Genomic DNA, 60,948 nt, shown 5'->3' with positions numbered 1-60,948 from the left:
GGGAAGTGAGTTAATGGATATGCTCGTGTGACCTCAGCAGTTTAGGGTTACTCTGTTTGTTGAGCTCTTCTATTTCTGTCTCTGGTCTTCAAACCTGGTCGACATCTTATAAACAGACTGTTTGCGGTTTTGATCCAGTGACGGGCTCAGCACTTCTTCTGTTTGTTTGAGAGCTCTGGACTGACTGACCTTTCAGACTGAAAAATACGAATTATCCTCCATAAAACGGCAGGTTTTACGAGGTCAGCAGAGGATTTGTTTTAGTTGGTCTTTGGACCAGACAGTTCTTGCAAAAATTGCATGAAGATGCTGAGAATATTCAACACTATCAATCTCACGCCAATTCCAAACTTTTTGATCCCATTCAAACAATTTGTTTTGCGTGCATTTGTAAATTGCGATTACAGGAAAAATATAAAAACAACTAAATGGAAAAGGGTGGCTCAGTGGTAAGCACTTCGGCCTCACAGCAAGAAGGTTGCTGGCTCGAGTCTAGGCTGGGCCAATTGGCATTTCTGTGTGGAGTTTGCATGTTTTCCCCTTCTTCGTACAGGTTTCTCCAGGTGCTCCGGTTTCCAAAGCCATGCCGTATCATCTGCATGTACCCATAACTGTTTTCAAGGTATACCAAGGTTTGGAAAAGTCAAGGTTTTAACATTTTATGTAATACCATTCCTAAGGTTTGTGTATGATTTTTTTATTTACATTTTTTTGTTTTGTTTTTAGGACAACAGTCTTTTCAACAGCAAAAAAATATCCAAAGATATCATTTTTAATTGTAAAGAAATCTGTTTTCGAAACTAATAAAGACAAAAAGTTTCAGTTTCAAAGGGAAAAATGGTTTTTGTTTTTTACCCAGACATTTAAAAAGAGTATACTTTAGAGCAGTGAGCACAATACCATGAGACTGTGATATTTTTATCCGAGGTTATAATACCATCAGAACCGGCACATGACCAGTATCATCAGTATAAGTTAATTAGATTAGAACTAAACTGACCATAATGTACACTGTAAAAACCCAATAAGGTAACTCAAACCATTTAAGGGAAATCGATTGCAACAAAACATTTAAGTTCAAAAACGAATCCTAATGAGTTCTGTGAATGGGAACTTAATCCATTTGAATAAATGAAGCAATGTTAACAGCTTGTTTGGCATGCTATCCCTGGAGAGAGCCCTGAGCTCATAAGATCCTCGAGCCCAGGGCTCCCTCCCATTTGAAGGGGAGTTTGAGCTCTGGTAGATGAACTTCACCCAAAAAGGCGGATTTAAGGATTGTCATGAGGATGTGCTGCTGATTAAAGCTTGTCTATGGTGGCGATTTGGTTTAGTCAATTTTAATCCACACCAGCATGGAGAGAGCATGGACTTCAAAACCAGAGACATACTTGCTTTGAGTCAACAGTGCTAACCACTGGGTCACCGTGCTGCCCTACAGAGGAAAAAAGGGGGTGAACAAAGATGACTAAGTTAAGACACTTTGGTTATTTATAATAAGAATCGTCTGATTGGTGAATCATAGGTTAGCTAATGTGGGACCAGCCGCAATCATATATATATATATATATATATATATATATATATATATATATATATATATATATATATATATATATATATATATATATATATATATATATATATATATTGTATTGTATATTAGCATATTGAATTATTATACACATAATACATATTGAATTATTAGCCGCCCTAAATTATTAGCTCCCCTCCCTCCCCTTAACGGAGATAAATTTTTAAAACATTTCTTAACATGATATTTTTAATAACTCATCTCTAATAACTGATTTATTTTATCTTTATCATGATGACAGTAAATAATATTTGACTAGATATTCTTCAAGACACTTCTGTACAGCTTAAAGTGACATTTAAAGGCTTAACTGGGTTAATTAGGTTAACTAGGCAGGTTAGGGTAATTAGGCAAGTTATTGTATAACGGTGCTTTGTTCTATAGACTCTTGAAAAAAATAAAGCTTAAAAGGGCTAATAATTTAAACAATACCTGCTTTTATTCTAGTCAAAATAAAACAAAAAGACTTTCCCCAAAGAGTATTAAATAAACATTTTATTGTTTACAGTGCATGCATTATAGCTTACAAACAATAGCCTATTTGACATTATTAACCTCACTTTAATCTTCAAATGATTACTATTTTCAATAGTACTTAAACACTTTTACTGATTTTTTGTTTCCCTATTTTTACAGGAATAATCTGTAAATAATAATGTAAAATTGCATGTTACTCTATGAAAATACAGAAAATTCCTTTAAAAAAACAGAAAAATAATGTAATAACTGTAAATTTAATGTTAATTGCAGAAAATATCTGTATAATGAAAAAAACTGGAAAATTCTTTTAAAAATACACACAATTATCTGCAAAATATAGCTTTTAATTTTTACAGTGAACAAAAACTGTCTTTCATTTATTTTGGGATTGTAATTATGTTAAAACTTATTGTATTATTTAATTATGATTCAATGCATAAACATGTATCTGTTCCTTTTAAAGATATTGATTTTGTTTAGGAATCTGCCTCTTCTAAAATAAATGCTTGTTTTGTTATAAATTTAATTTATTTTCTTTGTAAATTCCATGCAAATTTATTAATACCAAACCATATTTTTTTCTTTTTTTTTTTGCAAGGATTTAGTCATTATTTTAAAACAATTTCATTATCTGAAAATAAGAAAGCAAACAGAAGTATTTGATTTTGTCATTACTTTTACTTTTTTATTTACATTCATTTATATACTGTAGGCTAAATGATTCTTAAATGTCTTGTCCTCATGTTTATATCATGTTCTTTATTTTTTCCTTTTTTTTTCAGTATTTTTTCCTTTCTCTCTCTTGTATCTTTTTTCATTGACAATGTAATTCACATTCTGCATGCAAATATTGTAACAAATATGTCAAGTGTTTTTCAGCAAATTTAAAATAAACAAACAAAAACATTGCGATTACACTTTGATGGTAAAATATAATCGTTTAAATAATGGCTGTAATTTGTTTTCAGTATTTATTCAAACATTAAATAACAAATACAACGCTGTGAGGTTGAATAAAACTATAACAAAAGCATGCACAGAATCAAAGGCTTTAAATTAAAAGGACTTTAGTTAAATATTTAGATAAATGCTGCTATTTTTATCTTTGCATTTTTATTTTACATTTTGGTTGTTGTAATATATGCTATGAGGAAATTTCCTCGTTTTTGACCCTCAGAAAGTGAGTGGCACCAGCGTAATGGTTCGGAAAATGTTTTTTATGGTTTTTATTCTGTTTAATTATCTTGCAAAAGCCAAACGGGCTGTACATTTTGTGCTCCCAGTTGACTGAAGAACAGGAATCCTCTGCTTTCAATGGCAGACCACCCTATATGACCTCTTTGTATCCCATGATGCAATGCTTCAAATGTTAACAGTTTCCTCACTCTGCTGCGGGCAATGCAAAAAACAGATGCGGAACAGTTTCTCTCCACAATGAGCCGCTGTAATATGCACTGCAGAATCCTGAAAAATGCAAAAATATAAATCCTGTTAAATGCATTGTGCATGTGCACTCCAATGGTAATACTTATTATGCAAATTTATAGTGAGTTTTTACATGCTTTCTTGGACACGGTTCTGGAAAATTAAATAAATATGTGTCTTTACTCAAAATTTAACGTTATTTTTCATTTTTTGAAGATACATCCTGAATGTGTAGAGCCTAAAAATACTTATAATATATGTAATGTTGTAAAATTAGTAATTTTTTATTTTTTTTAAATATGTTTTAATTTTATTTAAATCTGTCCATGTTGTAAAGGCTTTTATGTAATTTGGAAAATATTCAACTCATTCCAACATAGAAATTTGACTCATTTCATCAATAGTGATAATGAAAAAATAAAACAAAGCCAAACTAACAATCATTCATTTATTCATTTTCTTTTCGGTTTAGCCTCTTTATTAACCAGGGGTCACCACAGAGGAATGAACCGCCAACTTATCCAGCATATGTTTTACGCAGCGGATGCCCTTCCAGCTGCAACCCATCCCTGGGAAACACCCATACACACTCATCCACACACATACACTGCGGTCAATTTTAGCAGACCCAATTCACCTGTCTTTGGACTTGTGGAGGAACCCGGAGCACCCAGAGGAAACCCATGCAACACAGAGAGAACATGCAAACTCCACACAGACATGCCAACTGACCCAGCTGGGGCTCGAACCATTGACCTTCTTGCTGTGAGGCGATCATGCTACTCACTGCACCACTGCCAAACAAACAATGAAATAAAAATAATTTATAATAAGAAATAGTTCAAAAAGTTAGCAAAATATTAAAATAAAATAAAACATAGGGACATCTGGATAGGGATAGCCAGAATAGGCTATTACTGTGAAGGTGAAAAATAATACATATACAAATAATACATACAGTATCATACACATTTCTTATTTATCTTCTAGGTTCTAGGCTATTTTAATACTAATTTACTAATAACAATATATAGCCTATGTGTGTGTGTTTGTACACAAACTATATATACACTCACCGGCCACTTTATTAAGTACACCTTACTAGTACTGGGTTGGTCCTATTTTTGCCTTCAGAACTGCCTTAATCCTTCATGACCTAGATTCAACAGGATACTGGAAATATTCCTTGGAGGAATTTAGAGATCTTGCTCCATATTGACGTAATAGCATCACACAGTTGATACAGATTTGCCGCTCTTCCATGATGTGAATCCCCTGTTCCACCACATACCAAAGGTGCTCTATTGGATTGAGTTCTGGTGACTGTGGAGGCCATTTGAGTACAGTGAACTCATTGTCATGTTCAAGAAACCAGTCTGAGATGATTCACTCTTTATGACATGGTGTGTTATCTTGCTGGAAGTAGTCATGAGAAGATGGGTACACTGTGGTCATAAAGGGATGGACATGGTCAGCAGCAATACTCAGGTAGGCTGTGGCGTTGACACAATGCTCAGTTGGTACTAATGGGCCCAAAGTGTGCCAAGAAAATATCCCCCACACCCTTACACCACCACCAGCAGCCTGAACCATTGATACAAGGCAGTATGGATCCATGCTTTCATGTTGTTGATGCCAAATTCTGACCCGACCATCCAAATGTCGCAGCAGAAATCGAGGCTTATCAGACCAGGCAACTTTTGTCAAATTTCTTCTGTCTAATTTTGGTGAGCCTGTGTGAACTGTAGCCTCAGTTTCCTGTTCTTAGCTGACAGGTCTTCTGCTGCTGTAGCCCATCCGCCTCAACATTGGACGTGTTGTGTGTTCAGAAATGCTCCTCTGCAGATCTTGGTTGTAACGAGTGCTTATTTGAGTTACTGTTGCCTTTCTATCAGCTGGAACCAGTCTGGCCATTCTCCTCTGACCTCTGGCATCAACAAGGCATTTGCTCCCACAGAACTGCCGCTCCCTGGATATTTTCTCTAGTTCAGACCATTCTCTATAAACCCTAGAGAAGGTTGTGCAGGAAAATCCCAGTAGATCAGCAGTTTCTGAAATACTTAGACCAGCCCATCTGGCACCAACAACCTTGCAACGTTTAAAGTCTCTTAAACCACCTTTCTTCCCATTCTGATGCTCGGTTTGAACTGCAGATGATCGTCTTGGCCATGTCTACATGCCTAAATGCATTTGGTTGCTGCCATGATGTGACTGGCTGATTAGAAATGTGCGTTAAAAAGCAGTTGGACCGGCGTACCTAATAAAGTGGCCAGTGGGTGTGGGTTTACTTTGGGTTTTCACAAAAAAAAAAAAAACAAAAAAAACTTTTCCTGAGAAACTGAACCCCTACAGACAGATAGAGTGTCTATAGACTACTGTTCTTTTTACCATAACAAATTAGCGTTTGTATTTCCAGTGATGCAACTGACTGTCTAGCGACTTTGGATTACATTTTCCTGAACAAAGAGAAACAAACATTCTAATCACGCCTTTGCTTGTTAGAGTGCATTAAGAGCCGCTCTGTGCTGTCAACAGTGTTTAAAGGCGCGTCTGTTTCAGAATCATCGACCATGATTGAAAGAGCAGGACGAGTGTTTTTAGCGGTCACGTGACGCCGCGCGGTGTTTCTCATCTTCCGCCCTGACTCTCGTCTGACCCCGCAAGAGTGTTTCATTTGTAACGGTGGTTGAAAACCGTCAAACTCGTTCTTCCACTGCAGTGACACGACAGTCTCTAATCTGAGGCCCTCTACACTCCGTCTGCACATCGGACAAAGGAAAGAAAAGAGCGAAAAAGAAAAGCGAGGTATTGAGATGCTTCTCATTGATGTCATTGTGTTGATTGCGGCGTGAATGCGAGTCTGCGAGTCAAAGGCATGTTTAATGAAAAGCTGCACGCACACATCAACGCGAGCGATCTTTATCTGATCCTGAGGAGAGAAAATATTCAAGTCTTAACTGTAATCCAGAAATTCCATCTAAAACTCACTGGCTGAAGGCCATATAGACCATCTCAGGCCACCAGTGTGGAAAAGTCCAATTTACTGCACCTCCCATCCTTAAAGGGCCATGAAACCCCCTCGTTTCAGCAGGGTGTTTTCACACCTCTACTTTGGAAAAAGTCAGAAAAGTGGGCGTGTCCAGCTCTGTTTAGGGGGGAGTGTCGGAGGAACTAAAGTGGGATGGTGTGGGAGTGTCTATTTGGGCACGCGCGAGTTTCAGTCAAAATACACACACGAGAGAGTGATGGTGTTTAACCTACATGGACATCTGTAGTCGAATTATTTGCCAAATTATTAAATGTTGGACTTTAACTGCAGTTTGGCTCTTTCATTCATGCCCCTCGCGACAAACGCGATATTTGATTCGAGGATCTGCTCTAAGCGTGTATTTTTCATGCAATGTTTGATACCGCACAGCGAATGAGAGAAAAAAAAACTCAGCATTTCCCGGAAACTTAGATGCACAGGGCAGGTAGCGTCAGAAAGCCGCGTGTGTTATTCCGGTCACAAAATGCGGTGCTAACATTTCTGCACTCAGTGCAATAGTTAACTTAATTCGATACGAACAAACTGAATAAACAAAGAGCACTGGTCGCTCACTTACCAAATCTGTAGAGACAGAACAATCACCAGCAACTAGAGCCGCGTCTTTATGAAGAGGAGACTAACGTTACAAGCGAATCCGGGTTTCAGCGTTTGCAGATGAGAACAGCTCTCAGGTAAACAATGTTCCTCCTTAGACACGTAAGTTATTGTTGTCGAGCGTCGCGTACACCGTTAATCCACACGTGAGTCTGAGCTCTCACAGAGAGAAAATGAAAACGAAACTTAACGGCAGCAAACTATAAAACAACACTTCACGCTTGTTTTGCCAACACAACGTGGCGTCTCTGTGGCGTTAACACGGTGACGCTAATGAATATTAATGAAGTTGCACAATAGAGCGCGCTGATTGGTTTGAACCAAGCCTTACTCATGCATTAATGCATCACACTGTAAGACGTAATAAGACTCACTCTGGCACAGACGTCCAGTCTGCACGCTGGAATACACGCTATTATGTCATGACCGTGACGCAGCTTCAAAAATTCGTTTCAAACAGGAAGTACGAATTTGCTTGAAATAACGCAAAAACAACCAATTTACACTTTTTAGTGAAATATATGTGTCCTAATAGTGTTTTTAGCAGTGTGGGACACATATACGACTGTCAACAGCTCAAAAAATGTGTTTTGGTGTTTCGTGACCCTTTAAAAAAAAAAAAAAAAAACGCGTGCATAGTCTATGTGTGTGTGCCGACACTGGCTCTAGTGCTTTATGAGAACACACATTTATTCATTCATTTTTTTTTTCGGCTTAGTTCCTTTATTAATACGGGGTCGCCACTGCGGAATGAACCACTAAATTATCCAGCACGTTTTTACGCAGCGGATGCACTTCCCCCCGCAACCTTTTTCTGGGAAATATCCACACACTCTCATTCACACACACTCATACCCTATGGACAATTTAGCCCACCAAGTTCACCTGTACCGCATGTCTTTGGACTGTGGGGGAAACCGGAGCACCCGGAGGAAACCCATGCGAACGCAAGGAGAACATGCAAACTCCACACAGAAATGCCAACTGACCCAGCCAAGGCTCGAACCAGCGACCTAGCAACCTTCTTGATGTGAGGCGACAGCACTGTGCCACTGCATCACCATGAACAGTGGTGTAGCGGACGGGCCTGCAGGGCACGCACCGCGTGATTAGGGGGCCCCACGTCGTCGCGAAAATCCGGCAACCGCAATAATTAAACTGTGGTCGGAACCAAAGTTCACAGGTCTGTGTTCTCTGATCTCCTCTCAAGCGGTGGACTACTTCATTTTGATTGCTTGCCGCCGAACCGCGACAAGCCCGGTCATAGCTCATACCATAAGTTGACTTGATTTCAAATCTCCTCGACGCCCACACAGGAAAAGTCGTGCTGCGCTGTTCCCCGCCGCCGGTTCTCTTTAAAAATGAATGACTTCTGGCTACTTTGACGCTCTCGCCGCTTTTGGTTTGTGATCGCTCCTCAGTTTGTGAAGGCTTCCCTGCGTTGTCGATCCACCCCGCCTTCCTTCCTCGCTCCTCAATTTGTGATCACTTCCCCGCGAAAAGCTTTTTTTGTGATTGTGACTAATGTGACAAATGTCAATATTTTCTTTTAGAAAGAAAAATTTGTAACAATAATAATGTAAAATAGCTATAAGCTAAAACATTATATGAAAATGCTAACAATTCTAGCAGAATACAACTATTTATATGAATATTTTTAGATATTTTCTTGTCTGAAGCAAAGGATTTTAGGATTTACAAGGACACAATGGATGTCCTCATAAACCATAAACACTTAAAATCCGTTAAATCAGCTTAAATGTATAAATGAGCTCTGTCAAATTAAGCACACTTATGCAAATCCTTTGCATTATATTTTATTTAGTATTTTACCTTTTTATTATTATTAATTAAAAATGTTTCTCATTTTTTATAACATTATAAAGTTTTTTTGTTCTTGTGGTTGTGTTATGGTTGTGACTGATAAGTCAAACATCAATATTTTCTTCATTAATTTATTCATTTTCTTTTCGGCTTAGTCCCTTTATTACTCTGGAGTTGCCACAGGGGAATGAACCATCAACTTATCCAGCATATTTTACACAGCAGATGCCCTTCCAGCTGCAACCCATCTTTGGGAAACATCCATACACACTCATTTACACTTATACACTACTGACAATTTAGCCTACCCAATTCACCTGTGCCGCATGTCTTTGGACTTGTGGGGAAACCGGAGCATCCACACAGAGGAAACCCACATGAACGCAGGGCGAACATGCATACTCCATACAGAAATGCCAACTGACCCAGCCGAGGCTTGAACCAGCAGCTTTCTTGCTGTGAGGCGACAGCACTACCTACTGCGCCACTGCGTCGCCGTCAATATTTTCTTTTAGAAAGAAAATTTAGTAATAATAATAATAATGTAGAATACAAATGTAATTATATATATATATATATATATGAAAATAATAACAATTCTAGCAGAATACAAATATCCATATGAATATTCTGATAGATAAATGTCTGTTGATTGAGCAGTATCAATAGTTATTAAGCAGACAGTGCCTACTAATACTCAAATGGACCATCAAAATGAAGTGTTACAGTATCATTTTACATTATTATTATTATTAATATTATTAATTAATATTATTAGAAAAGTTCCAAACCCACTCGCAAAAAATACATACTCAGACCCCGTTTACACTAATACGTCTTAATGTTAAAATGGCATTTTAGAACGAAAATGATCCACATCGTGTTTTACTTAGCATTTCTGAACAGCCCTCCAGACACAGCCACACACTGTCATGCGCTCCTCTGAGCTCCAGAGAGCAGTGTAGGTCGGACAGATTATCAAGGGTGTACTGCTGGATCGCGTCTCAATATAGTTGTTAAACATGATATTTAGACATCCCAAGTCTCCTGGAAGTTCTTGAGTCTCTGTGCATTTGCGGGACTCATAATGCCCGCATACGAGTGATAATCAACCAGAAATCGCGCGTCTCCCTCCCGGTCCTCAAATAAGTCATGCACCCTTCTCACCCCCGGATCCCTCCTCGCTTTTCAGACACGTCGCGTGCACTCTGTTAATCACATGATGACGATGCCATCGTCCATCACAATGTTTCACATTAGACATTGTACGATGCCAATTTGGTCGACATCGCCCAACCCTATGACTGATGTGGCAAAACTTCAATATTTTCTTTTAGAAGTAAAATGAGTACATGTGTATAGTGTAGACATGTAGCCTATATCTACAGATACAGCTATAGCATGACCTATAGACCTCGGTATTACGATGTTGGAGTGGCTTATGAGGACATGCATTGTGTTCTTGTAATTCAAACACTTAAATCATACTTAACAGGGGTCTAAAATGTAAATATGCCAAGGTTTCCTGTGAGGGTTGGGTTTATGGGTGAGGGTAGCATGTTTTACAGTATACATTAGGCTTATGGACAGTGGGTCCTCATAAACCAACAAAACAAACATGCGTGTGCTGTGTCAAAAGTTTTGTGGAATTTAATGCAGATAACAAAATCAAAACAACATAAAACATGACTATATATATATATATATATATATATATATATATATATATATATATATATATATATATATATATATATATATACAACACACACATACAGTTGAAGTCAGAGTTATTAGGCCCCTTGAATTATTAGTTCGCTTGTTTATTTTTTCTCAATTTGTGTTTAACGGAGAGAATATTTTTTCAGCACATTTCTAGACATAATAGTTTTAATAACTCATTTCTAATAACTGATTTATTTTATCTTTGTCATGATGACAGTAAATAACATTTAACTAGATATTTTTCAAGACACTTCTCTACAGCTTAAAGTGACATTTAAAGGCTTAATTAGGTTAATTAGGTTAACTAGGCAGGTTAGGGCAATTAGGCAAGTTATTGTATAACGATGGTTTGTTCTGTAAACTATAGAGAAAAAAATTAGCTTAAAGGGGCTAATAATTTTGTCCCAAAAATGGTGTTTAAAAAATTAAAAACTGCTTTTATTCTAGCTGAAATAAAACAAATCAGACTTTATCCAGAAGAAAAAAATATTATCAGACATACTGTGAAAATTTCCTTGCTCTGTTAAACATCATTTGGGAAATATTTTAAAAAAAGAAGAAAAAAATTCAAAGGGGGCTAATAATTCTAAATAAATAATAATATATATGAGCAATATCACACAAGTAGCAGTGCGATATGGCTGTATATCGGCACTGGTGGGAGGCTTGCATTAGTGCCCCAACCAGTGCCGATATACAGCCATATCGCACTGCTACAAGTGTGACATTGCGTTTATACAACAGTTTGATGGCATAATTGTGTATATAAAAAAAAAATCAAACATGGAGAGTCTCAGGCTGTACTCACACTAGGTACAGTTGCCTCGAACCGGACCAAAGCACGCTTGTCCCCCCTCCCGTCTACCCCGACGGCCCGCACTCACACCACAATCGGGCCTCTGCACACTTACGTCATCGATGCTGTGCTGTTCAGTGAGAAGCGCTGTCCCTCAGCAGTACAGTGGAGATTTCTCTAGTTATATCGTTTCAGTCGGTTTGATATGCAGTGACACGCAGTCAGATATTTCGCCAAACAGTCCTTAAGGATGCGATGACATGCAGTCAGATATTTCGCCGAACAGATCCGCCACTTTTGGCGCTCATAATCACAAAGCTCTCAGGCTGCAGGAATGAGGAGGTTTGCTGAAGGTGTGCAGCTGTCGTGCAGTGAGAGGTGTGCGTCTTCAATAAACTATACGACAGTTTGCGTTCACTGAACAGTAAGAATGATTAATAAATCCATATGAAACAGTCCCTTAAAAGTCACGTCTCGCTTTTAGTTTCGAGCAAGTTTTGCACTCACGCTACAAACGTAGTGCGCCGAAGCCCAAGTGAACCGCGCTCAGGCACACCTGTTCCAACCGGGCCAGGTCCGGCCAAGTGAACCGTACTTGAGCCTGATTCAGCACACTCACACTTCTCAAATGATCTGGGAAACGGGCCTGGGCACGGTACGGATGGCATAGTGTGAGTAGGCCCTCAAAAACCCTTTTGTATGAGGAACTACTTTCTTCCGTGTTGGATTCAAATCATAAGCCGACAGTTAAACAGTTGAGCGTGCATCTTTTAAACTTTAGGTCTGTAGTGTCTTCTTTTTGCTGGCTGTATGTAAATATATCACGGCTATCAGCTAATTAGATTTGAGAACCAGACAGAACTGTTGTATAAAATATATATATATATATATTATATATATTTATTTATTTATTTATTTATTTATTTATACAACAGTTCTGTCTGGTTCTCAAATCTGATTGGCTGATAGCCGTGCAATATTCTGCAATATCAGAACTCCTACAGCCTCTTTACCCTTTGTGTATTACTCCGCCCACATACAGCCAGCAAAAAGCAGACACTACAGACCTAAAGTTTAAAAGATGCACGCTCAACTGTTTACCTGTCGGCTTATGATTTGAATCCAACATGGAAGAAAGCAGTTCCTCATACAAAAGGGTTTTTGATTTTGTTTTTATATACACAATATGCCGTCAAACTGTTGTATAAACGCAATATCACACTTGTAGCAGTGCGATATGGCTGTATATCGGCACTGCCGCCTCGTGCCAACGCTCGCCTCCCACCAGTGCCGATATACAGCCATATCGCACTTCTACTAATGTGATATTGCTCATATATATATGTTCATTTATTATTAATCTTTTTGGCTTAGTCCCCTCATTAATCAGGGGTCGACTCAGCGGAATGAACCACTAACTTATCCAGCATATGTTTTACGCAGCAGATGCCCTTCCAGCTGCAACCTATCACTGGGAAACACTCTCACTCACACACATACACTACAGACTATTCAGCTTATCCTATTCACCTTGACAGCATGTATTTGGACTTGTGGGGGAAACCGGAGCACCCGGAGGAAACCCACACGAATACGGGGAGAACATGCAAACTCCACACAGAAATGAAAACTGACCCAGCTAAGGCTGGAACCAGCGACCTTCTTGCTGTGAGGTGACAGTTCTACCCACTGCGCCGCCAAGTTAAGCCATTTAGAAATTGCAATAAAAAAACAAGTCTAAATAGCCTTTTAAGTCTAAATACACTCAGTCCAATCGACTCACACTTCCGCAGATCATTTACTTCAGACTGAAGCATCTGTCATCATCCGCCCACTCGCATGTCACTTGAAACTCCAATGACTTTTTCCCCATTAGACACAAAAGAGCTATTAAAATGTCATGTTTTCCATGCAGCGAAAAACGCAAGATGATCACTGACTCTGTATCAGAGGCAGTTTCGATTTTATGAGAAGAAATAAGCTCATAGGTTTAAATCGTGACCTATACTAAGTTAATTTTCTCCATTAGACACAAATGAGCTATTCTCAAAATGTCAAACTTTCCATGCCTCAAAAAATGCAAGATGATCGCTGACTCTGGATCAGTCGCAGTTTCTATTATAGGCTCATAGGTTTAATTGTGATACTAAATGAATTTTCCCCATTAGACACAAATGATTTATTATTAAAATGTCATGTTTTCATGAAAACTGCCGAATGATCACTGACTCTGGATCAGTCGCAGTTTAAATTGCATGAAAAAAATAGGCTCATAGGTTTACATCGTGACCTATACCAAATTAGTTTTCCCCATTAGACACAAAAGAGTTTTTATTAAAATGTCATGTTTTCCATCCAACGAAAAATGCAAGATGATCACTGACTCTGGATCAGTCGCAATTTTAATTATAGGCTCATGGGTTTAAACTGTGACCTATACTACATGAATCGTCCCTATTAGACACAAAGGTTATTATTAAAATGTAATGTTTTCCTTGCAACAACAATTACAATATGATCACTGACTCTGGATCAGCTGCAGTTTAGATTATATAAAATATAAAATACAGTAGTAGATGTATTGTTCATTGTTTGTTCATGTTAGTAAATGCATTAATTAACATTAATTAACATTAACTAATGAACCTTATTGTAAAGTGTGAACACTAAATTAGTTTTCCCCATTAGACACAATGGAGTTATGATCAAAATGTCATGTTTTCCACACCCAAAAAATACTGGGTGCCGAATCAAATTAACCTTATGAGTCATTTGAACTTATATTATATTAAACTGACTTCATAAAATTAAGTTGAAACATGATTAACACAGTTTAATAAGTTATAATTAGCTAAAAACATATGCTGTCATGACATATTGATCATATACGTTTTTACAGAGCATGTAACAAAAAATGCAAGATGATCACTGACTCTGAATCAGTCGCAGTTTAGATTATATGAAAAGAAATAGGCTCATAGGTTTAATTTGTGATACTAAATGAATTGTCCTCAACAGACACAAATGAGCTATTATCAAAATGTCATGTTTTCCATGCAGCGAAAAATGCGAGATTATCACTGACTCTGGATCAGTTGCAGTTTTGATGGTTTAAATTATGACATTTATTAAATGAATTGTCTCTTTAGACACAAACGAGTTATTATCAAAATGTCACGTTTTCCATGCAACAAAAAATGCAGGATGATCACTGACTCTGGATCAGTGACAGTTTCGATTTTGTGAAAAGAAATAGGCTTATATAGGTTTAAATCGTGACCTACACTAAATTGCTTAAGAGTTTATTTTGTCGTCTTCAGTCATGTCCTATCTTGCAGAAAAAGTGAGCCTTTACAAAAAAATAAAATAAAAGGTGCATGACGCCCTTGTGTGTGTGTGTGTGTTTGTGTGCGTGTGTCCTGCTTTACCTTATCAGCTTCTGCACTGATGGCAGTAACTGATAAACCCAGTGTTGTAAGTAACCAACCCGCCCCCAACCGCATGGAAATCAACCAGAAAGACCACAGCCGAACCCCACTGAAAAAAAGCTGATTTTACCCTGCCGTGCCACACAACACGGCACCATTCCTCCATCTCCCACTTTATTACCATCTTTGGCAAACGACCGTGAGCAATTACCGAGGGCTCCTAATAGCTCAATTTCTGATGTTTAATCCCAAAGCATCAGTGCTGAGATGGCACATTTCTGGAGCGCTGGTTTAGATTTCCTCACATAGATTTAGTAGAATGCAAACGTCTGTGTTTTATGCACAATTATGATTGTATCTGTGTCTTTAACTCTCTGACTTGAGTTCAAATATGTGCTGATTAATGCTATGCTTTCGGAAAAAAAGTGGCAAAACTTGTTTGACACAATTTATACCTTGTGTGAACACTTGGTTTCGGTGTGTGAGGCTAAATTAAACTGTACGTTATTTAGCTAAATTATTTATCTTTAAATCTACACTACCTGACAAAAGTGTTGTCATCTATCCAAGTTTTAGAAACAACAAATAATAACTTGACTTATAGTTGATCATTTGGTGTCAGAAGTGGCTTATATGAAAGGCAAAGGCCTCTAGATTACACTTACTTTACCAAAATAAAATCTGATCATGCCTAGATTTTTAATGATTTCAGTAAGGTCTGACTTTGCTTAGACAAAAGTCTTGTCACTGAACAGAAATAATGTCCAGTATAGAATATAAAGTCATGCTGCAGTGGAAACAGAATGAATATTGTGTCTGACTCCATCATGAGTTTGGAGGACTGCATCCATACATCTTTACAATCACTCAAATCACTGATTAATAAAGTCATCTGGAATGACAAAGAAAGTCTTCCTGCAGGACTCCCAGATTCTTTGGAATCATTTTCAATGCCTCCTTCTTCATCTTACCCCAGACATGCTTAATAATGTTCATGTCTGGTGACTGGGCTGGCCAATCCTGGAGTATCTTGACCTTCTTTGCTTTCAGGAACTTTGATGTGGAGGCTGAAGAATGAGAAGGAGAGCTATCCTGCTAAAGAATTTGCCCTCTCCTGTGGTTTGTAGCCACAATATGCAGGAGATCGTGTGGAACTCTGGGATAAAAACAACACAAGCAAAAAGTACACAATGCTCAGCGAGTGACTCATGTTGTTGTGCACAGATAACCTGTAAACCTGTTCAAAAACTGATATTTTCCTGTTCCCAGTGTGGTAAGAAAGTTTAATGTTTGTTTTGGTATCACTTTTGTGAAGTTTGAATAGTCTGTTTGAGATCGCTAAGTAAAGTTGGCGCCTAAGCGCCTAATGTGATTATCTGCTGATTAATGCTAAACTACACTCCCTTTTGCTTTATATGTTTAGTGATGATTGTCTGTGGATATTTTCTGTCGTATTAGGGAGTGTTTTGTGTTTAGGTAACTATTCTAGAAGCTCATATGCTCTGAATATGGTTATGTTTAGTTATTGCATTGAAATGTTGATTACACTGGGATGTGTTAGCTTTTAAGTGAAATAGCTTTGATTAATTAGTAATACTTTATTTGTTTCTTTTCTATGTTGCAGTTTGACCACACACACAAATGCACAAAATCAAAAATAACTACGACAACTACAAATGCTTTATTACAACAACCAAATGTTGTGAGTTCTACATCTGGGAATAAAGAAAATAACAAACTCCATGTTAATGTTATCTTTATTGGTAACAAGTATGTATGACCTTTTCTCTTCTTCATACTATGATAATAAACAGGATGTATTGAATACCACAACTGCATGATCCTACACTCAGTCACAGTCATCAAACTACACTTTTGTTTGTAGTGAATACACGCCCTCTAGTGGTAAAAATGCCATGTTGTGTATTTTACGGTTGACAATTCAAAGCAAACCAGGACTAAATGTTTGGTTTATTCTGATCGGGATCAAACCATCTACAATTGTGAGCACACCTGCACATTTGCCGGACTCTCCACAATACATTGAAGACTTCCAGAAATGTGTGGATTATGGGTAAAAGCTGCTATCTTTATCTTTACATTTCCCACATGTTCATTCGATAGTATCTGTGTGAAATCTGGTTTTAGAAGATTACCTGAGGAAAGTCTGATGACCCCAATGACCTGCTGGGTTACAAACCCAAACAATAACTTTAAACGAGAAGAAAAAAGGAACGTTAAAAACCACACAAAACCATAGATACAACTAAAAACACATCCTTTACTGGTGTCCATGCATGTCACTTTAATATACATTATGATATGGATAAGATAGATTGTCTTACAAGTCAAATTGGCAAGGTTTTCTTATGTTAGCATGTAGCGTTACAAAATTACAGAGCAATAATGATTGAAAATAGTTAAATGAGTGTAGTGGCAATTGTCTTTAAGGAGGCTCTCTCAGTGGTCAAGAAGACAAATTCTTACACAAAGTGTCTTTTAAAGTTTTATTCTTAGCAAAGATGGTCACACAGTAATGGGCGAGGCAGTGGCGCAGTAGGTAGTGCTGTCGCCTCACAGCAAGAAGGTCGCTGGGTCGCTGGTTCGAACCTCGGCTCAGTTGGCGTTTCTGTGTGCATGTTCTGCATGTTCTTTGCATGTTCTCCCTGCCTCCGCATGGGTTTCCTCCGGGTGCTCTGGTTTCCCCCACAGTCCAAAGACATGTGGTACAGGTGAATTGGGTAGGCTAAATTGTCTGTAGTGTATGAGTATGTGTGTGGATGTTTCCCAGAGATGGGTTGCAGCTGGAAGGGCATCCGCTGTGTAAAAACTTGCTGGATAAGTTGGTGGTTCATTCCGCTGCGGCGACCCCAGATTAATAAAGGGACTAAGCCGAAAAGAATATTAATAAATGAATGTCACACATAATACATTAACAACAGTTTCTGTGTGCTCTCTTTTTATCTAGTTTGTAATACCCACAAGGTCATCAGTGACATACAGGGTGAATCACAGTTACATCAGCGCTCAAACTTCATTTTTGACAATCTACATTTCAGTCTTACCTCCCAATCAAACATGTAGCTTGTTAATTTACCATGCACTTATCCAGATCTTGTCTGGTGATTAACAGAAGTTAAAGTGGTCACACTTGGTCTAACTTAAACAGTACATTCATGGAAGAATAACAGAACAGACCTTTATAACCAGAACACATGAGTATATAAAATTATTATAAGATGAATAAAATGAATTTCCACCACAATGAGTTCGTTCAATAAATGTTTAAGTGGATTCGGGTAGCGGGTAGGTGACAAGTAGGCATTAAATATGCAATTTTTTTGCAAAACACAATTTTTGAAGAAAAAAATATTTAAGTTGTTTGAAGTTTGATGTGAGTTGACAATTCTGTGTGGAGTTTGAATGTTCTCCATGCGTTCGCGTGGGTTTCCTCCGGGTGCTCCGGTTTCCCCCACACTAAAATGTCCATAGTGTGTGTGTGTGTGTGTGTGTATGTGTGTGTGTGGATGTTTCTCAGAGATGGCTTGCAGCTGGAAGGGCATCCGCTGCGTAAAAATTTGCTGGATAAGTTGGCGGTTCATTCCGCTGTGGTGACCCCAGATTAATAAAGGGACTAAGCCGACAAGAAAATGAATGAATGAATGTAGTTTGATGTGGTGGCACGGTGGTTAGCACTGTGTCCTCACAACTGGTTCAAGTCCCGACTGGGCCAATTACTATTTCTGTGTGAGGTTTGCATGTTCCCCCCGTGTTGGCGTGGGTTTCCTCTCGGTGCTCCGGTTTCCCCCCACAGCACAAAGACATGCGCAGTAGGTGAATTGGATGAGCAAAATTGTCCATTGTGTATGAGTGTATAAGTGTTTTCCAGTACTGAGTTGTGGCTGGAAGGGTATCTGCTGTGTAAAACATATGCCAGAATAGTTGGTGGTTCATTCCACCATGGCGACCCCTGATGAATAAGGGACTATAAGCAGAAGGAAAATGCATAAATGAATGACTTCAATTTAAAAGACTTGTAGTTTATTGAACTATGCTTGAGACATGTTTCGAGGTTTGACTCAAAATAGAAGTTTTTATAATAAGAAGTCCATGCAAGACGAAGAAATGTTTAACCATTTACTGCATTTTAAATGATGATATTACTAATTATATTCATTTTTGTCATGTGAGACGGTGAAAATGCAAGATCGCATCAACAACCCATGTGAAGAACCGGTTTAGACATGCAAAAGAGCTTCAGTTATCATTGGTGGACAGTAATAAGTTTAACATTTAATCTAAGGTCATTGTTAACAGCGTGTACATCAAAATCAAGGGGCTCCCAGAGGAAAATGGCCCTTAAGTCTCATTGTGTTTCCTCTTTGGTGAAACCTGAAGCTTGAGCACTGACAGACGGGTGAGTGACCCAACCACACCTCATTCCCAGAGGAGCCTTAAAAGCTTCACTCCTAATCCCTTAACCAAATATTTTCAGATTATTCTGTCTGTTGATGCAGTGAAGGGTTTGCTTCTCCAGAAAAACAACCTGGAGATTAAGAGATCAGAAACACTCAGGTGGGAAAGTGAAGGTGAAAATCATGATCGAGGTATCAAAGACACCAAAAGAATGATGTTATTGCTGTTTTCATGCTAGTCACTTTTAATCTTTTCAAAAAAATATCAATTTTAGTGAAGGAGGAACTACTGAGATATTAAACAAATCTTATGCTATTTGAGTTGCCGGTACACAATTTTGGCAAAAAATGCTGCATTATTTTCTGAAGCCTGTTTTCACCATGCTGTTTTTAATGCGAAAACAGCATACTTTTCTACATTGGAGAGCATTTTTAAAAACATTGTAAACTACAAAAGCAACTTCAGTGGGGACAGAAGGACAAAACCAGAAGGAAAATAAGTGAATAACCTTTTAAATGGGTAATTTTTGATGAATTTCATATGATATGGGAAGTTGCTCAAAGAATTCTTGTGGACATACTTATCATTATCACTTCATTGGTCTCCAATAGCCCGTTTCCACTGAGTAGTACAGTTCGGTTCGGTATGCTTTTATCACCATTTCCACTGTCAAAGTGTACCTAAAAGCAAACAGTACCATATCACTTCTTGGCCACCCTTTGCAAAGGGTACCAATAGACCCTAAGGGTACTACAAGGCAGAGCTAGACGTGCAGCTGAACGCTATTGGTTTACAGAGATGCATCACTTGCAGATGCAGGAGAATGTAAACAAAGGAAGCACCATTTTTAAAAACACACATTACACAGTAGTAATATATACATATAATAACAAGCCGTGGTCGACCAGAGCTCAAACAAACCTTGTTGTTGTCTTGATGTTCAGCTATGAGTGGATGGCTTTAAGACGTTGGAGGATTTAAGGCGCAGAGCAAAGTTGACCATGATGACCTGGTTCAAGTTTGACGAAGAACAATTCTAGAAAGCAGGTAAGACAAAACCCAAACAGGGTGAGAATGAGGTAAAATCTAAAAAAAAAAAAAAAAGTGATCAAAAATCAGACTGCCGCAAGGGATTTTTTTTCTTGATTGCTTTTGAAAACACTGTTGATTGGGTTTGCTTCGCCTCGGGTGGATTTACTCGAGAAGAGCAGGCGCAAATGGCACTCGCTAGAGAAATTTGAGATCTGAAAAGCATTCACAGCGGCCTCTGGTGGATTTGTGAGAACAAAAACTGCAAAAAACGTAGCTCCTGGAACATATTTGGCACTGTCCAGAAATGTATATAGGGGTATGTAATCAGTCAGTCGATTAAAATATTTAATTGTGATTAATGGAATGATTGCCATGAGTTAACATGATTAATTGCAACTTAGTTGCACATTTTATCTGTTCTAAATGTGCCTTGAATTAATACAATGTTGCATTTTGTAACACCTGTACTCAAGTGTGCACAGTTAAAAACTGAAACAGCATTGTGTTATTGACCTTATTCTTCAACGCAGAAGTGCGCTCGTCTTTGCGATTGTTTTAGAACTTCTGAGTCGCCTATGGGAGAAATTACTATGAATAATTAACGTCAGAAAACGGTCAAACAGCTTGCATCACAAACCAGTGTTTGCATGACCAAGTAGAATAATATAACAAGAAAATAGAAGTTTACAACATCAAGTAACAAGCTGATTTTAACTTCTAAAAATGATTGGAAGTGAATGAGACCAAAAAGATTCAAATGGCTGTGCCCGCTCATGCGTGAAGAATAAGGTGAATAGGGATGCATCGAAATGAAACTTCTTAGCCGAAACATAATGAAGCTCTTGCCTGAAGACCAAATACATTTCTTTTATTATAAAGATTTTTTATTGTAAAAACGCACATGAAATTTAACATGACATTTTTTTACATTTTAACCCTCCTCCACCTCCTTCCCTAAAGTATCCAAATTTTGTTAGACAGGTAAATATATTGTTATACATGGTCTAAGACAAATAAAACCATATACTGTATTCCACATACAGAAATACACATGTACACATTAATCAAGCCTTTATTTGTCACATACACTTTCGTATAGTGAAATTGGACCCCCCCGACCATACACAAAACATCACAATTTTCAGGGGAGACAGATCATAGTAGGTAGCATTTAGAAACGAAGAAGGATACACATGGACAGTTAGGCAAAAAAAAAAAAACACCCCCTCAGCTTGCCCTTGATTAGGACAAAGGGAGAAAAGGGAGAAAAACAGCCATATTTTAGCATAAGCACACCGGCAAGACACAACATTGACAGGGGATGGGAACAGGGGAAATGGAAAACAATTCGATGAGTGCTGGCAGCCAACTGGTCCAGCAGCCATGCAAGGCGCAAGTCACAGTCCTGCCCAAGCCCCTCGTGGGTAAAAGCACACGAAGGCGTTACATATCAGTCAGAGTGTGTTTAATCAGTAGAGTGAGAGGTATTTGCTTGTGCCATTGTATGGTTTTGTTACAATGTATTTAACTGTATTTAACAGATCCCAAATGGTATGGTACTATTTTAATTTCCCCCTTACAGTGTAGGTGATTCTTTCTAGTGCAAGATATTGTCAAATCTTTTAGCCAAGTGGTCAGTCAATGGATGGACTGTCTAAATTCTTCAACCCGGGCTCATTGTGGAAACGTTGCCCCGCGGACGTTTCTGCGGACAGCGAGATACGTCCCGGGAGGTACGTATTCGAGCGGTTTTTGTTTTCGCGGATCCGCAAGAGGCCGCTGTGCGCGCTTTTCTGCGTCTCCTTCCCTAAACCCAAGCGACGATTCGCAAAAGCGTCCAGAAAAAATAAAAAAAAAAGCAAAAGCCCTCGTCTTTGATCACGTTTTCGGATCCCGCTGCATTCTCGTACTTATTTTTCGGATTCTGTTTTTCATCTTACCTGATATCTGGAACCGCTGTTCCCCGGACTCGATCCCGGTCGTTGTCCCCGCAGCCGGCTCCTCCTCCGGGGCCTCTACTCCGCCGACGTAACGCTGTGAGCTAAGCGGACAAACTGATTGCATCGGGAAAGCCCTCCACTCGGAGGCGAGCCGTCGGCCGGTGAGCGCGAAGAGGAGGAGCGGAGTGGCGCCACACCGCCCCGCAGCGTTCGCTCGAAAAAAACTAGACGCGGTCGTACGTACCTCCGGCCACGTAAATCGCGGTCTCCAGAAACGTCCGTGGAGCTACGTTTCCGGAATGAGCTTGGGTTGAAATTCTTCCAATCGAGTGCTATCAAACGTTTGGCAATAGCAATACACACGTCAATCATTTTAGTTTGATAACCTGGTAATGACAAACTTACAGGAAAGTAACCCAAAGCACATATTTCAACTGGAGTTGGTTTTGAAATAACTGAAGAGATTAATGTTATAAGAAAATCTTAACCACCTCACATTCCCAGATACAATGATTGTATCTTTGTTTTTGGCATTTGAAACGTATATCTGAGACATTTAGGCTAAATGTATGCATTGCCCAGTTGTATCGGATCACGCAGAAATGTTACACACATACTCATCCTTTTCCCTTCATTATTTTCCAATAGACTGCATTAAATGTTATTGTGTCTCGTGCTCAGCCACTGGTCTTCATCTCATCCGTCACTGGTGTGTGTGTGTGTGTGCGCAGACTGAGTGTGGATGTGTTGTTTCCTCTCAGCCCATCAGCTCTGAATGGCCTCTGTGTACACACTGGTGTGAGAGAGATGCATCAAATGGGGGCTCATTCAGGACCTGCCGCGGAGGAGGATGTTTTCGCCCCTTCTGGGTGGTACTGTGGCCGGCCCTGATGCAGATAGCTTTGTCAGACTGAAAAGGCGATGTGTTACAAAAGAAAAGAAGGACGGGCGAGTGAGAGATGCATGCTGGGATACAAGTGCAGGTAGACTGTCTGTTTGACTCGAGAGAGATTTATCTGTGCATACACCAACTATAGTAACCAGCAGGTGAACTCAGTTCTGTTATGCTTTATTGGATTCACAATTAAATCAGATATGCATATTGGAAAGTATCTAATGTTAAATGCCATTTAAGTGGAGACATGGTATGTGGGAACTATTATTTTAAGATGAGTTTTTTGTAATGCATATATGTCATTGTCTTATTAGTGTTTTTGTTGCAGTTCCTATTATTATTATTATTATTATTCTGCTTCTGCTGCTTCCGACACAATTTGAATGGAGTCCTTTATAAACATTTGCAGGAAAGATGAAATTTGGCACACATATAGGGGCAGTCTGTTCTTCAAATGGACCAGATTTGGACCCTCTAAATGAAACTCTCTAGCGCCACCACTCAAAATTTGCAAATTTAAATCTTAAAATTGAATAGATTCAAGTTCATTGTGTTGACATTAGAAATAAAATAAGAGAATTAATATTTTTATTAAAAATACTTTGTATATTAAAATGGGAATGGCAAGAGTTGTTAAAGGGCACCTATGGTGAAAAATCTACTTTTCAAGCTGTTTGGACAGACATATGTAGATATAGTGTATAGACCGTCATATTGGGGTAAAATAAACACACCACAGAAACGCCAACCGGCCCGATAGGAGGTTGGACCAGCAGTGTTCTTGCTGTGAGGCAACAGTGCTAGCCACTGGGCCACCGTGTCGCCCTATCGGAAAAAAGGGGAGGAAGTAGGGGTGGAAGCTTTAAGACGAAGATAACTGGAGTGAAAAACTCTGGTTATTTATAATGCTTCCGTAATCATCTATAAGGGCAGACTACGGAGCTAATGAGGTGCCAGCCGTGTTGATCATAAGCGCCATACAAAATTTAGGTCTGTCATTGTCGCCTCACACTGACCACACCATAATTTTTTTATAAGTTATAAGACATTCATTAGCCATTATTAATGAAACTTACAAATTTGGTAATAATTTCTGACTGTATATGCTCGTTTTGATGAAATTGGTCTCAAATTATTATTTTTAATAGTATGTAAAACCTACATTTGCAAACTCATTCTAGTTAAATATTTACATTTACATTTTACATTTAGTCATTTAGCAGACGCTTTTATCCAAAGCGACTTACAAATGAGGACAAGGAAGCAATTTACATAACTAAGAGCAACAATGAATATTATTCATTATTATAAATGTTTTAAAATATGTAGTCATTTTAAAACATTTGCAGAACAGAAATCTGAAAATTTGATAAATTCAGGTTCAATGTGTTGACATATTTGAGATAAAATAAGAGATTATTTTTTTTAAATGAAAAACTACTCTGTACATCAGAATATAGATAAAGTGCATTAAAATGGTAATGGCATGATGATTATTAAATCATACTGAAGTCACACATGCAATGCTCGGACAGTCATTACTGTCTCACTTGGATTCACGAGTAAATCATAAATGCATGTTAAAAAGTATCTAATGTTAAATGTCATTTAAGCCAAGACATGGTATGTGTAAACTACTATTTTGAAGTACTTTATTGCATATTAGCTATTGTCTAATTAAATGTGTACACATTTGCATACATTTACTGAACAGGAATCTGAAAATTGGATAAATTCAAGTTCAAAATTGTTGTTTCAATGTGTTGACAATATTAGAGATTAAATAAGAGGAATACAATTTTGTACAGAAAAACGCCTCTTTAAATCCTTCAGAATATCCTTATTCGGATAAAATACAATTAAATCTTAAAGATTGGACTCAGGGCGAGGCAGTAGGTAGTGCTGTCGCCTCACAGCAAGAAGGTCGCTGGGTCGCTGGTTCGAACCTTGGCTCAGTTGGCGTTTCTGTGTGGAGTTTGCATGTTCTCCCTGCCTCTGCGTGGGTTTCCTCCGGGTGCTCCGGTTTCCCCAACAGTCCAAAGACATGCGGTACAGGTGAATTGGGTAAGCTAAATTGTCCGTAGTGTGTGTGTGAATGTGTGTGGATGTTTCCCAGAGATGGGTTGCAGCTGGAAGGGCATCCGCTGCGTAAAAACTTGCTGGATAAGTTGGTGGTTCATTCCGCTGTGGCGACCCCAGATTAATAAAGGGACTAAGCCGACAAGAAAATTAATGAATGAGTTTGGACTCAGTAAATCGTACAAAAGTGAATATTTAAGAAAAAACTAATTAGAACACTTAAAAACTTAGTATTGTACCACATATCTAACTTAAATCTATAGACATCCATGTATAGAGTGCAATAAAATAAACACTTGAATGTGTTTTCTTGTCTGAATCATGTTATTTTTTAACTTTTTATCTGTAACATGTTTATTTAAGGTTTTCAAAAAATTGTACAATGTGCTTTTACAGACATAGTCAAAGGCAAGTTTTACAAAAATGTGCAAGGAATTGTAGGAATTGTAGTAGTCCTTAAAAACAAGCCAGCAGATAGATGGAGGTAAGGGAAAGAAAAAAAAGGGAAACGTCATACTATCTATAAGTATCAATATTGGCAACCAATTAGTCATATAGTCTCTGGAAAGGCACACAAAACTAAATATATACTTTCCTCATCACAGCACATTCCTATAATATGGACATGTCATTTGAAAAAAAAAAGAATCATTAAACAGAACAAAAGAAAATGAAAAACAACAACAAAAGTAACAAACAAAAAACAAAAGACCATTCTCTGAGCCTCCGACAACCCTCCACTACAAAACAAAAACCTAATTAACACACAAAACTATTTCCCTCACATGTGAGGGCAAGTGATCTATAAAAGGAAACCATATATTTTAAAAACGTTATATGTTGTCATTAAGCACAGCTTAAAGCCTCTTATGGGGCAAAACTGCAAAAATCTCTCTGTACCATTGTGTCACAGTGGGGGGAGTGTTTTTTATCCATTTAATAAGGATGCATTTTCTTGCCACAAGTAGCAGTTTATCTAACAATTTATAACCTTTAGTGTCAAGGGTCAATGACATTGCTTGTGTTTTAGAAGGGTGTCTCAAAAGAAAAAAAACGGGATCTTTTTTTCATTTGATCTTAATGAATCATGTTATTAACAGCCTAAAATCTCTGAGCAGTGCATGCATATTTCTCACCTTAACTCATTTTTAAGTAGACTAACAATTAGACACTTGCGTGCACTGTTAATATCACTGACACAAAACTGTTTTCGACTGATCAAAAGGTCTCAAAGGGAATAAAAAGTCCATAACCCTGATAAAAACAGTACAGTTACTCTCATTAGTTTACAATAAACAGATTAAGAAGCGTGCAGTTAAATGTGATCTGAGGAGTTATACGTTTCACCTCTCAAATCACCACCTCGTTTGTTCCATGTCGGTGATAAGAGGCTTTAATCATTGGCTCGGTCTCGGGAGAAACACTCAGATGTTCATGGTCTACTGCAATGTCTTTGCTAATTGGTTAAGGCAGCAGTCTTAGCAGATATTACAAGGATATCAGTGACCAGACGCTGTTGACTGTCAGTTAGTAGTGTTAAAAGTAAGCATTAAAGGTGCAGTAGGTGATTGTCTTCAGAAGCAGTTTTTGTTGTGCTGGTTGAAAGTCTCTTCACAGTCTAATAGTAATGATTACAGTAAATGATCTAAATGTATTTATGTATTTTGATATTTTGGGTAAGGCATAAAACAAAAAAATGTTTATCCAATTAAATAGAGCCGGACCGACATCTCTCTTAATTCCGATAAGTAGCCCAATCTGTCTTTCAGCAAATGCAGATTTGAACTGTGCAGCAGTTTGTAGGCAGCTCCGCCGACCGCCGCGCGTTCACGAGAGAGAGCATGCGCGCAATCTGTAAAAACCTACTGAATCAAAACTTATTAAAAACCTGAATCAATATTGGAGTTACCTTTGCACGCTGGAGAAAGGATGACACCATGGCTGAAGGATTTCACCAACACAATCTCACGGCAATTCGTAACTTTTTCATTTAGTGGCTAATTCGTACAAATTTGTACGATCTAATTCGTATATTTTAGTACGATTTGCGTATCCCCCAATGACAGTTGGGTTTAGGGGTGGGGTTAGGTGCCACGCCTTCTTTTTAAAATCGTACATTTTCTTACGACTGAACTCGAACGAATTTGTACGAATTAGCCACTAAACTGCCAAAACGTAAAATACTTACGTTTTCTTGTGAGATCAGGCTGGATTTCTCTTAGACAGGTAATGTTCTGTTTTAAAACTGTTTTAGCTTCACGCAAAGCTGATGTAACGTTAGATGTTGTTGTTACAAATGGGTTATCTCTTGACAGAAGTGTTGTTCAGCCACTAAAATCTTCTTGTGAAAGATTGATAAGACTATTTTCAGTTTCATAGGGGACCTGTTACAGCATCGATAATGTAGATTTTAATTAGTTTAACAACAAAACACAAGTGAATAGCGCTATTCTGCCTAGTCTCTCCCTATATTGTTTACCATGCAACTCTAATATTCACTCTGAAATCGCATGTCAGTTTGGCTTGCAGACCGGCAGACAAGCACTAGTCGCTTTTAACACATGAGAGAGGGTTCTTTTGCTGTGCTCGTGTTTCAGGAGGCGTGGCTCTAGACGGCAGGGGAGGGACTGTGATTCAGAGATTTATGCTAAGCTGTTAGCATTGTGGAAGATCACCTACTGCACCTTTAAGTTGACTTGGCTGTTGCAGACATGAAATGTACAACTTTGAGATCACTTCTAAATCGCCTTCTACGTCTATGTGGATTAAATAAGTGTAATTACATGCCTTGAGGAAAAAAAAAACTATATTTAATTTGATAAAGCTTCAAGATTTGTTTGACAAATACTGGGCTTTATTTATTACTTGAGTAACAGGTGGACTGAATAGTGTAAGACTGTGATCTCTAAAATGCCATTTTAAAACTAAACTGTATTAGTGTAAAAGGGGCCGTGTGTATTTTTCACGAGCAGGTTGTTGCTGCGATGGGGCCAGGGCGGAGGATCGCGATGCCAGCTCAGCATTGTGATATCTATTGGCCATCAGCGATTGACCCATCTCTACTGCTTACCTTGCTTATTGTCCACCCCTGCAAACACCCCAAACATCATAGGCATCAACAAAAATGCATTCTGTGATGATGTAACTTAAATAATTCTAAAAAGAACAAATAGAACATTAAAATTCTAGAGAGAGCAAGCTTCTAAAACAGAACGTTGAACTATGACGTGTGATGCTATCGTGTTTAATCTTGATCTTTGAAGGCTGGACAATTGGAAGTGTATTCGTGGAGTGAAATATGTTGGTGTTATTGTGCGGGATGTTTAAATACTTGTGGTCACTGATGAGTTTGAGCACAGGAAAATATAAACGCTTGAAAACGCCATGAGATCACAGAAAGTCAGTGTTTGACCTTGCTGTTTCATTGTTAGTCTAACCAATAAACGAGCCCATAAGAGCGAATGTTTTAGTCATTCCAAGTGTTCTCAATGAGGCATTTTGTTATTCTTTCCCTTTAAATGGACGCACAGCACACATTTGAGTGTTATGCAGGGAGGAAACTGCAGCAGACCACCCACTCCTGTGTGTCTGAAACGGGGTCCAGAGAGGGTAATTAAGCTGTTTTCTTGGGTCATACAAGTCCCGCTTGTTAAAACTCAGAGGAGTGGTGGATGGTTGTAATGGTTATATGCTGGAATATGCCATTATGCAATTTGTGGGCCAAATATATTTTTCTGTTAGTGAAAGACATGACTTAAATAATGTCCTTCACTGTGTGAGGGAGCATCTGAATCTGTGAATCTCATAACAACTGAAAGGACGCCATATTTTAACCAAAAATAAAAAAAACAAAGACATTAATTTGGCATATACTACTTAAATCTGCTGTATATGAAACACTTTGTAAAGTTTGTAAGTAAATTAGTTTTTTCAGCAAAGGCAACATAAGGCAAACTTTACTTGTGGCGCACAATTTACACAACTTAGTTGATAAAAGTGCTTTACAATTTAATGCTTATTCTGAAAATGTACCGCTATATACATTTCTGGAGAGCGCCAAATATGTCCCAGGAGCTACTTATTTGCTGTTTTTGTGAATCCAACAGATGACGCTGTCTACGCTTTTTCAGATATCAGATTTCTCTCATGAGTGTCATTCGCGCATGCTGTTCTCACGTAAATCTACCAGAGGCTGCTGTCGACTTACTGACTGACTGTTTGATCGATTGACTGACCCACCCTCCTCCTTCCCTAAACCCAACCAGTAGTGTTTTCAAAAGCACTGATTGACCCGCCCACCCTCTTCTCTAAACCTAACCGACAGTTTTAAAAAGCAATCCAGAAAAAGAAAAGCCCTCGCCTGATTTTTTTTTTACCATGGACCAACTGGCAAAAGCGGGAAAGCTGTCCATATGGAGGTAAGCGGTCAGCTGGTAAGCGCAAAAAGGAACAGCGTCATACCGCCCCGTAGCGTTCGTTATAAAGATCATATGCAGTCATACATACTTCTGATTACATATTTCATGATCTCCAGAAATGTATACAGGGCTACGTTTTCAGAATGAGCTTATGTTGGAATTTAAAAAGTTAAGTAGAGTATAAATAAAGGCTGGTTTATACTTATCGAGTGATCGGCGTGACCCATGGCGCATGCCTTGCACGTAGTCGTGCATATACAGTATGCTTCTGTGTGCTGTTTGTGTTGCTCTGCAATAACACTTCCGAAACACTAGCTGGCAGTAGGTTTTAATGTTCCTCGGTGTTGAGTTACTTCATGGGTGTTTTTCTTTTTTTCTGAACACTGCCTGAGGGTGCTTTCATACTTGGTTCAATTGCCTGGACCATGCCCAAGTTTAATTGTCCCCCCTTGCCGTGGTGATGACCATGAAAGAAAATCACTAAAATGGATGGACGTCCGCACATTGCGGTCTTTGACGGAGACAAGCAGACATTATAACTGTGTTTGCCCTGGGTCAGTCCCGCTTGTCATGAAGGTACAATATGTGACACACACACACATAAATGAACATTATGAAAATGATAGTATGTTATACAGTCTACGGTTCACTACTGTTATTTGGTACGATTGCATTCATATTAGAAGTGAACCAGACTGTTCGCATGAACCATACCCCAGACCACCTCTTTCAGGCGGACTCGGGTACAGTTCCTGGATATACACCCGAGTTCAGAAGACACGTTTACAGTAGCTAAAGGTACCATACTCTGACGTCAAACGAACCTGGGTGTGAACCAAAAGAGCTGGTGTGAAAACACCCTTAATGTGCAAGTAGGTAAAACTCGCACATTCAGAGACTGGAATCAGTGGAAATGCAACACCTGATCATAATTTATTCATAAGGTAAACTCAAAACATCTAGAGCTACTTTTACAGGACTCAACACTTGTAAACACTCATTCCGTCAAGCTCAGCACCGCTCCCACACACAGCACAGCTGCCAAGCTGGCCGATCACAGAGTTACTGCTACACGTCATAGTGACATGAAATTACATTTTTTAAGAGCAACGTGTCAGCGTCTGCCACGGCGAGGGGTATAAGACCGCGCAAAAGCTGAACTATGATATAGTTACCTGATGGTTTTATTCCACTTTCTCGAAGCAAAGAGTCTCTGAGTCGCCTGTCCCAAAGTTCTTGCTAACGAATGCATGAAGCTGTCCAAACTAATAAGATGACGATCCTCAATACCGCAAGGAGTACCTAATACAAATGGCCTGATGTTTGCGTTTATATTTTACAGTAGGCTATTTTTTTGTGTTTAAACGTTTCTAGATATAGTAATAAACATACCATTTGTTTGAACACTATCTTTTTTGTCATGCCTACTGCAAACTTATATGAACGATAATATTAAATGTGGAGGAGGGCCTTATGCTGTGTTCACAACAGACGCGGAACGCGCGGATAAATCGGGCTATTCGCGTGTAAATAGCCGCATGAACATTTGAGTTTACTCGCTTCATTCGCGCGTCAAACCCTGCTTCATTCGGGCGTGAAATCCGCTTCATTCGCGTGTCAAATTCACTTCAGAACAGACGGAGATTCGCGTGATGGGCAGGGCTTCTGTCTGCCCGGTTACTCTAGCTTCATAGCTAAATGGCTAACATGGATTTTATGAAAAAAATAACAGTGTTTATGTACTTTATGAAGGCTGAAAAACAGCATCGATACGTTTGGGACCGTGTCTGAGTACACTACATGCTTTCAGAGGTGCATCCAGCTCTGTGAGCTCATAAACTCCTCCAGAAACTGAACCTGGATCACGGAGGCTTTCAGCGGGGCTTCTGACTGAGCCAAGCCCAGTTTGAGGACTTGTTGTCAGTGTCGCCTGGAGGATTTCCCCTGGGACACCATCAACAGGTTCTACATCACAATCACACCCCTACAAGAGCAAGCTTCTGTCCGCTGAAGTTCAGATTTTCGATAGGTTCGTGCTAAACGTTCGTTAAGCGCGACAAACGCGCAAAACGGCCAATTTGCCCCGCACCATTCGCGTCATTCGCACCGCGCCATTCACGCGTATCGCGCCGCAGGATGTCTATTCGCGCGTTTACATTGACTTAACATGTAAATCACTCGCGCTTGACGCGCGTTCAGCGTCTGGTGTGAACGCAGCATTACAATATTTTCCAGGGGAGAAGGGGGTCACAGACAAAAAAAATTGTTGGGAACCACTGCTCTATATGGTTAGTTTCTACAGCAATATCCTCAAAGCTTTTCACGTGTGTTTTGTGATTTTATTTGATTTTTGTTTTTTAATAGAGGAAAAAAGTGATTTTTGTGGATATAGGGTTACGTGAAAAAATACTTAATCAAAAGGAGCCATGGACATTAAATGACCCAACAAGAAGTTAACTATCAATCGCATATGAAAATGGTTTCGTAATTTTAGCAGAACAAAAATGCATCATTAAGTAAAACAGTTCATCAGTGAGCCTCTTTCCAAACACAACATACTTACTGAAACTGAAAGAGATTCATGTCGAAGCATGTACAATAATGAACCCAGTGGAAAGGAGGCAAGGTCTCACTGTCATAACACAATATGTGCCAAACATCACAGTCTTTGTCTAGAAGCTGACCATGTGTGATTGTTGCATGAAGTCAAAGTCTGCCTCACACATGGGCAGACCTGGAGAAATGGACTGGTCACTTGTTTTGGCTTTAGTTTTAATGTCATTGACTTCAAATGTCTTTCAACAGTAGTTAATATAGGCTGAGCTCTTGGCCAACCCTTGTGTAAATGTGATCAATGATCAATTCAAGCGATGGTCATGGTCAATAGCCAGGTTTCCATCTTAATGTGAAGTGAATCTCTTTTCAGAGTTCAACTATTCCAGCATATGTTTTATGCAGCGGATGCCCTTCAAGCTACAACCCAGTATTGGGAAACACCCATACACTCTCACATGCACACTCATACACTACGGCCAATTTTGTTTATTCAATTCACCTATAGCGCATGTGTTTGGAATGTGGGGGGAACCGGAGCACCCGGAGGAAACCCACGCCAACACGGGGAGAACATGCAAACTCCATATTGCTACTTGCTAGAAAGTGCTGGTCTGACCGTGCAGTTGGGTCTCTGTTCCTGCCGCTTCACCCAAACCAACAGCAGGTGGGACCGTCTGAGAAAATGATTAGTCTGGAAGTGCAGTTCTGAGCGTCTTCGGGCTTGCAGCTTCACCTTACTCTTCAGCCCTGCTTCGCTTCGGTGAGTAACCAAAGGGCTGCAGGGTGATAGTACAAACTAATTACAAAACTAATTACAAACATGGATAAATACAGGAAAGCAAACATACAAGTGAAGGAGTCTAACAGTATTCAGGTACATAAATAAAATAATCAAACATACACTAAAACTGTATTGACCTTATTCAACAATGCACTTGTTTTTACGATTGTTTGGGAACTTCCGATTCAGTTTCTTAAGGGAGAAATGACTAGGATTAATAAACAGCAAATGTATTCATCAATGTAAAATGAATGGAAGTGAATGTGACCGTAAGTCTCAAACCAAAAAGGTTCAAATGGTTGTGCGGCTCATACAAAAAGAATAAGCTCAATAGCCTTTATTGTATAGATAATTAAAACCAATTAACCTTTTGTAAAACTAAAAATGTAATAATTCCATGTGCCCACACGCTTTAAACTGTGCCTCGAAGTGTACTTTTAAAATGCTTACGTACTTACTTGCCTAATGTTGGACCACATCTGATCATTTCTGGAAGCTGATTCCTGCAGTGGGGGGTACAGTAGCTGATTCACCCTGCTTTAACTGAAGCCTTTGGAATTTCTAATTTATTTGATCCTAATGATCTGAGTGATCTGTTAGGTTGGTATTTAGTGAGCAAATCTGTAATCTATTGAGGTCATAGGCCATTTACTGATTTATAGACAAGTAATAATACTTGAAAATCTGTTCTAAATGCAAATGTAAAGACCTGGGAACAGGTGGGATGTGCTCGGATTTTCTGGTTCAGGTCAGAATCTTGGCCGCTAAAAATGTAACAATTCCATGTGCCTAAATGCTTTAAAGTTTACCTCAAAGTTTACTTTAAAAATGCTTACAGTCGCAGACATTAAAAACACACAATATTAATGAACTTTTACTTTTTTATGGTTAAAACGACCCCACAATTGTACCTGGTCAACTATAATCCTGACTCCATCTTGCTGATCCTGTGATGTGACTAATGCAGACTCACACATTGGCATATCGATGCTAAAATGATATATTGGGCAGGCCTAACTTGCAGTATAATGTGTTAGTTGACCAAACGTGATGGCATAGTTTTCACTTTTAGGTGGACTGTTCCTTTAAGTGAGCACTCAGCTTGCAGGTCTCAGTCAAGAGCCCGCATCGATGGCTGCTGTTTGTAAGCAAAAGCTGAGCAGGGAGATAATCTTCTGGGAAGAGCTGTGGGCTGTTGTAAATGATCTGTCGTGAGGGCGATAAACCCTGTCAAAAGCACCTCTAGCGCGGCACCTGGGCCTAAAGAAAGTCATGCTCAGATTTGTCTCATGCGCAAGATTAAAATCAGGACGCGGTTGACTTCAGGGTAGGACTGAAGGGTTTATTTAACTCTAATGAATATTTTTCGTTGCACACAAAAGACATTCCTGAGGAGATCTCTGGGAGTTCTGTGTATCTTGGGGTTTTTTGAGGCTGCTACAGAACGAGGGACAGTCATTGCTAAACAATCTGTATGGGAAACACTGAGTGTGTGTCTGTGTGCATGCGTGTGCATGTTTTTTGTGTATTCCTCACCGTCTTATTCATCATTACTAATTACAACAAAGCTATGAACAGACTGACTGAAATCTGTTGAAATTCTGAAGATCAGAATCAGAATGAGCTTTTATTCATCAAGTGAGTTTTTTGTGTTTATTTTTTTTCTTTTTTTTCAGGAGCTCAGAGTACATACAGTACATACATACCCTCACCGGCCACTTTATTAGGTACACCTCGTCCAGATGCTTGTTAACTTGAATTTCTAATCTGCCAATCAGATGGCAGAAACTCAATGCATTTAGTCATGTAGACATGGTGAAGACGATCTGCTGCAGTTCAAACTGCGGATCTACTGGGATTTTCACGCACAACCGATACAACCGAGGTCTGCAGAAGAGCATCTCTGAACGCATAACACGTCCAACCTTGAGGCGGATGGGCTACAGCAGCAGAAGACCACACCCAGTGCAACTTCAGTCAGCTAAGAACAGGAAACTGAGGCTACAATTCACACAGGCTCACCAACATTGGACAATAGAAGATTGGAAAAACGTTGCCTGCTCTGATGAGTCTCGATATCTGCTGTGACATTCAGATGGTCGGGTCAGAATTTGGCATCAACAACATGAAAGCATGGATCCATCCTGTCTTGTATCAACGATTCAGGCTGGTCCTGGTGATGTAATGGTGTGGGGGATATTTTATTGGCACACTTTGGGTCCATAAGTACCAACTGAGCATCGTGTCAACGCCACAGCCTTCCTGAGTATTGTTGCTGACCATGTCCATCCCTTTATGACCACAGTGTACACATCTTCTGATGGCTTTTTCCAGCAGGATAACACGCCATGTCAAAAAGTGTGAATCATCTCAGACTGGTTTCTTGAACATGACAATGAATTCACTGTACTCAAATGGCCTCAACAGTCACCAGAACTCAATCCAATAGAGCAGCTTTGGGATGTGGTGGAACGGGAGATTCACATCATGGATGTGCAGCCGACAAATCTGCAGCAACTGTGTGATGCTATCATGTCAACATGGAGCAAAATCTCTGAGGAATATTTCCAGTACCTTGTTGAATCTATAACACGAAGGATTAAGGCAGTTCTGAAGGCAAAAGTGGGTCCAATCCAGTACTTGTAAGGTGTGCCGAATAAAGTGGCCGGTGAGTGTACATATCAACACAAGACCACGTGACATTTAAATAAGTGGAAATTAATCAATAAAAACTGTATGTACATATATTAGGGATGTAACGGTATCAGAATTTCACGGTACGGTAATACCTCGGTATGAATGTCACGGTACGGTATTTATTGAATCATTTACAGGAAAAACAAAACTAATGAAAATACTCCAAAAAAGTGCCAAAAGTGTCAATGACATACAAATTAGTCATCTATCTGTAAGCTTTGAAACAGGAACTTCAATTTTAATTACAAAAAAAATATTAAACCATGTAAAAAAAAAATAAAGTTTCAATTTAGTATTGTTGAAAACTCATCACATTCAATATTTAATCACTCACTCACTTAGATAGAGATGGGTTTAAAGGAAAATTATCATATAAATATAATCTGGTAAAAGCTGGTATCTCTGGGCATTTACAATGTCCCCTGCAACAGAAAAAAACCCTCTCATTTGGGACTGAGGTTTCTGGGACAAGAGAGATATGACTTGGCCCAGGTTGACAGCAGTGGGTATTGTGCATTTTCTTTCCCCCACTTGAGAGGACAAACCATGAGTAAGATAGAGGTCTCATGTCTGCATCAATCTGAACAGTGTGCTGACAACACCGCTATTCAGTACGCGCGCGACAACACCGCTGATAAGAACTCGCGCGACAACACCGCTATTCAGTACGCGCACGGCGACAACACCCGCTTTAGAGTTTTCCAGCTCTTTTTCATCCCCGCTTCTAGCAGCACACTCCATTTCCGCATTACTGGATCTGTAGCGACAACAGACCGCAAGGGATGATGGTCAAGCATGGGCTGATGGGAATTGTAGTTTTCGCTACCTCCCGTTCGCTTCATTCGCCTGAGCAAATTTTCTCAGACGACCTACAGTTTTACCGAGTCATGCGACTTCGGTAATATCGAAAAAAATTAATATTTGGTATGACGGTATTTACAATACCGTTACATCCCTAATATATATATATATATATATATATATATATATATATATATATATATATAATAACTGATTTATTTTATCATGACAGTACATAATTATTTACTGTATTTTTCAAAACACTAGTATTCAGCTAAAAGGGCAATTTAAAAGCTTAACTCTGTAAATTAGGGTAATTTGGCAAGTCATTGTATGATGATGGTTAGTTCTGTAGACAATTGAAAAAATATATTGCTTAAGGGGGCTAATAATATTGACCTTAAAATGTATGTTTTTCAAACAATTGCTTTTATTCTAGCCAAAATAAAACAAATGAGACTTTCTTTCTTTTTTACTGTACACATAAGAAATAAAAATTTTTATATAAAGGTAGATGATTGTAGCCATGTTGTGACTGAAAATAGAAATAGCTTAAAATAGCAATTCCTTTATATTGTTTCGTAACTCGTTGTGCACGTCTAACAAGCTCCATCGGCCAATCGATTCTGTCGTTACAGATGAAAGCAAATTACAGATCGAAAATTAGTTCTAATTGCTGCGATTAAATTGTTGGAAACGGGTGATAGCATCTCTCAGCCCCTCCGCCCACTACAGAGCGAGACTCAGCCATTAAATTATCCAGCTATCAGGAGTGCTGGAGTCCGACTTTGATGTTGTTGGTTTAGAGAAATGGCGGGACTCGATTATGGGCAAAATTAGAGTGGCAGGCAGAGCGGGAAGGCGCCGCGGCGTAAAGGGTCAACAGAAGGAGGGCGGGAGCCAGTCGTCTTTAAGCAACATCTAACTGCCTTTTCTGAGAATAATCGGTTGTTTTTGGAAACAGCTGACATAATCTGATGTGTTTGTATATTATTGAAACATTTTTAGGCATGAAATAATTCAGAATCAAATGTGTCTGGCTCCAAACTGTTGTTAACTTTCCTAATATTATTTGGACTATTTGCTGTAGAACTTTAACTGTAGATGTTAAAAAGTTGTGAAATTATAGCACAGGTCTGAAATGTTATTCGACTCCATTTGGGATTCTTTGAAATCTCTAGCGCCACCAAGAGTTAAAAATTTAAAACTATTTTTTGGCCAAATCTTATACAAGGCAAGTTTATTTATATAGCACATTTTATACACAATAGTAATTCAAAGTGCTTTACATAAACAGGAATAAAAGACGAGTATAATACAATAAAAACAACAAAGAATAAAAATTAAACATTAATAAAAACATTAAAATGTGTTAAAACAGGTTTTAAAGGAATGAAAAATAAAAGAAAGACACAATAGCGTGATCTGTGGGACGCAGCACAGTGCTCATTCAGTAAAGGCACAGCTAAACAGATGTGCTTCAGTCTTGATTTGAATGTGCCTAATGTTGGAGCACATCTGATCACTTCTGGAAGCTGATTCCAGCAGCGGGGGCGCTGTTAGTAGCTGAAGGTGGATTCACCCTGCTTTGACTGAACTCTTGGAATTTCTAATTTACTCGATCCTAAAGATCTTAGTGATCTGTTTGTGAGCATATCTGTAATGTATTAAGGCCATTTAGTGATTTATAGACAAGTAGTAATACTTTGAAATCTATTCTGAATGTAACTGGGAGCCAGAGTAAAGACCTGAGGACAGGTGTGATGTGCTCTGATTTCCTGCTTCTGGTCAGAATCCTGGCAGCAGCGTTCTGGATGAGCTGCAACTGTCTTACTGTTTTTTTGGGAAGGCCAGTGAAGAGTCGGTGACAGTAATCCACCCTGCAGCTGATAAAAGTCTTCACTTGAGACAAAATCTGATTCTTGTCATGTTTTCCGTGACTGATTTAGTCACGGCTTTGACATGACTACACTGTAAAACCCAACAGTTGACCTAATCAAATGAAATGAGTGTAGTTAACTCAAGATTGACTGAAAGTTAACTCTACTCATATCAAACTCAAATGGTTTTTTGCAATCGATTTCCTCAAATAGTTTGAGTTACCTTAATTTTTTGGGTTTTACAGTGTACTGAAACTCATATCTGACTTCAGAATCACACCAGGATTCTTGACCTTATTTTTTGTTGTTTGACCCTTAGAGACAAGGTATGCATTCACCTTGAGCACCTCATCTCTGTTCCCAAACGCAATGACTTCAGTTTTCTCTTTGTTTTCTGGAGAAAATTTTGGCACATCAAACTGTTAATTTCATCAATGTATTGGCAGAGGGTGTCTATGGGGCTGAATGATGAATTGTAGTGTTTAACTAAGAAGGTAAAGATGAAATCTAAAATGTTGATACGTATAAAGTTAAATGTTTATTTTACTCATCGTAAAAATGTTTTTTGTTAATATTTAGTTAACTTTTCTGGCCATCTCAAACTGATGAAAAATATTAAATAAACAAACATTTTGGTTGAAACCAAACTAAAACTTTTGTTGTTATGACTTTCATTCATTTATTTTCTTTTCGGCTTTGTCCCTTTATTCATCACAAATCGCCACAGCAGAATGAACCACCAACTTATCCAGCATATTTTTTACACAGTGGATGCCCTTCCAGCTGCAACCCAGTACTGGGAAACATCCATGCACACCCACTCACACACATACACTAAGGCCAGTTTAGTTTATTTAATTCACCTACAGCGCATGTGTTTGGACTGTGGGGCTCCACACAGAATTGCAACTGACCCGGCCAGAGCCAGCGACAGTGCTAACCACTGAGCCACCGTGTCGCCCTGTTATGACTTTCCATAATATAATTCATATTCACATACACATTTACAAACACATAAACCGTAAATATTTTTAAAATACTCCTACTATTTAAAATAAGTTTCTATTTAAATATATGAATTTTCATTTCAGTCACAATCCTCATAAGTTATATCCTCATTATAATATGCTGAACTGCTGCTCAAGAAACATTCCTTTTTCTTTGTAATATTGATAAATGATGTTTGCCACTTAATATTTTTGTCTTTGATTAATAACAAAGTCCAAAAGGAGACCATTTATTTGAAACAAAAATTCTTTAAACATTATTAATGTCTTGCTGCTCACTACACAGTTTCAATTCTTTGAGAAAATGATCCCACATTTTATTTATACACTATTAGTCCTAGATATTTAATGCACCTTAATGTAAATAAACCATAGGGGAGTTCAAATGTAGCCCTTTGGGTTTGTGGCTTCCATTTCTGTTCTGGTAATAGCCCACCTTGGTAAATGCCGGTCATCAAAAGACGTCAGGAAATCCCCAGTTTTATCCAGGGAAAGGCTCATCTCCGAGTATGGATACTGAGTTTGGCTGGGCTGCCGTGAATTCCCTGTAGCCACAGACAGTTGGAGAGGCACTGATGCACACCGATCAGAACACAGCATTTGGGCTGGAAGATCGGAAAATGACAGGGTGAGTCAAACCAAGGGGAAGAATGGGTTTCCTGTCGACAGAATATTCCTGATCCGCAATGATAGCACAGGAATGACTGTCCACAATCAGGCCCCTGGAGAGGAAGTCTCACTGAACAACATCTACAGAAGACTCCAGTGTAATCCTGTTCATCTAAAGAGACACAAAAATGTTACGTTTAATGTCAAAATATTCCAAAATGTTACCAAATTAGTGGTAAGAATACCTTAGAAGAACCATTTTTGGATTCCCAAAGAGACTTCCAGTGAAGAGTTCTTAAGGCTGGTTTATATTTCTGTGTCGAGTGATCGGCGTGACCCACAGCACCTGCCTTGCATTTAGCCATCCATTTATACTTCTGCATATGGTTTGTGTTGCTCTGCAATAACACTTTTAGAAGTTTTTATGTTCCTCTGTCCTTTCTTCGTGGGTGTTTAGTTTTTTCTGAACGCTACCTTAAAGGGTCACGAAACACCAAAACACATTTTTTGAGCTGTTGACAGTCGTATATGTGTCCCACACTGCTAAAAACACTATTAGGACACCTATATTTCACTAAAAAGTGTAAATTGGTTGTTTTTGCGTTATTTCAAGCAAATTCGTACTTCCGGTTTGAAACAAATTTTTGAAGCTGCGTCACGATCATGACATAATAGCGTGTATTCCAGCGTGCAGACTGGACGTCTGTGCCAGAGTGTGTCTTATTACGTCTTACAGTGTGATGCATTAAGGCATGAGTAAGGCTTGGTTCAAACCAATCAGCGCGCTCTATTGTGCAACTTCATTAATATTCATTACTATCATCGTGTTTACACGACAGAGACGCCACGTTGTGTTGGCAAAACAAGCGTGAAGTGTTGCTTTTATAGTTTGCTGCAGTTAAGTTTCGTTTTCATTTTCTCTCTGTGAGAGCTCAGAGTCACGTCTGGATTAAACACCATCACTTTCTACTGTGTGTCTGTGTGTGTGTATTTTGACTCTGAAACTCGCGCGTGCCCAAATAGACACTCCCACACCATCCCACTTTTCTTCCTCCGACACTCCCCCCTAAACAGAGCTGGACACGCCCACTTTTCTGACTTTTTCCAAAGTAGAGGTGTGAAAACACCCTGCTGAAACGAGGGGGTTTAATGGCCCTTTAATGTTCAAGTAGCTCAAACTCGCTCATTCAGAGGCAGAAACCATCAGACGTGCAACTACTTTAATCATAAGGTAAACACAAATCAACATTTCCATCTGGAGCTCCTTCATGAACTTGGCATTTGTATATGGAAGGCAGTTGGGGCCAAAACGTCTGCAACAAACGTGTTTGATGCAGACGTTTTGGCCCCAACGGCCTTCCATATTTGTAAACAATCGCTACATTCAGCACTGCCCACACTTATCTGTGCTACCAAGCCGACCAATCACAGAGCTTGCGCTGCGTGTGGTTGTGACGTGTAGTTACATTTTTGAGATGTGTGCGTCAGCATTGGCGAGGGCTATGCAATCCCGCAAAGGCTGCGCTGGACCATTCGCGTGCTCTTGACACAGAAGCATAAATCAGCTTTTAGAGTGCACATGAAATCAAAACTAACGATATTGATTTTGTTAGCTCCCATTGCTAGTTTTGCGGTGTAGTTTGCCCTTGTAATGTAAAATTTGAAGTCTGAAAATGCACTTCCTGTTTGTTTTGGGTTAAATTCTCAGATTAAAGGAGTCTGAGGTATTGGGCTGGCTAACATACTTAACCACACCCCTTATTATTACGAATTTTAACAACAAACAAGCACATGTTTTATTGTATGCATAACCGCGCTCATGTCATGCTTTAAAAACCTGCTAAAATAAAAACCGCTAGATTTCGCAGTCTATAATCCATAATCATAACTCCTGTGCAGCAGACCCACAACATACTGACACTCGATGACACTCGAATACCCTGTCAGTAATGTCTAGTGGCTGGGAATGGGCTTTGTACAGTGTCTGCTATAATGTTAATGCTGTTTTTGGTGTGTTTACATAGATGAATATGGCCACTGTGTTAAAAGCACAGTATTACGATCTTATTGCCACATTAGATAGTTATGATGACATAATATATGCATTGAGTGATTTCATAAACATAAATACCAAAAAATAACTGGAATAATTACAGCAGTCGCAATTGTCTGATCTCATATAAGCAAGAGATCGCAATGACATGTGATGACGTGTGCAGGTGCTGTAGTGCTGTGCAGGGCCAGAGTGGGACTCATTTTCAGCCCTGGAGTTTCAAGCTAGACCGGCCCACCTCAGTTCACGACTGATTCCAACTCAGTTTCTAATGACACTATCGCGTCTTTTTCAAGAAAACAGCTACTTTAGAAATTCAAATGTTCAACAGTCCTAACAGTATTATATGTCTTAACAATAAAAAATGAAAAAAAATAGTTATAATTTTTCAGGTGAGATTTGAACACGGGCCAGCAGAGATGACATGCAATGTGCTTGCCACTAGTCCACAATGGCACTGTCAATGGGAATAAAAAATAAGTATTGACCTGTGACCCGTGAGTGATGGCTTAATGATTTTTCTTCCCTTTTTAGATATCTGATCAAGTTATGTCAGATTTTTTTTAATGTAGTGAATCATCTGATTTTCATTGAGCAGGTGTATTATTCATTATGTTAATTAATCGAATTCTTATATTCACTAAGGTGCCGCTGTTTGGGTCGAATCATGATAGTTACATCATCATTAACGTTAGTTAATCTGCAGGCTGCATTTTGCTCATGGGGCTGCGAGAAAATAAATTAAAAGAGCGGCGCTGCGGCAAAATAATGAATAAAAAGAGTGAAGCTATGGTCAAATAAATAAATAAATGAAAAAGTGTGACTGCTGAGAGTGCAAGCAGCTAGGGACACCGGCCCTCGCGGCCAAAAAACAGACCGGCCCACCGGGAATTCTCCTGGTCCTCCCGATTAGCCAATCCGGGGCTGGTGCTGTGTCAATGCTTAGAGGTAAATTTTAAAGCCCGTCCCCTTAACACTCTGTTTTAAGGGCCAATGGGAAGGGGTAGGGGTACAAAAATAGAATTGGGATTGGGCCTTATTCTCTAAGACTAAAAGCTTTTCTGTTGGACTCAGCCTAGACAAAAGAAATGTAATCTGTCTTTTTGTAAATAATTTTGTATTTTATGTCCATATGTATCATTTTTTTGTTTGATTATTTGTTAATTTAATTAACAATTTGACAATTTATCTTAGTTGACAATTTAATTTATTTATTTGAATCATTATGATTTTCATGTGAGTGTCAGGATTTAAATTACATAAATGATGGACATTGTCTTATTACTGTATTGTACATTTCTGACATGTTTCACACTAAAAACAATCAATAAAATATATTTGAATTTTATTTTTTAAGTACCAACTTCATGCATGTTTTGTGAAAAAAATATGTTTTTATTTTTACATTATTAAATTGTTTAGTATAAAACACATTGTTATTGTTCCAATATTCCACGATTCCAAATGCTGGGAGGCCAAGCTTGCTGTTACAGGGACACCTCTTCTCTCTGTTTTGTCTGTGGCCATGCTCCGCCCCCTAAAAAACTTATTTATTAAATCTTAATTTCCAAAAATGGGCACTTATGACTGGTTTTGTGATCCAGGGTCACAAATGAGGAAAGAATTAAGCGATTCAACATGAGGATAATACACAATAATGGCAATTTATACAAAAGTATTGCTTAGAAAAATTAGAGCTGTCGCCTTACAGCAAGAAAGTCACTGGTTCAAGTCACGGCTGGGCCAGGTGGCATTTCTGTGTGGAGTTTGCATGTTCTCCCAATGTTTTTTGTGTGGACATGTGCTATAAGTTAATTGGGTAAACAAAATAGTGTACACTGTAGAAAAAAAAATTCCGTAAAATTTACGGTAAAAAAAAGGCAGTTGTGGTTGCCAGTACTTTACCGTTAAAAACATGGTACAAACCGTAAAAGTAATTTTTCATTTTTACTGTAAATTACCATATTTTATTAATTTATAGAGGTAATATGTCTGCATTTTGAATGATCAACATTTACACATCTTTTGTTACACAGTTAGACACGTTAGCACACCCACATGCTGTGTTGATGAGGAAGTTATGGAATGTGCCAATGATCATCACAATCAACTTCTCCCACAAGCAGAAAAGAAAATCAGCATATAGAAGGTGCTCAGTGTCATTCACACAGCTACTAAACACCAGTATGGTAACACGCATAAAATTAAAGTCATGAAATAAACATTGTTTATCAACATTAGATGTAACATAAATCTCTAATGTGCATAACTGATGGGGAAACAACTAAAAAGATCCATATTAATGTCAACCAAATGCATAAAAAGTGATGTGCCATGCAGAGGATTCTGGGAAAGTCAATTTACGGTTATTCGCCGTATATATTAAGGAAAAATACCGTTAACGTGGTTACAGATTTGTACTGTAGCATTTTTACAGTTTTTTACCGTTGAAATCACGGCCATTTTTTACAGTGTATGAGTGTGTGTGTGTGAATGTGAGAGTGTATGGGTGTTTCCCAGTACTTGTTTGCGGCTGGAAGGGTATCTGCTATGTAAAACATATGCCAGAATAGTTGGCGGTTCATTCCACTGTGGCAACCTGCGATAAATAAGAGATAAAAGCCAAAGGAAAGGTAATGAAATGAGAGCTAGAGACAAGGAGGAAAAGGAAAAGGGCTCTTTTTAAATGCATTCAAGTGTTTGCAGAAGAGAGCTCTCTAAGATGCAGTCTGGACTGAGACGATACTCGATAAATAATACAAATCTCAGGTCTGAATTCTGATATTTACATTGTCTCTAATCCACCCTCAAAAGAGACCACACCTGTGGCAGTGTGTCTATTAAACACTCATCCGTGGGGTAATGATGTTGTGATTCTTTCTGGTTGCACTTGTATGTCACTAATAGCTTTAGCGTGGGTGTTAATACTTACGCCCATACTTCTTTTCAACACCTATAAACCTGTAATACCCACATGCAGGATTTCTGTTGACTCTGAATAGACTTCAGCATGCTCTTGTGTGTGTGTATACACACATACATCTATGTTTAGGTTACTAAAGTACACCTAAATATTTTTGTTACTAACATTTCATCACAGTGACACCTTTGCCAGACAGGATAGCAAGAAATGGAGACAGAAACACGTTCAACCCTGTTATGATTGTATTTATGTTTATATTTCTTAAATTTTCACATAAAACAAAGTATGGGGTGACGCGGTGGCACAGTAGGTATCGCTGTCTCCTCACAGCAAGAAGGTCGCTGGTTCAAGCCTCGGCTGGGTCAGTTAGCATTTCTGTGAGGAGTTTGCGTGTTCTCCCCGCGTCCGCGTGGGTTTCCCCCGGGTGCTCCGGGTTCCCCCACAAGTCCAAACACATACACTATAGGTGAATTGGGTAAACTAAATTGGCCCTAGTGCATGTGTGTGAGTGTATGGGTGTTCCCAGTGATGGGTTGCAGCTGGAAGGGCATCCGCTGCATAACACATATGCTGGATAAGTTGGCGGTCCATTCCGCTGTGGCAACCCTGGTTAAATAAAGGGACTAAGCTAAAAAGAAAATGAATGATTAAAAAGTAATAAGACTGAACAGCAACTTAAAGACAAGGATATTAATTTTTTTACGAGGACTTTGGAATTTTCTAAATGTGGTATATTGTGAATTCACTCATTCATTATGGAAATGTATTCACAAATGTACTCTCACCGGCCACTTTATTAGGTACACCTGTCTATCTGCTTGTTAACACAAACTTCTAATCAGCCAATCACATGGCAGCAACTCAGTGCATTTAGGCATGAAGACATCGTCATCAAGACGATCTGCTGCAGTTCAAAATGAGCATAAGAATGGGGAAGAAAGGTGATTTAAGTGACTTGGACTGGTTGTAACATGGAATGAATGTTGGTGCCAGGTCGGCTGGTGTGAGTATTTCAGAAACTGCTGATCTACTGGGATTTTCACACGCAGCCATCTCTAGGGTTTACAGAGAATGGTCTGAAAAGGAGAAAATATCCAGTGAGCGGCAGTTCTGTGGGCGCAAATGCCTTGTTGATGCCAGAGGACAGAGGAGAATTGTTGAATTTATAATAATTATTATAATAATTGTTATTCCATAATTGTCTTTTTGTTTGTCTTTAAGAGACACTTAAATTACCCCTGAATCTCTTTGGTTAGATTTTTGGATTTATACATTATTTCAAAGCCTTAAACCTATTTTTTGAATAATTTCTTTATTTCTAAATGAATATTGGAAGTAAAAATTCCAGCTTTACTCGTATTAAGACAGAAATGTGTCACTCTACCTTTATACGTTAAAAGAGACAAGACATGATAAAGCAAAAAAGGATATTTTTTTAAATAGTCATGTTAATAAAGGCTTTTTATCTTTTTCCACTTATTTTCGAGTGCCTTGGACTTATTATTTTTTGTCTTTGGGTCTTTTGTTCGTCTTTATGACATCTATTTATTACCCCTAAAGCAATTTTTGTTGGATTTTTGGATTTATTCATTATTTCAAAGCCTTAAACCCATATTTGCTGAATAATTTATTTATTGATGAATGTAAAAATCCAGTTTTACTCATTTTAAGATGGAAATGGGTCACCACCTTAATATATTAAAAGAGACAAGACATAATAAAGCAGAAAAAGCACATTATTCCAAATAGCCATGTTAATAAAGGCTTTTGAAACTTTTTCACATATTTTTTTAGTGCCTCAGACTTATCTACCTTGTCTTTGAGACTTTTGTTTATCTTTATAAGGCACATTAATTACCCCGGAAGCACTTTTTGTTGGATTAATTCAAAGCCTTAAACATTTTTTTATAATTTATTTATTTATACACATATATGGGAGGAAGAAATCCAGTTTTACTCATTTTAGAAATAGATAGAAATGGGTCACTTCCCTTTTATATTAAAAGAGACAAGACATAATAAAGCAAACAAGTACATTATTTCAAATAGCCATGTTCATAAAGGCTTTTTATTTTTTTTCACTTACTTTTCGAGTGCCTTGGATTTGATGGTTTTTTGTTTGTCTTGATGAGACAAATTAATCACCCCTGAAGCAATTTTTGTTGGAATTTTGGATTTATATATTTTTATACTTTTTATAATTGGATTTATACTTTTTTTATATAATTTTATCATTCATAAATGTTTATGGGAGGTAAAAAATCCAGTTTTACCCATTTTAAGATAAAAATGTGTCACTACTTTTATATATTAAAAGAGACAAGACATGATAAAGCAAAAAAGGATATTTTTTTGAATAGTCATGTTAATAAAGGCTTTTAATCTTTTCCACTTATTTTCAAGTGCCTTGGACTTATTATTTTTTGTCTTTGGGTCTTTTGTTCGTCTTTATGACAATTTTTGTTGGATTTTTGGATTTAAACATTATTTCAAAGCCTTAAACCTCTTTTTTAAAAATAATTTAATTATTGATAAATGTGTATGAGATGTAAAAAATCCATTCATTTTAATCTCATTGTAAGATAGAAATGACGAGACATAATAAAGCAATAAAAGCACATTATTTCAAATGTTAATAAAACTTAATTTTTAGTGCCTTGGACTTATTTTTTATTGTCTTCATGAGACACATTAATTATCCCTCTAGCACTTTTTGTTTGATTTATAGATTTATACATTATTTAAAAGCCTTAAACATATATATATATGTTATAAGTATATAAGTTAGTGGTTCATTCCGCTGTGGCGACCCCTGAAATGGAGACTAAGCTAAAGGAAAACAAGTCCAATTACATTTTTTGCTTCATTTTATTTTTGTGCTCCTTTTTTCTGTTTTTGCCCTGGTATGTTTGCCCTTGACTATCTGTTCATACAAATTGCAATAAGAAAAAAACATGTTCACCCCACCGCCACTTTGATTTCAGTTTAGCTCATTATCAGATTAAAAGAGGCTGGATTGTGCATTTTCTATATCCGTATTTAATCTGAACGTCTCCTGGGATTAACCCACAGATCCTTTGTCCAGTAAGGGGTTTTCCAGCATCTCATTTTGGGAATGTTTATGTAACCCTTGCAATCATTTGGGCTGTTTGTTTCGGGTCCAGCCGGTGGTAATGAAGCCAATTGAACTTAACTGCAAAGAAACTGTTTGAAAGCTCTGTTTGTTTTCACTCAGTCTTATCGAAAGATTTGAGAGCAATTACACTTTGATATAATTGCTGTTAGATCTAAACTGACTGCGGTCATCAGAAAACACGCCAAGAGCTTTAACGGGGGGGGGGGGGGGGGTGGTTATAATCGTGGGTGGCAAGGACTTCCAATGCAGAAAGTTGAAGTATCTTGTGCATTAAGTTTTCCAAGTTTGATATTTTATGGCGGCATGGTGGCTCAGTGGTTAGCACTGTAGTCTCACACCAAGAGGGTCACTGTTTCAAGTGCCAGCTGGGCAGTTGGCATTTCTGTGTGGAGTTTGCAAGTTCTTTCCGTGTTGGTGTGGGTTTCCTCCACAGTCCAAAGACATGCGCTATTGGTGAAGTGAATAAACTAAATTGGCTGTAGTGTATTAGTGCGTGTGTGAATGAGTGTGTATGGGTGTTTCTCAGTGCTGGGTTGCAGCTGAAAGGGTATCTGCTGTGTAAAACATATGCTGCAGTAGTTGGTGGTTCATTCCGCTATATTCTCAAATTCTCATATTTTTTATTTTCATATTTCATATTTTTGCTAAAATTTAAGATTAGAAAATACTGAAATTGCACACTTAAACTTATGCACATAATTAAAATAACCCAGGCTCATTCCGATTACGTAACCTTATATACATTTCTGGAGAGAGCACAATAAGTCCCCGGAGCTGTTTTTTTGCAGTTTTGTTTTCACGAATCCACCAGAGGCCGCTGTGTACGCTTTTTCAGATCTCAAAATTCTGTTGTGAGTGCCATTCGCGCCTGCTGTTCTCGAGTAAATCCACCAGAGGCCGCTGTCGACTCACTGACTGACTGACTGATTTATTGACTGACCAACTGACCGATTCCCCTACCCTCCTCCTTCTCTAAACCCAACCAATAGTGTTTTAAAAAGCACAAATTGACCTAAAGTCTAAAGTCCACCGACCAGGGCTTAATTTGTGATGGAACACGCCGGATCCGGATCCTCATTTTACCGATCCCCCTCCTCAACCGCCCTCCACCCCTGTCCACTGTTCACTTTCACTTTCTGCCACAACTCCTCAATCCTCTTCATTTTCGTCTGTGACAACCCCCCACTTTACACTTTCGTCAATTGTCCGTTATACGCCTCCTCCATCCAAAGCCCCCCCTCCACTTTCCTGCGTGACACCTCTCCATCCTCAGGTAACATGTCGGCTTCATTACCCCGATCTGTTCCATGGACCTCACAATTCACAAATTAAGCACTGCCACCGACGGACATGTCGAGCTACCAGATAAACTAGTAACAGTGGGACAGCCATCTATATAAGCTGTCAGCTGGTAATCGCGAAAAGAAAACATCATACCACCCCATAGCTTTCATTTTAAAGATGAAATGCAGCCATACGTACTTCTGGCTACATAATTCATGATCTCCAGAAATATAAATAGGGGTACGTTTTCAGAATGAGCCTATGTTGATTAAAATAACTATATATAGTTAGTCTTTTGTTGTTATCCCTCCTGTATTTTTCCCATAATTTCTGTATAACAGAGAGCAGATTTTTTTCGACACATTTTTAAAGATATTAGTTTTAATAACTCATTTCTAATAACTGATGTATTTTATCTTTGCCATGATGACAGTAATATGTGACTAGATATTTTTCAAGTTACTAGTGTTCAGCTTAAAGTGAAATTGAAAGGCTTAACTAGGTTAATTTGGCAAGTTGAGGTAATTAAGTCACTGTATAACAATGGTTTGTTCTGTAGACAATCAAGAAATATATATATACAGCTTAAGGGGGCTAATAATATTGACAATAAAATGTTTTTTAATTTAAAATGCTCTTCATCCAAGCCGAAATAAAAACAAAGAAAATTTTCTCCAGAAGAAAAAAATATTATAGGAAATACTATGAACAATGTCTTGCTCTGTTAAACATCATTTGGGAAATATGTGAGAGGAATTCACAGCAGGGCGAATTATTCTGACTTTAGTGGTGTAAAAATGAAGTGAGTTAATTAAAATTCAGACTTATAATCATTCTATTCTCTATGCGTTTTTTGAATCAACCAGTGCATGTGATTTTTGCGCACTCTGTTCTGTTTTATTGGTTAATATTTCTACCCATTAAATGCATCCCAGCAATTTTACGCATAAAGCATTCAGGGTCATAAAAATTCAGTATTGTGTAATGCTCAGTGTGTCAGTGAGAGATGTATGCATTAAAACTATACGTTTTAATTAACAGAGATACTATAATTTCTTTACAATAAAAAATAAAAATCATGAACCAAAAAACAATTTCTTAACTGCCCTTAAAATCTAGTATGCATTTTTTTAGTATGACATTGAAGCCTCTTCGGGACGCCTGATGGTGAACACATCTTGTCTTATTTAAGAAGAAAAATAAATCTGAAAAATAGGGAAAAAAGTAGGATACCAAGAAAGTTCATTCAATAAATTTCCTTTGGCTTAGTCCCTTTATTCATCAGGAGTCACCACAGCGGAATGAACCGCCAACTTATCCAGCATATGTTTTTGTGCTGAATGTCGTTGAATGTCTTTCACAATAAAAAATATACTAGGAGACTGTTAAGCTGGGATCAATTACACACTCAAATGTATTGTAATATTGGAATTTGCATTATTGATTTGACTTTTATATGAAGCAGATCGAGTTTCTCCGTTTATACTTGTTAAACTCTAAAAAGCAAATATATTATGAGTAATAACAATCAGAATTTCTTCTCAGGCTTTAAACTAAAGAAATGTTTGATGAAATTCCAGACACAAAACATGTTGCAGATACTCATACTAAGGTAGCTTTCTGTTCAATTCAGATAAATGGCCTTTAAAATTATGTAATAAAAATAATAATAATAATAATAAAGTGTATTTCATATTAGTTTTATCAATTTTAAAACAATAGTAGTATAATTAAATAGGAGGAAAATAAGACGCCACAAAATATGACTTGAAAAAGTACAAAGCTGTCAGTGGGTCGGTTTCTTAAGGTATCACAAAAACTAAAGTTATCTCTTGTGTTTACTAATAAATTGCTAGCTATAATTGAAAACTGTACACTGTAAAAAAAAAAGCAATTAGTTGATTTTACTTTAAAATGGTGAATAAAACCCTTGCCTTAAAGCTTAGCCATTCTTTGTTGTCTTGTTTTTTAAGATAAGTTGTACAGATATTACAGGTAAAACAACTTTGTGGAATTAATATCCATGTAATGAACGCTGGTTATGGTGCGTTAGCTCATTTTAACTAGCTCGACTAGCTAATAAATCTCCATAGAACTTAAACTTGTTACTTTTAAGGCAATGGATTTACTCACCTTTTTTCAAGTAATTGCTTTTCACAGTGTAAGTGTATATGCATTATTTATATATATTCTTTTAAAAGCCTGTAGGTAAAGAAGTGCATGTTAGTTGGTTATTTTAAAACAGAGATGCCCAAACCTGGGGCCGAGGGCCAAAGTTGGCCCATGGTAACATTGATTTGATCTGCCATCCCATCTGAGAAGAGAGGAAGAATGATGGAAATCCCTTCATGATTGTCAATTCAAATGTAATATAACCCTTTGTTTGTTTTATTGTTAAAAGCTATCTGAAATTAATTAAATGTTTCAAATAAATGGTGTAAATTAATCAGATTTTAATTTAAATGTACATGTCACCCGGCAATGCAGCGAATTTGGTGAGCAGATCAAATCAAAGGCAGATTCTGCTTGATCAGTGTATTCAGCACTAAACTCCACTGTGTTATAAATGTGATTGTTATGTTTTTTATTGCAATGAGTTGTCATTTTAAAGTTATACTGCATTAGATAATACACTTAAAGGTGATGTTTTCTATTTATTTTAAAATATTATGCAATAAATTAATTACACATGGCAACTTTACTGTAGTTACCTTCGGCCCACAGTTTTCAATGATATTTTATTTTATTTATTTTTTTTTTCTTTGGCTCTTATGAAAAAGTTTGGGCACCCCTGCTTTAAAGGAAATCGAGCTTTTGACGCTTTTTAAAGAAAAACTTTAAATGTATTTATATGTTTGACCGACACCTCCGCCATGTTTTCCTATCAAAACAAATCAAACAAAAAGCACGTATCTCAGTTCTGACCCGCAGTGTGTGTTCGGGATTCAGGCGTCTCATTTAGGGGAATAAAAGTGATCATTAGATGCTGATAAAGCAGCACCGACATCTACTGGTGGGAGAGATCACTGCAAGTCTGCAACTATTCAGTGCATTTCAAGCCATCATAAATTAGTGAACGACACCGTCATGCGTATCTGATTTAACTAATTTACACAATTACAAGTCAAACACAAGACAGGGAGATTTTTTTGTCATTGCAAGTAAATGAATATCTTAATATAATAGCATAAGCTTCTGATGTTTTAACAGAACGTGATTAATATCTGCTCTTTATTAGCTAACATCGCGTGTTCTTTGTTTTGTTGCGTTTTTACATGATTTGAGGGCTAATATACAGATGTTAAAACTTTGTGAAATTATTCTGCATGTTGGCCCAATAGTTAGTTAAAGCCAATCATTTACGAAGCACAATGCAAAAGCACTTCAAAACTGAAAGCAAATATGCAAGTGTGTTTAGCATAACTTGTATTGACATCAATAGTCGTCGGCTAGCTCTTTGTTTTTTTGAGTTTACACGATTTGTAAGATGTTTTGTTATTAATATACATGTATGATATAGCTCACTCAAAGCTAAAGAGTGTAGTACTTTGCGAAGCACAGTTTTAAAGTGCTCCAAAAACAGAAAGCAAATATAAAGTGTGTTTAGCTTAACTAGCCTATGCCTTGACATCTCGTTTCAGCTAATCAGCTAACTTAGCCATTCTTTGTTTTATTGCGTTTTTACACGATTTGTAAAATACAGTAACTTGTTAAATTAATCTGCATGTCCCTGCTGAAAAATCCTTAAACCAGTCTAGGCTGGTTGGCTGGTTTTAGCTGGTCGACCAGCCTGGTTTTAGAGGGGTTTTGGCTACTTCCAAGCTGGTTTTCAGCCATTTCCAGCCTGGTCTTAGCTGGTCAGGCTGGGAGAGATTACCAGCTAAAACCAGCTTGACCAGCCTAGCCAAGCTGGGAGTCCAGCCAAAACTAACTATATCCAGCTTAAACCAGGCTGGTCTTATTTGGATTTGGCCGGTCATTCTCCAGCCTGACCAGCTAAGACCAGACTGGAAATGGCCAAAACCCCTCTAAAACCAGGCTGGATGACCAGCTAAAACCAGCCAACCAGCCTAGGCTGGTTTAAGCTGGATTTTTCAGCAGGGGTAGGATAATTATTAGCTAACTTAAAGCTGAAGTTCTTATTAATTTACGAAGCGCATTTCAAAAGTGCTTCAAAACTGAAAGCAATGCAAGTGTGTTTAGCATAACTTGTATTGACATCAATAGTCGGCTAGCTCTGTATTGTTGAGTTTACACGATTTTTATTATACGAATGTTTTGTTTTTAATCAAAATGTAGGATAATTAGCTCGCTCAAAGCTAAAGAGTTTAATACTTTACGAAGCAAATTTTTAAAGTGCTTCAAAAACTGAAAACAAATAAGTGTGTTTAGCTTAACAAACTAGCCTATGCCTTAACATAAATGGTAATTTCAGCTAATTGGCTAGCTTAGCCATTCTTTGTTTTGTTGCGTTTTTTACACGATTTGTAATATACAGATGTTAACTTTGTTCAATTTATCTACATATATAACAATAATCAGCTGACTTGGCTAAGGAGCTTAATATTTTACAAAGCTCATTTCAAAACGGAAACTATGCGAGTGTGTTTATCATAATTAACCTGCCTTTAGTGCCTTGACAGCTTAGTTGCATTTTTATTTACACAATTCGTAATTTACAGATTTTATCTTTGTTAAATTAATCTACATGTAGGATAATTAGCTCACTCAAAGCTAAAGAGCTTAATTTTATTAATTCATTTTCTTTTCAGCTTAGTCCCTTTATTAATCTGGGGTCGCCACAGCGGAATGAACCGCCAACTTATCCAGCATATGTTTTACGCAGCGGATGCCCTTCCAGCTGCAACCCAAGAGCTTAATTTACGAAGCACATTTTGAAAGTGCTTCACTGAAAGCAAATATGCAAGTGTGTTTAGCATAACAAATTAACCTTATGCCTTGACATCAATGGTCGTTTAAGTTCATTCGGCCAGCTTAGCCATTCTGTAGTTGCGTTCTACATAATTTGTAATATATCGATTTTAACTATGATAATTATTAGCTCAATGATTATTATTAGCTTATTAGGGCTACAGCCACCCTAAAATAGGCCTAGAAATGCCCATGGGTGACACAGTGGCTCAGTGGTTAGCACTGCTGCCTCACAAGAAGCAAGAAGGTCATTGGTTTAAGTACCGGCTGGACCAGTTGGCATTTCAGTGTAGCTTGCATGTTCTCCTCGTGTTGGCGTGGGTTTTCTCTGGGTGCTCCGGTTTTCCCCACAGTCCAAACACATGCGCTATAGGTGAATTGAAAAAGCTAAATTGGCTGTTGTGAAAGAGTGTGTATGGGTGTTTCCCAATACTGGGTTGCATGTGGAAAGGCATCCGCTGTGTAAAACATATGCTGGATAAGTTGGCGGGTCATTCCATTGTGGAAACCGCTGATGAATAAAGGGACTAAGCAGAAGGAAAATGAATGAATGAATAGTACCTCTATAGCATTTATATCCGACCACCAGCAGTGACAGGACCAAGTTTTGAGCAGAGTGTCCCAGAGCAAAAGCATGATCAGACTCGATGCACAGTTAAGTTCTGGAAAATCACTTCAGTCGTGGTCTTCTTTCAGGTCTGCCTGGTGCGTCATTATAAAACTCATCCAGCGGTTGTCCATCTTCCAGCTCATCGCAGACATAAATCTTCAGTAATGCAGAACTGGTTAAGCTCTTTATTATGAACACGCTCTGAAGATTCAGCCATGCATTTTGCACTTTTCTATAAAAGTCTTGATTGAAAAGCTCATTTCAGATGATGACTGGATTTTAGAGGAAAGATGAAAGAATGCAACCGTTATGAAAAATCGTCCTGTAAAGCATTTATCAGTAAAAAAAGAAGGCACCTGCAGGTACATCAGGATCATCTTGTGCGGCCTAAACAGCCTGTCTTCACATGGAGCTCAACGATCAGCCAGGGAATTGAATGGAAGTTGTAAAAATAGATGAAAAAACTCCAGAAAGAGAATTCATCCTCATTTGGCTGTGACGGTGGTCTGGGTTTTTTTGTCCCGAGTGTATCCCCGACAGCTGAAATCACTGAAGATGTTTGTGTTTGCAGGGAAAATATCACATCTATCATTCATTTGGGGGCTTGTAGGCCAGAACCGTTTCCACATTTGACGTACTACTCAGTCAAGCGGTTTCATGTTACGCTGCTTTTGCAAAAAAGCCCAATCTCGTGCACTGCACAGATCCAAGCCCTAAAGTTTCATTTTATCTGGACCCATTGAAAACACTAAAGTCATGTAACACTCTTAGAAATAAAACCTCTCTATTGGCATTGGTTGTTCCTTGAAGAGTTTTTAACATTAATAGGTCCAGAAAATGTTCTTTAAACTCTTCATTTAAGTGGTGTGAAATAATTATTCAACTATTAAATAATAAGTTATTCATTATAATCAATACTGCACAATATATAATTTCTGCATCAAATCGCAATGTGATCATTCGCAATAGTCGCATCGCAGGATATGCAGTGTTAGTCTGGATTATAGTTTATCGTTTTGCATGTGTTTTGAGGCACTGTATAATGATTTTAAAAGCTTTCAGGCAAAATAAATTATATTATTTCTACCTTTAATAACGATGAATTTTGATGAATTATTTTTATTTTTATTATTTAGTTTCTGTACTTGAATACTGTTCATCTCTGAAAATGATTAAAACACTGTTTATTTTATTTTATTTTATTGTTTATTAACTGTATCTTTTACTTTATTTATCCATGCTGATAAATTGTTTATTAAATTTTTAGATATATATTTTTAAGTATTTTTAAATAGAGCTTTTCAAGTCAAGTGAAATTGCATTCCTATCACACGCGCGCGCACACACACACACACACACACACACACACACACACACACACACACACACACACACACACACACACACATATATATATATATATATATATATATATATATATATATATATATATATATACAGTTGAAGTCAGAATTATTAGCCATTTATTTTTCAGATATTTTTTCAACACATTTCTAAACATAATAGTATTAATAACTAATTTTTAATCACTGAATTATTTTATTTTTGCCATGATGACAGTAAATATTTTACTACATATTTTTCAAGACACTTCTATACAGCTTAAAGTCACATTTAAAGCCTTGCCTAGGTTAATTAGGTTAGGGGGGTTATAATTTATAATAAAGGGGCTAATAATTTTGTCCTTAAAATGGTTTTAAAAAATTAAAAACTGGTTTCATTCTAGCCAAAATAAAACAAATAAGACTTTCTCCAGAAGAAAAAGTAATATCAGACATACTGTGAAAATTTCCTTGCTCTTTTAAACATCATTTGGGAAATATTTAAAAAAAGAAAAAAATATATACCAAAGGGAGGCTAATAATTCTGACTTCAACTGTATGGCTATATATATATTGGCTATACTGTTGTGTATATATATATATATATACACAACAGTTCTTCAATCCTATTGGCTGATAACCTTGCGATATTCTGCCAGTAACAGCACTTGTACTGCCTCTTTACCCTTTACCCTTGTGTATTACTCCAGAGGACACCTTACAATTTGACAAATGTTCCTGCTGTTGGACAACATATTGCACTTTTAAGGCTATTTTTAGTTGAGAATGTAGTTGTTTAGATTGCAACTATGCAGTTTATTTAAAAGGATACTGCCAATTTTCCATATCTATCATTTCTGAGATGGCGCGTCAGTGTCCATTAGCCATACTGAGCAGACAAAAGACGGTTGACGATGTCTATCCACAAGATGGTGACAGGACAGCATAATAGGCCCTTAGCCGATAAAAACAGCGTAACTAACTACAAGTTGGCGGTTCATTCCACTGTGGCAACCCCGGATTAATAAAGGGACTAAGCGGACAAGAAAATGAATGAAGGTTTTTGTGTAGTTTTGTATCAAATATATTTCATTCATTCATTTTCTTGTCGGCTTAGTCCCTTTATTAATCCGGGGTCGCCACAGCGAAATGAACCGCCAACTTATCCAGCAAGTTTTTACGCAGCGGATGCCCTTCCAGCCGCAACCCATCTCTGGGAAACATCCACTCACACATTCACACACACACTCATACACTACGAACAATTTAGCCAACCCAATTCACCTGTACCGCATGTCTTTGGACTGTGGGGGAAACCGGAGCAAACGGAGGAAACCCACACGAAGGCAGGGAGAACATGCAAACTCCACACAGAAACGCCAACTGAGCCGAGGTTTGAACCAGCGACCTTCTTGCTGTGAGGCGACAGCACTACCTACTGCGCCACTCCCTCGCCCCCCAAATATATTTGATAACTCTTATTTTTACAACTGCAATAAAATAAAACCTGATTTATGACAGGGACATGATATCTATATATACATGTTCTGCATATAGCAGAAGCTCAGCTATGTTCACAAGCATCTTGCCCAAACGCAGGAAACTTTTGCAGTGTTTATTTGTCTTGGTTTCAATCTGTGCCCTGAGTCTAAAACAGTGTGTGTCCTTCAACATCATACAGTGCTGGATCTCCAAAACTCACAAACACAGTACGACTGACAGAAACCCTCCACATGCACACCGACGTGCCAGAAGTGATGTATTCGTCCTCGTTTTTTTCCTGACGGCTCAATCAAGGCCTGTGTTTTCCCCGTGTGTTCCTGTCTGCTGGTGGCCTGAGCTCATCTGTCCGCCGTCCCGCAGAGGCCATAAATTGTTCAGATGAGATGAAGTCCTCGCGTTCCCTTTCTTAAACTGCTGTGTGAAAGCTGCATGCTCGTGTTTTGACAGCCCGTGGCTTTAAATCATTGTTTTATGACGGGCAGGGAAAACGTGTCCGTGTTCCTGCCGCTGATTTATGTTCATTGGAGTCTGGAGAATATGATCATTTGGCCTGAGCAGATGGATGGAGAGATACCGAAGGGCTTCTGTGCCAAACGTTCTCATGCGCGCGGCACAAATGGAGTCCACATGCTGGAGGAAGAGCCGAACATCTCTGTTCATCTTCTGCTTCTTCTGCTGTCTAATGAATTATGCGTATGTTCAGCTCTGTTGTGGAGGAATCGCAAACTTCATAATTCTGTCGGAGACAAGCAGTCGTAACAGAGCCAACATCACTGTACCCAGCATTTAAAACCTCAGATTAACGTTGTCATCATTTAGTCATCCTCTAGTTCTGTCAAACTTTTATGAGTTTGGTTTTTATGTATGACATAAGATATTTTGAAGAAAGCTGAAAAGATGCAACAATTCACTTCCATGGTGGAAAAAATATATCTCAGATATATGCGTGACCCCGCCGATCCTACGCCACCCAACCCACTCCAAGCTGGTATCAAACGACCAAGCGACCAAGCTAAAGACCATGGCCTCTAGTGTCTGTCGCTAGAGCACCTTTAGAGGTCAGAGGAGTGAGGTTTTACCTGCACAACACACACTAGCTGGCCTCCGTTACACTCATGCCCCATTCACACAACGCTTCAGCATCAACGCTTGACGGAGGCATGTCTGAAGTTGGGGCGGATCATCATAGCAGCATCAGCCAATGAAATTAGTCAGCAACCATTAATTGGCTGACGCTTCTGTCAGAGCTTGAAAAGTTGAGCAAGTCCCAACTTTTACAGCGAGCAACAGATCCACAATGCATGGGAAGCATTAATCGGGTCACGGCACCAATGTAACCCCACTGGTCCTACACCACCCAACTTGCTCCGAGCTGGTATCAAACCGGCGACCTTATGCATGGGAGTCAGTTGGAGTAGGGGGAGGCTGCAGACTTGGATTCAATTCAATTCAGCTTTATTTGTATAGCGCTTTTACAATGTAGATTGTGTCAAAGCAGCTTCACATAAATGGTCATAGTACCTGGAACAGTCTAGTTCAGTTTTTAGTGTTTAAGTCAACGACTGTAAAAAATATGGACGATGCGACAGCCCCTTTTCCCATTGAACACCTTGAGGGCAAAACGCCTGCTTGACATGCACAAACTGTCACAAAAGACTGCTGAAATTGGAGCCTTGACATGCGCAGAAGGACTGTCTGATGAAGCCAGAGGAGGAGCGCGAAAAATGAGCGGAGTGTTGCGCCACGTTCTTAAATAGTAAATGCATTTGCGCTCATATGTGCACCCATAGGCGTTCTGGTCTAAAAAGGTAGGCGTTCTAAGGCGCATTGCTGGCACGTTGCTATTTTGAGAAACTATAATAGATTTCATTAGACCAAAACAAACCCAGTCTAAACGCTAGCGCAGAGTTGCGCCTTGCTTACACACTGCTTAACACACACAAGATGTATTTACATATGAATAAATGTAAATATTAAGGATATATATAGGATATAATAAGAATATATATAGGATAAAAATGTAAAGGATTAACATATTACAAAACATATTATCTTCCAGCCTACATAAATATAAAAAACCACTGCTTTTATGTCTTCTTCATCTCGGGAGCTTTTTCAATTTATTCATAACAATTTGCTTTTGTATAATGTTATTATTATTAGCAGTATTATTTATTATATCCATATTTATATTTGTTTTATTAAAAACAAGCTTAGATTTGCCCACCTACAGGTTTTAGACCATATGCGGGCACAGCATGTGTTTTAGGATATAACTCAGGTTTCTGACAACACTTAGTTATTATTGTTCATTTATTCATTTGCTGGAAATTAGAACTGAATTTAGAAATAGTTTTGAAACAAATCTTTGCGCTTAACAAACGCAATGAATTATTATTATTAATAATTTTATGGAAAATCAACCACGCCCCCCGAACTTCTCAGCATGCGTTTGCTGTCATATCAACACAAATGGATGTAATAACATTAACAAATATGAGGGTTTTATATATTCAATCGCGCCAGCTCCGGGCCGCAGCGCATAACCTACTCGCTGCGTCGCGGGCTGATTCCGGCTCGCATGCGGCAGCGCTGGCTCGATTGACTCGGGCTGGAATCGGGGAGTGAGTCCAGGCATCCGGAGTAGGTCCAGCAGAGGTAGTCAGTCTGAGCTCTGAGGGGTAAGTCTCCGGCAGGCGAGAATCTAGCCGAACTGGCCCGAGTGTATTTTGCCATCTGGGTGGCTAGGCGTGTATCAGCAAACTAATAAAGCCCGAAAAAAGCCCTGACCTTAGCGAATAAACAGTGTTCCACCAGGATTATGTATGTCAGAAACTATAGTTTACTGCTGAACTCATTTTATCATGGTAAAATAACACAGAAATCGAGTAAAAACACTTCAGTCTCCTGCCGAAGCTCAGACGCGCTGCTTTGAGAAACTGTCAATCACAGCTGTCAATCACGATGACACGCCCAGCATTAAATTACTGCTAAAAACAAACTGTTTACAAAAATGAAGATCTGCACCTATTTCAGCACAATAACCAGTGCCTTAATCCACCAGAACCATCTTTCGGGACTATTTATTGCAAGTGTAATATTTTTTTTATTTGGGCTCAAGTCTCCTCACTTGTACTG

The 60,948-nt window shown here is 38.3% G+C and overlaps 2 long non-coding RNA genes across 4 annotated transcripts; one reads left to right on the top strand and one right to left on the bottom strand.

Moving 5' to 3' along the window:
* Nucleotides 1-2,078: 2,078 nt before the first annotated feature.
* LOC141379465 (uncharacterized) lies at nucleotides 2,079-12,240 on the bottom strand. Of its 3 annotated transcripts, XR_015519147.1 has the most exons (4): nucleotides 11,772-12,240; nucleotides 11,603-11,730; nucleotides 4,137-4,293; nucleotides 2,079-3,538 (listed from the first exon to the last, which is right to left on the bottom strand). It is a non-coding gene; the product is annotated as an uncharacterized LOC141379465 (long non-coding RNA). The 3 variants fall into 3 exon arrangements; XR_015519146.1 differs by lacking the exons at nucleotides 11,603-11,730; nucleotides 11,772-12,240 and adding an exon at nucleotides 4,576-6,631; XR_015519148.1 differs by lacking the exons at nucleotides 11,603-11,730; nucleotides 11,772-12,240 and adding an exon at nucleotides 6,488-6,622.
* On the top strand, nucleotides 6,169-25,503 carry LOC147832341 (uncharacterized). The gene is made up of 3 exons (XR_015519132.1): nucleotides 6,169-6,304; nucleotides 20,276-20,378; nucleotides 23,035-25,503. It is a non-coding gene; the product is annotated as an uncharacterized LOC147832341 (long non-coding RNA).
* The last annotated feature ends 35,445 nt before the right edge of the window (nucleotides 25,504-60,948 follow it).

Source organism: Danio rerio, chromosome 20, assembly GCF_052040795.2.
Source record: "Danio rerio strain M-AB ecotype USA chromosome 20, GRCz13ab, whole genome shotgun sequence".
NCBI classification, from domain to species: Eukaryota; Metazoa; Chordata; class Actinopteri; order Cypriniformes; family Danionidae; genus Danio; species Danio rerio.
The sequence above is the reverse complement of the archived record's forward strand: the minus strand, read 5'-3'. Positions and strand labels throughout refer to the sequence as shown.